The 72089-nt window shown below is 41.5% G+C and overlaps 1 protein-coding gene across 2 annotated transcripts; it reads right to left on the reverse strand.

The window, feature by feature from the left end:
• Nucleotides 1–582: 582 nt before the first annotated feature.
• Nucleotides 583–56081, reverse strand: LOC119857807 (toll interacting protein). Of its 2 annotated transcripts, none has more exons than XM_038407237.2 (6): nucleotides 55762–56081; nucleotides 33227–33376; nucleotides 30569–30751; nucleotides 26391–26543; nucleotides 24549–24639; nucleotides 583–4257 (listed from the first exon to the last, which is right to left on the reverse strand). In XM_038407237.2, exons 1-6 carry the CDS (start codon nucleotides 55792–55794, stop codon nucleotides 4046–4048), a joined length of 822 nt encoding a protein of 273 aa, XP_038263165.1. In that variant the 5' UTR covers nucleotides 55795–56081; the 3' UTR covers nucleotides 583–4045. The 2 variants fall into 2 exon arrangements, with proteins under 2 accessions (XP_038263165.1, XP_043373709.1); XM_043517774.1 differs by lacking the exon at nucleotides 583–4257 and adding an exon at nucleotides 15153–15343 and having other exon boundaries at nucleotides 55762–55976.
• Nucleotides 56082–72089: the final 16008 nt, after the last annotated feature.

Below are 72089 nucleotides of genomic sequence, written 5' to 3' on the forward strand. Positions count from 1 at the left end.
ATAACTATGAAGATAATATTCTTGGAATAGAATAGCATCTAAAATACCGGTAAGAACAAACACACACCATTAGTAGATTTGCATTAATTCTTTTGGCCACAGCATTGCACTGGGAGCTTATGTACAGCTGATTTTCCTCTGACTCCCAAACCTTTTTCAGAGTCATTGCATCCCATGACAGAGTGCTCCCTCCTGTAAGTCTATCCTACGTTCTTCATTTCTAGATGTACACATTTTTGTTTACGAATGGTGCATGCAGCCATCGTAGGACATTTTTAAACACTTACTGTACTAACAGCAGACTGATTGCATCTCTACAAGAATTCAAATGCAATCTACAATCAAGTAACTGTGGTATTAGAAAATGAAGGGACTCATCAAGTGGAAGAGTGATGTGCATAGAAACTGAGCATGGTGCTAAAAGATTTTACAAACATTTGAAGTGAAAAATTTCTCACACCATCCTAGATTTATCTTCATTTTTATTTGGATCGTTGACCCCAGAAATTGAAAGCTGGATTATTTAGTCTCAATGTATATAAGTTAAGAGGTATAGCTTCTCTCAAAGAACTGATTCTTCTGTTTTGGTATACATGATACATTTATTAAATTAGATAGAATGAAAAAAATCAGTGTATTTTACAATAAAAGAAAAAACATGTTGACACTGGGCCTCAATACAGTGAGAAACAATGCCTCCAGAATTATTACAGCAAAAACATCCTCCGTACAGTATTACATGTCAACCAACACAAGCAGTAATATTTGCAAAGGGAAAACATTCGGTACCTTCAACACAAGAATAAGAACAGCGGTTGAAGAGAAAGAAGCAAGGATCTAGCTAGACAAACATATTCCTGTCTTTAGCCAGTGCAGACCCTTGGCAGGATTGAAGCTAGTGTGAACAACACTAACTTTTAGCAGATGCCAGTATTACACAGCTGGCTTTGGTTCCAGGCGGTTGTAAGCTGCTGAGTGTGACAGAAGTACAATCAAGACACATTATTCTATTAAATGAAGCATATAGGTCACATGCTGCAACAGAATGTGTGATGTATTTAATTTAAAACAAATCCCAGCAAGGTATTGCCTTTCAGTTCTGCATTTCTGGACTCTCAACTGCTAGCTTTAACTATTCCTTGCCAGTTCAAAATCCCTCAGACCTGAAACTGACAAAAAACAGCAAAACAATTGTGATGGGATATATATATATGTATATATAGAAAAAAACTGAGTAGGCATATGATTTAGTCTTGTTAATTTTAATAACAAAAAATACAGTAGTGCATCTTGGAGGCTTCTTTTCACATGCATAATGCTTGAGCCTCCATTGAATTAAAATCCCCAGGTCAATATTTCTTAATATGAAAACTGTATATTTTATTCCCATAGAGTCCAACTTATAGGCCATATTGCTTCTAAAAACTACCCACCTTCAATCTATGCAGCTTCTCTCTGCTACACTTCATATAACAAATGCATCTTACAAAAAAGGACTTCCAGTAGGTCTAGAGGTCCCATGGAAAATGTAAGGGTCCCCAGAAATTCAAACACTCACTTCCTCCTCCTAATTATTAAGAGCACTCAGAGCTGTTTGTTCTATGCTTACATTTCAGCCATAATAGAATTAGCAATACAATCTCAGGTGACAGCAAAATTACTTTCCCAGACACAATCAACTATCAATCAAACCATGACCACTTGCTTTAGAAAAATCTGCTAGTGTAGACTCCAAGTAACTATACATAAATCTTTATTATATACATTTTCCCTGAATTGTTCTACCCTAGCAATTCATACCATTTGTACAAGTGTTATAGCAAGGGACTCATCCCTAAATTTTTACCAAGAACTTGAGTGATGATCATCTTTTGCTTTAAAATGTAGGCTGGCAATGCCACAAGAAGTCACTGTGCTATGAAGATAAAAACCAGATGCTCAATCTAGTGTTGAGTTTTGTGATTAACATGTGATGACACAGGCTACGAATAAGAGGAGCAAGGCTAGCTTCCTGACAAAAAACTGTTTCTAGAGACGCAAAAGGTAAAGTTGTAATGGGCTGTGCAGGTAAAATGCAGAGAGAGACTGTAGCCTTGAATTCTTAGGAAAATGTAAAACCAGTGGGAGAATGTGAAGACAACTAAATTTTTACAAGATGTAAGTCTGCCAATTAAGACAATGGGGAATTTTTGACATAACTAACAAGTGAATGTCTGACATCATGAAAAAGGATTTTTGTTCGTTTTTTTTTTTTTTTTAAATCAACCAGTGAAAGAAAACCAGGGCAATTTTGGTACTGTATTTAAAAACTCTCCAACCCCACACAAACAAAGATATTGGGGAAAGCAGTTTATTCATAAATATAGAAGAATCTTGTGCTTAGGGAAGAAGAAAAAAGAGAAGGAGAGAGAATAAAGGCTCTTTCCTTATTCCAAACCTGCTTACTAAAGTTCTCATGAACCACTCGAGATCCTGTATTTCAAGTGTACATTCAAACACGAAGAAAATACAAGCTATGGCTATTGCAGAAAGTATTGTAAAGCAGTTTTAAAACCACCACCAAAAACCAGAACAGTGACATTGCACATTATTGAAAATAAATTTGTGCATACTACTTAAAGTGCATTGTTTTGCAGTTTTAAAAAAAATTAAGAAGCTGCAGAAATTTATCAAAACAGGTATAATCTGTTCCCTCTCCAGAGGCTCTGCAATTCTGTGCTACAATGTTGCATACACATTAACACATGCAATGACTGTATGCACTGTCCTTCCCCTTTATGAGGGTCTGCCAATTTAGGATATGTCAGATTTTCCATTATCTCAAGATAGTTTTGATATTTGTATGCATACAATTCAATTGAATTAATTAAGATCAATGTAACTCAATGAATCATCGAAACAAGTTCTTTAAATACTTTATACCTTCTGAAGATTCTGCAGCTCTTTGCTACTCTGTATTCCGAACTACCAAAACACCTTTCCTCATTAAAAAGTAATTTTTTCTCCATGCAAAAAGACCGTTTTACTGAAAAACAGGAGTGAGTGTAGCATGTTTCTTCTTAAATCATAAATGCGATACTTAAAAAAACCCAAAACCCATGTTTTCTTATGACAAGACAGCTCCTTAAATAATTAAATGCTTATTTTATACATAATTTTCCAGGTATAAAAATCTTTCCTTCTGCATTCATCCTTTGGAATAATCACAGGAATGTAGAAGCAAGAAGAGTGCAAGTAACTGCAGGAACACATTAGGGCCCAATCCTGTCCTCTGATGCAGTGTGTATTGCTGTATCTAGAAAACCATCTCCTGCAGATTTCACTAGTACAGCAACATCACATGGTAGGATTGAGCCCCAAAATGCCAAAGAAAGATATATATATTGCTTTGGTGCCCAATCACGAGGATAGGTGGGTGGGGCTACCTAATTAGAAACACTAAAGGCTACAACAAGAAAGCCAGCTTGTTAGTAGATTTAAAACTATGTTAAGAATAGTTGGACTATTCACAACAATAACTGAACACCACAGGACAAACCAAAGGGCATTGTGTAATCATTTTTTATATCTCTGGCAGAAACAGGTGGCTTACTGAAACAAACATTTTATTAAAAGCAGTATGTAAAGAAAAAAAATCTAACTCCCAGAAAACATAACTCTTCCATCTAACAGACAGAGCAGTAAATCCTGTACTGCATAGTATTGAGAGAGATCATATGAACACGCTCTTGTTTACAGAGAGAGAGAGAGAGAGAAGGAAGAAAAAAGCAGCATACCCACACACACACACCCCCTGAAAGCAATATAGCCACATATGATAAGGCTGGTATTAACAAAAAAGCTTCTGTGGAACATATGTAAAACAAACTGTAAAAGAGAAAGTGAAAAAAATGTGCAAATATCCAAGGAGAAAAAGGGGTACAAGCTCTTTCAGACAGAATGCTCACAGGAATCTGTTAGGAAATTCTTCCTCTACCTAAATTCCTGGCTTGGCAAGTCAAAATAAAGGTGGCATCAAGAACAGAGACAATGCAGGGGTTGGGGTCTATAACTCTTCTGCAATCTGAAGTAACGAGTTGATAGCTGCATCCTTGTTCCCTCTCTGGGCTTCTAGCACTGAACGAATTACTTCCTTGTCCATATTGGGAAACATGTCTTGGATTGATTTCAGATCCTCTTCATTACACACGTGCTGAGGGTTGACTGGAGGTGGTACTGCCACCGGTACCATGCCTGGGTTACAGACTGCAGGCATTCCTGAAAACAAAAACAGAGGAAATTAAAGATTCCTCCTACATGAATAATAAAATGTTTATTCTTGATCAAATGAAATATGCACAAAAGGCCCTTTATACTACATATTTCAGAGAAAATTGTTGACTTTATTTATAGGTGGAAAAACATTGTGATATCTGGGAAGTCATCCGACTGTTGCAAACAAGATTTTTCCTATCATTACATTTTGATACTAGTCACATTGTTACCCTCTGCACAATGTTCCGGAAGTGCTCAGCGAATGCGGCAATGGGCTTGGCACAAAGACCTACTCGCACAAAGACCTAGTCAGACAAACAAGGCAAGCATAGGCAGGCTCTACAGTTTTAGAAGAAGCACTCACGTACTGTGATTTCAGGCTACACAAAAAACGTAATAAAAAAAGACAATGATCGCACTCTTATTAAGTTCTTATAGGTTTATATCATGGTTTGCAGGATCTTTTTGTTGCACATAAAGGCCATAACACTAATGAACCCGATGCAATAAAATTTCATTGTTGAAAACAAAATAAACTAAGGACAAACCCTGATCCTATACCAATAGTCTGATGTCAGAAGTCATGTTTCTTGACCAGAGTAATAAAGAGCTCAGATAAAAGGGGATTTCCATGAGCATGGCCTCCATTACATCAAAAAAGGAATGCATTAAAGTAACTCATTGTTCCCAAGTAGATTGGGAGCAGATATAAGTGAACAAAAAACCCATGAATTTTGAGGTCATGTCTGTTGTCGCATAAATAGTATCCAGTTGTTCAACATGTGACATCAGAGCTATGCTGCATGATGAGAAAGGAATTCTGTTTTTTATTCCTATAGATGGACACTTTCCTTGACCTTACTGTTTCTTCCAGTTTTTTAGGCAGAGGACAGAAACCACTTCAGAGAAATTTTGGAACTTTTGCATTACATTGTTCTCACGGTTCTGTCAAAATCAAGAAAGAAAAATTTACAGTGCAACGTGGAGAGGATTTTTAAAACCAGGGCTTTCTGAAACAAGTTCCTAAAAACCACCATGCACGCGCCATATAAAAAGTATGTTTTTACCATCTGATGACCTTATAAGTAATTCAAATCATGCCTACAGTTCAGAACACAGCTAAAAGAGGTGCAAAGTTACAGTTTATTTTTATTAAGCTCATCTTGGTAGCCAAGAATGGTGCACTAAAGACGTTTGTAAAGAATTTGTAATTATTTCAATTAATTGCATTCTAAATTAGGATATTGTTTTACAAGGCATCATTTGACTTTAAAAAAAAACTTTCTGACTGGGGACTTCTGGATACTACATCTGCTTATGCAGCTTATAAAATAAAGAACCTTTTTGTACCAAATTTTATTTTAAGTTAGAGAAGTTAATTTGTTCTTCTGACCCTATTTATTTTAAACTGGTATTCTATGGATGTGATTTTTATTTAAAATGTCCTTCCATGATCCAAAATGTCAGGTGGTAGCTGTATTTGCAACAGCATTGTAAAATCTAGAGTTTGAGCTGCTGAACAAGATTTTGTTATCAAGAAGAGCCAGCATACAAAAATTTGCAACAATTCATACTACCAGACATGCTAGTGATAGAGCCCTTATAATTTCCATTTAACTGGTGTATCCTCTTCCCTCCATGGGAAGGAATCTTAGTTACTAGGAAGATACAAGTAATGTTAATGGGGGATTCAATCATTGGAAATATTGACAGTTGGATTTGTTATAACCAGGAGAACAGCATGGTGAATTGCATGGTGAATCCAGGCAAGCAAGTTGCAGATCTCTTGAGACATCCAGACAAACTTATGTGCAGTGCTGGGGAGGAGCTGATGGCCATGGTACCTGTGGGTACCAATGACATAAGAAAAGATGAGAGGTCCTGGAGGCCTATTTTAAGCTACTAGGTAAGAGATTAAAGTCCAGGATTTACATCAGAGGTGGGCAAACTCCGACCCGTGGGACTGTCCAGCCCGGCCCTTGAGCTCCCCACTGGGGAGGCAAGCCCCCAGCCCCTCTCCTACTGTACCCCCTTCCCTGCAGCCACACCACCACATGGGCAGCGCTCTGGGCAGTGGGGCTGCGCACTCCTGCAGGGCAGTGTGTCTGGCTCTGGCCGGGCGGCGCGGCTACCAGACATGCTGCTCTGAGCAGCATGGTAAGGGGGCCAGTGGGCAGTCAGGGGACAGGGAGCAGGGGATGGGGGCAGTTAGGGGGTGGGAAGTGGGATGGGTCGGGACCAAGCTCTTTGGGGAGGCACAGCCTTCCCTACCCAGGCAGGGACAGGAAGAACCACAAGGGCTCAATGCATGGATGATGTGATGGTATAGGAAGAAGGGTTTTAGATACATTAGGAACTGGGGAACCTTTGGGGAAAGGAGGAGGAGTCTATACAGGAAGGATAGGTTTGACCTAACCAAAACGGAACTAGACTATTGGCATGTAAAATTAAAGAGGTCATAGGAGTTTTTAAAATTAAGGGCTGAAGGAAAGCTGACAGGTGTGGAGGAGCACACGGTTCAGACAGAGACATCCTACAGGGGAGGATCTATTAATGGGGATTCTCTATAGCCTAGTAAAGAGGGGAAGACAAAGTACGAGTAGGAACTAAAGAGAAACTGTCAAATGAGAAAGTCCCATTCAGTTACATGACATGATGGCAGACAGACAATTAAAAAAAGTGACAAATTTTATAAGTGCTTATACAAAAATGTTAGGAGTCTAAATACTAAAATAGGCGACCTTGAGTGCCTGGTATTAAATAATGATATTGATATAACAGGCATCACAGAAACTTGGTGGAATGACGACAATCAGTGAGACTAACACCAGGACACAAAATATATAGGAATGACAGAACACCTCTTGTTGGCGGGGGAACACCCCTATTTGAGAAAGAAAGCACAGAGAGTCAAATATAGTAAAAATTTTAGATAAATCAATCTTGCTATAAAATCTCTATGGTTAGAAATTCCATGCTTGAATAATAAGAGTATAACAGAAGGTATATACTACTGACCACCTGACCAGGATATTGATGGCGATTGTGAAATGCTCAGGGAGATCAGAGGTACTATAAAAATAAGAAACTCAATAATAATGGGGGATTTCAACTGGGTATAAGTCACCTCAGGATGGGATACGAAAGTAAAGTTTCTAGACACCATTAACGACTGCTTCGTGGAGCAGCTAGACCTGGAACCCACCAGGGGAGAGACAATTCTTGATTTAGTCCAGGATTTAGCACAGAATGCAGTCCAAGAAGTGAATACAGCTGACCTGCTCAGCAACAGCAATCATACTATAATTAAATTTAACATCCTGGTGTGTGTGCATGCGTGTGGGGGGAGAAATGCCACAGAAGCCCATGACAGTAGCATTTAACTTCAGAAAGGGGAACACCACAAAAACGAGGAAGCTAAATGGAAATTAAAAGGAACAGTCACAAGAGTGAAATGCCTTCAAGCTGCACGGAAACTTTTTAAAAACACTAAAATAGAGGCTCAAATTAAAACAAATATGAAGAGAACCAAAAAAAGGCCACCATGGCTAACCAAAGTAAAAGAAGCATTTAGAAACAAAAAGGCATATTTTAAAAATTAGAAGTCAAATCTCACAGAGGAAAATAGAAAGGAACAAACTCTGGCAAATCAAGTATAATTAGACAGGCCAAAAAAGAATTTGAAGAGCAACTAGCAAAAGACAAAAACACAGCAAACACATTTTTAAGTACACCAGAAGTCTGCCAAACAGTTGGTGGGCCCACTGGTCAATCAAGGTGCTACAGGAGCAGTCAAGGAAAACAATGCCATTGCGAAGACACTAAATGAATTATTTGCATCAGTCTTCACTGCATAGGATGAGAGCCCAGGAGATTCCCACATCTGAGCCATTGTTTTTAGTTGACAACTCTGAAGAACTAGCCCAGACTGAGGTGTCAATACAGGAAGTCTTTGAACCAAGTAATAAAACTAACAGTAATAACTAACCAGGAACAGCTGGTATTCACCCAAGAGTTCTGAAAGAATTCAAATACGAAACTGCAGACCTACCAACTTTGGTATGTAAACCTTCAACTTAAATCAGCTTCTGTACCAGATGACTGGATGACAGCTGATGTGACTCCAATTTTATTTATTTATTTATTTATTTATTTTTAAAAGGCTCCAGAAGCAATCCTGGCAGTTACAGGCCAGTAAGCCTAACTTCGGTAGCAGGCATACTGGTTGAAAATATAGCAAAGAAAAGACTTATCAGCTGCATAGATAAACATGATTTGTTGAGGAAGAATCAACACAGCTTTTGTAAAGGGAAATCATGCCTCACCAATTTATTTATTTGTTTGGAGAGGTTCAAACAAGCATGTGGAAAAGTGATGCAGCGGATATAGTGTACTTTTAGAAAGCCTTGACAAGGTCCCTCATCAAAGGCTCTTAAGCAAAGTAAGCTGTCATGGGATAAGAGGAAATGTCCTCATGAATCAGTAACTGGTTAAAAGACAGGAAATAAAGGGTGGGAATAAATGGTCAGTTTTCAGAAGGGAGAGAGGAAAATAATGGTGTATCCCAGAGATCTTTACTAGGACAGTGCTGTACAACATATCCATATACCTTCTGAAAAGAGGGGTGAACAGTGAGATGGCAAAGTTTACAGACGATAAAAAATTACTCAAGATAGTTAAGTTCAAAGCAGTCTGTGAAGAGTTACAAAGGGATCTCACAATACTGGGTGACTGGGCAACAAAATGGCAGATGAAATTCTATGTTGGAAGGCAAGGTGGAAAATATAGTTCTAACTATACATACAAAATGATGGGGTCTAAATTCAACTAAGATAGATTTTGGAGTCATCATGGATACCTCTCTGAAAACATTTGCTCAGTGTGCAATGACAGTCAAAAAAGTTAAAGTCAGGAACCATTAGGAAAGAGAGAGATCAGAGGTGGGCACACTACAGCCCGCAGGCCACATCTGGCCTGTGGGACCCTGCTGCCCGGCCTCTGAGCTCCTGGCCCAGAAGGTTAGCCCTGGGCCCCTCCCCTGCTGTTCCCTCCCCTGCAGCCTCAGCTCACTGCGCCATCAGGGCTGCGAGCTATTGACGGGCAGCGCAGTTGCAGAGCCACGGCCTGACCCAATGCTCTGTGCTGCATGGTGGCGTGGATGGGGCAGGAGTCCCAGGAGGACCATTGGGGGCGAGAAGCAGTGGTGGGTAGGATAGGGAGCAGCGGCCGGAGCATGCCTGGCTGTTTGGGGAGGCAGACTCCCCTAATTGGCCCACTATACAATTTCGGAAACTCGATGCGACTCTCAGGCCAAAAAGTTTGCCCGCCCCGAGGTAGATAATGAAACAGAAAATATCATAATGACACTATATAAATCCATGGTATGCCCACACCATAACTAGTGCATGCAGTTCTGTCACCCTATCTCAAAAGGGACATACAGAAATGGAAAAGGTACAGAGAAGGTCAACAAAAACGATTAAAGGTGTGGAATGGATTCCACATGAGGTGAGATTAAAACAGACTGGGACTATTCATTTTGGTAAAAAGATGACTAAGGGAGGACTATAGATGATAGAGGCCTATAAAATCATGAATGGGGTGGATAAAGTGAATACCACAAGACTAGAATCAAGGGTCACCCAATGAAATTAATAGGCAGCAGGTTTAAACAAACAAAAGGCAATACTTCACATAATGCGCAGTTAATCTGTGGAACTCATTGCCGGGGAATGTTGTGCATGCCAAAACTATAACTGAATTAAAAAAAAAACTAAAAAAGTTACTGAAGGATAGGTCCAACAATGGCATTTGCCAAGATGGCCACGAATGCAGCCACATGCTCTGCGTGTCCCTAAGCCTCAGACTGCCAGATGCTGGGACTGGACGACAGGGGATGACTTGATGACTACCCTGTTCTGTTCATTCCCTCTGAAGCACCTGGCATTGGTCACTGTCAAGAGACAGGATACTGGGCTAGATGGACCATTGGTCTGACTCAATATGGCCTCTCTCATGTTGGGAATGCTGATAAAAGCCAGTAAAAGTTTTCCTTCCTTAAGAATCATCATCTTTGACCTTATTGATGATAAAGACCTGACATTTTACCATTAAGAATTTTGTAACTTCTGAAAGACTAAAATATAATAAAAGCAAGTGAATGAGGGTCTCTTTAGTTGGCACGGGCCTTCAGATATGTAAGAGAACTTACCAAAAATGAACTCCACCAAAAACTTGTCTCTACATCACAATCCTGAAGCAAGCCAGCCATCTGCACAAACTTTTCAGGAACTACATCTTTCAGTTAGCATTTTGCTTCCCACTTCTTCTCTTTCCATAGAAAATTTGTGGACTAAGACTACATTACTCCATGAATATGGCCATACCTGAATAAAATCTAAGTCCTCCTGCTTTCCATAAACAAACCCAAGACATGCAAGAGTTAAACAAGAATCTTATTCAGTTAGTGAACCCACATTTTCCAATGCACCACAAAAAGAGTTCCAATTCCAACCATTCCTCCTTTTTCAGTGATTTTAAGAAGGTGTTTTGCTCCACTGCCTTCCTTTTACAAAGATATACGAAAGCAGTTTAAAACTCATCCATCTTAAGTAATCCATCACAAAGGCCCTTTTTTGGGGAGGAGGGGGGGGGGAAATTCCCCCATCCAGGAATATATGTTTATTACAAAAATTCAAAAAAAAAAACCAGGTGAAAAATTGGTCCAAAAACTTTACTTCACAGTCTTCTGGATAAAAGTCCAGGTTAATACTGGGGGACAGGAAGAAAGGGAAAACAACCAATAGAGATAAACTAAGAGAACTGAAAGTAAAAGCTATTTAATGCTGTGATTTCATGAACTGTATATTAACAGTACATACACATATGCACATGCATCTGTGCATGTGTATCTTCTACTACATTGCCTTCCTATCACAGACAGCCTCACATTTCCATTTAGACTAATTTATTGTTAACAAACAGATCTACGTAATATATTGGAATCTTAACAGAATGTGCATTTTCATGTACTTGAATGGTCCAAAATTTGGAGGAAAAATAAATCAGTAAAATACAAAAATGAAGGGCCTTACCCATCAGGCATCTTCCCCCTCCTAAATAAGCTCGACTGAGAACTGACAAACATCACAAACTAAGTATACGTCTAAAGTCTTCATCAGTGAAGATGGCTTCCATATAGCACAAGATAACATAAATATGGGTAAAGCAATCCAACCAATCAAAATAATTTGGCCTCTGACTATCACTGTCAAAAAAGTAGCTGGGGGTGAAAATGACCTCAAAACCTTAATTTTCAACCACAGGTTGTCTTTTAATAGAACACCAGTTTCTAGACAGCTTGTAAAACTGTTTTCAATGATTCATTAAAAAAAAAAAACTAACACAGATTCAGCATTAGGTGAATAGCACAACCAGTAACCATCTTACTCAAAAAAGAAAAGGCAATATCACACCAGTTAGTTTCTGAAGTGATTCAGAAACAATAGAAACAGATCATCTTATCCATAAATTTAAAGTTGTATGTCTTGTCTTAGTCAAAATCACAAAGGCCAGAGTTTCCTTTCCTACTGTGTCAGAGTACGTTAACTCTTGAATCATATACATTTGCAAAATCACTACTGAATAAGTATTCTCAACTTTATAGAGTTTAATTTATTTTTCTTTCCTAACAATTCTAACACTCCATCTTCTCCCTCATTATTGCACAAACTGCAGACAAGCGGCTTTGAAAATTTTATATCACTTTAAATTCATTTGGTGCACAAAAATAGTCCAAGCACAACTACACTGCGTACCATAAAAATAAACCATGATATTTTAATACCATGATGAAAGTTTACTTTGTCTCATTTACTGTATAGTCTCTATATAGTTTTTCAAAATTTAAAGAATACTGTTTTTAAATAAAAAAACATTTACATGACAATCTTCCTGTTAAAGAATTAAAATTTTAAGATTAAAGAGTTTGTTTTTTTTTTAAACTAAAATCACTTGACACATTAAGTAGCTTCAATTTTATAAAATTAAGACTCAGTAAGATGCCACTTCATTTAACATATACTGTGTAATAGCTCATTTTTCACTGACAAGATAGAAGATAACAGTATTAAACGTTTTCAGAGGAGCTGGAATTGCACACTGCCATTATGCTCTTGCTTCCAGTATTATATAGAAAATATTATACATTAAGAGTGGAGAGTCCGTTTTCTAAAGCATCAGTGTGGCTACAGTGGGAAACATGCTGGCACAGACAATGACATTCCAATAATATAAAAATGAACATGTAAAATAGCAAGTCAGTTGATAGCATATTGTGGTCATTTAAGAACAGCAGTGGAAACAGCAAGGGCAAAATTTTCATCCAGATCGTACACAATGCATTACACAAATATTTTGGTTCTTAGTTTCTAGTTCAGTCAAGTGCCTTATGTTCATTTCTTTTTCTCAAAAGTTTTATCTAACAATGAAATATGACACTCTACATACAATAGTTTCTTGCAAGCTATACCATTTTAATAGTTCTCTGAAAACACCACTGGGGGGAGCTTTTCGATGGCATTCAACTCATTTTTGCTTAATTCATTCATACCTTTGAAAATTTCCCAAAATGTTTGTTTTGTATAAAGAATCACTTGTGTCAGCATTTGTGGTGCTAAAAACTACAGGCCATAATTTTATTTTTAGATCATCACATTCTGTCTCAACAACATACCCAGTTATGGCATTCACTACAAAATGAACTGATATCTATGGAAAACATGAACATTCTCCAATCCCACAATAATTCTGGTGCTCTGGCAAGGCTAACTAAGAACCAAGCCGATCAAGTTGTTTTATATTTTATGTACACCATTTTATCTGGAATTCAGGATGCTAGTAAATGACATTTGACTTAAGAAGAAATCTAGCCCTTCATGAAGACACTGGACTGGACTTTTTATACTAAGTTCAAATTGAGGATGTCACAATATCTATTTGAGAGTTCAAAATTAAGGGTTCGTCAGTGTATATCACTTTGACAAACTATTCAAGAGAAAGGGAGTCATCTGTTAAACCAGTGACTGAGGCCTACAGTCACAAAAATATGTCAGCATCTAAACTCCAGACTTAAACACAGACTGAAGTACCTAGGTGCGGAAGTCCCAGTTTTTGGCTTCAGTGCGATTCACAGAATTCATGCTGAATCCCACAGGTGCCTAAACTCACTCGGCGTCTTAAGTTTTCGCAGTAAAAAGTTCCGTAGATTCTTATGTTTCTGCCTCTGGGCATGCACATGCTGCCTCACTCTAGGGGTCTGGGCACCTATCTCCCACCTAAGCAACAGAATGATTCACAAACCAGGAAAGACAGGTGTTCAACCAGCTAACTTGTGCGCAGGGCCTAGTAAGCATCTCAGAGACAGCCTACTGGATTGGGCACCTCAGGCAAGTTTACACAAAACAGCTGGGGGAGGACCTCCCTCATAACTTGTAACCCAGTGGTTAGGGTTCCACTGTGGATAAATTAGTCACTAGGAGTGGGGATGGGAAGAGGGGAGAAAGAGCACAGGGATGGACACACAACCATAAGAATGATTCTATTGCTTGGTAGTTAAAGGATGCACCCAGGATGTAGTAGATCCAGAATCCAATCCCCTGATCTAACAACTAATTATTCATCCACAGTGGAATTGCTTCAACAGAAGAAACAGAGGGATTCCCATATTACAATATCCCATAGCTCACTGGTTAGAGCACTCACATGAGAGGTGGTAGATCCCTGTTCAAATCAGTTTTCATCAGAGGGGGGTTTCCCCACATCGCAGATGAGTTTCCTGACCACTGGGCTAAAAGTCAAGCTAGAGGTCCTCCTCCACTGGCTACCTTCTTGTAAAAACACCAGAGATGCCTAACTTTAGAGAGTTCACAGCTGAAAATCGCTAGCAGAGATAGGCACCCCCTGCAGTCCAAACTGAGGCATCTATCTCAGTGAGAGGCGAGGGACTTACCACATACCCATCTTATTGGCATCTCCCATTGGCTAGTTTGGATGGTCTCCTGTCTAGCATCCTGGCTTTTGTGAACAGCGGTCTAAGGCGCCTCTCTCCCCACATTCCGAGTATTAAGGAGCCTAAGTGCCTAACTCAGGCTTTGTGAATCAGTGTGTTCCTGTGATTTTCTAGGCTCCCAAAAGTTAGGGTGCTGCACCACTCAGCATCACAATGGTGAAGTACCTTTGTGAATCTAGGCCCAACTATCTTGAGTAGTGCTCACACAGAAATAGGCATCAGATGACTTAGCTAAGACTAATCAAAATGAATATTGCTTCCAAAAGGCATATGGTGGTGAAAAAGTTTACCCATGAGAATGCAAGGTGTAAGGCTTCAGCCTGTTAAGGTAAGAGGGGTGGAGAAGGGAAAGAAAGGATGGGAAGCTTTGTCAATGTGCCACTGGAGAACCTGTTAGTACATGAGCTTCCAAGAATTTTTTGAAGTCTCCTCCACTCCTACAGTTAAAAAAAAAAACAAAAAACCCAAACCCTACAGTGGCAGGGGTTGGGATAGTCCTCTCTCCCACTATAAAAACGTACAAGTGCAAAATTAGTGCTTGTTGACATTAAGAATAGTTGCTACCTGAACTAGGCCACAAGCCTACTTGAACCAGATGCTGTCAAGGACTTTGGAATTAGTTCTACATCTTGCCAGCACAGCTTGCCTTTGTATATTGATGACTTCAGTATACAGGAAAACTTTACTACTTACATGCTGTTTTAGTTTAAAAATCCTAAAACTAATAATTTTTTTTACCTGTAGACGACTATAACTAATCCTATTTCTGAAGTATCTGGAAAGAAAGAAATAAAACATCCAAAGACCATTAGCACCTGCAACAGGGCAAAGATGCCTTTATATCTTAAAACAGATGTATTAAACTTTTGTATTGTGACATCCAAGTGCAATGCTCTGTGGTACAATATGCTGTGTACAAACAAAAAGCAATTTCAATGAGCTCATGCAAAGATTCTTGATACAATATGGTGGGGTGAGATAAGATCTCAGAAGACTTACCCAGAGCAAAGTACTCAAGCCCTGAGGATAGGTGGGAAAGGAATAAGACATGGAAAAGAAACATTAATCTACTTTTTTTTTTTAAACCAGGAAATGAACAGTTTACCCTCCAAGGATGAGAGTCAGGCAAATTCAGATACAAAGCTGTTAGACTATGGATCCCAGCCTTCATATTTCACAGTGTCCCTTAATTAGATGCAACTTGTTACAATAGTCAGATCAGATTTCCTGAAGATATAGTGAGGTGGTTTACAGAAGTGGTGATCAGAAGGAAAGCTTTGTACCTAGACTGCAATTTCCTTGTGGCAGTGAGTTTTTCTCCATGAAAGGCAACATATCCCTATAGCACTTCATACAAATATTTAATACTAATGTGGACTAAGTTAAGAAAGCAAGGTGACTTGTAGATCCAAAGTGGCACACTATTATACTAACCCTCAGCTTTCATACTATAATAGGCTTTACATTTTTTATTCCTATCAGAGAACTTTTCATTAAAAAATTGTCACTGCAATAAGAGTTTACAATTTCAGAAGAACGAGTCTGCATAAATTAAGGTATCGCTTGTTAAGATGCACAAGGTGTAGCCACAATTAGCTAAGATTAGTTTTGCCTCATTGGTAAGATACTCCATGCCCTTGATGGAGCCCTAATGATCCACTTTTATTGTCTTGTAGTTCTGACTTAGGCTATGTCTACACAACACGTCTTTTAGCAACACAGCTGTGCTGCTACAGCCGTGCTGCTAAAAGTGTAGTGCATTGTAGCCACTGTTTGTTGGCAGGAGAGAACTCTCCCGCTGAGAAAAAACTTCCAATCCCAACAAGCAGCGGTAGTTTTGTCAGCAGGAAAGCTCTTCTGCTGACAAAGCTCTGTTCACACCGGTGCTTTTTGTCAGCAAATGGGGGGGGGGGAATATTCTATTCCTCTTTCTGCTCTAGACCAGTATCGCGCATCTCCCCCTTCACAGTGTAAAAATGACCCCTCGTTACTCAACATTTTCTTCCTATGTCTCATCCACTTATTGTAGTGACAAACAAGTTTTTTCCTACTTTTTACTCCAGTGAGTACTACAAAGACTGAGGGAGTGAGAGATTCTATTCTGGCTTGCACATCATGATTAACAGTCCTGCTTGCACTAAGTTCCAAATGCAGAGTCTTTTCCTGATGAATGAACCAGAAAGATCATAGCTTGACTTTCGGATAACAGGTTGAGTATGATTAGAAAAAAAAAATCATAAATTTAAATTGAGCACATTAAAAAAATCTGATTTCCATAAAGAATAGCAGTTTATAGAATAGACATTTCAACCCAATCTGAAGGAAGTATTTATAGCTATATTTCAGTCACAAAAAAGCCTCATCACCAAAACTTTCACTTAGGAATCAGTCTGTAAGATCATTGCTGGAACAGAATGACACCTAGTGGCTATTAACTTAATTCCAGATGTAGTTCACTGGGAGAAATTAAGGGTATGTCTACACTGCAATTAAAAACCTGTGGCTTGCCCAGCTGATTCAGGCTCACAGGGTTCAAGCTGCAGGGCAGTTTAATCGCAGTGCAAGCTGGAGCCAAGGCTCTAAGACCCTGAAAGGTGGGAGAAGCCCAGAGCTCAGGCTGCAGCCCAAGATCCCTACACCACAATTAAACAGCCCCTTAGCCCAAGTCAGTTGGCACGGGCCAAGCACAGGTGTCTAACTGCAGTGTAGACAAACACTTCATAAACCCTATTGTGTAAGGTTCTCTTTATGATTCCCATTAAGGGGAACAGGACTAGCATGGCTAAATGCCTTGTGGCCTTTTGAAAATCTGGGGTAAAAGGATGCGGGGTAGACGGTATGGAAACAAACAAAAGGTATTTTCCATACTAACTATGGCTCTGAGATGACTGATGGCATGGATTGCAGGCAAGGGACCTTCTTGAGAAGAAGTGCCAAATGGGGCATCCTACCTATGTCCTTCCAATCTCACTCAAGTAAACAGAGGATGTTACCCCAACTGATATTTAGTTCCTTCCACTAACAATACATTGTCAGACTCGACAACCTTGAGTGAGATAACAGTAACTAACTGTACCTTCTTCAAAACACATTCTGCATGGACTCCCCAGTACAGGCAATTGACAAGAAGTCCCCATACATAAAGGGGGTGGATCTGGAAGGTCTTATCTGACCAACGATTGCAAGGCTGTTTGCCTCAGTATCTAATCTACAGGCCAAATTATTAGTGTTATTTCAAATGAAAATACGGATGGACCATCAGGTAGTGTCTTTGCATCTCTTAACAATGGAGACTTTTTGAGGCATGCATTTGAGGCCTGGTAAAATGTACCTTAATATGTCATGAAGTAGTAGAGAGATTCTGATCTGCTTGGAAATTTTTACTGTTTCCTAGCATGTGAAGATAATGCTACAAATATGACAGCCATCTAGGTGTTTTACAAAATGGTTTAGCCCTGCTCAGGCAGTAACTTAAAACCTTACTAACAATGTAGCCTAGCTTTCCCTGCTGATAAGCTGCCTATATGGAAATCACAGGTCACCTTCAGCAAGAATCTGAAATGCAGATATACCTTTATCTTATCATTCTGGAACACTATATACAACGGCTGAGCCATTAATACATGGCTCTCAGTCTTCAAGCCAACAAGATCATGATCAGAAATGCAGACTTCAAAGACAGGTAGTCCAGGAAACATTTGAGCTGCTAAAATTGTGTTAGTAGGCACCACACAAGTCCCAGAATGGGGATAACTCCTGAATAGGCAACACAATGTCATAATTATGTTCAGTTCATGTAGGATTAGAGAATACAGTGGAATCTTGCACCAGTGAAATTGTAAGCCAGGTGCACTCTGACCAAACTGAGGGAGAGATTTGATTGCTTGGTGTAAAACAAGTAGTTCACAATAAAAGAAGAATAGAATAATAATGAAGTTCACATCCTTTAATCTTGCCCAGATAGAGAACCAGGTCCATGTCACAGAATATGAATTTTTGGGTGGAATATTTCCTCCTTTCAAGTAGAATTTTCTGGTCTTTTCAAATTCAAATCTAAACTGTTCAATTAGCCAACCACTAGGCAAAGAGCTCAAATCAGGATGTTAAATCTTCTGGGTCAGGATATTTGACAAACTGAGCAGAGAAAAAAAGATTGGAAGTTCTAGCAGGCCAGAGTACAAAACCCGATGAATCCAAAATGCAGTTCTACAGCTCCACGGGTGATGTTCCCATCATCTCTAACATGCTGTGGTATTAGAGAAATACCTGGCTCCAGTTAATGAAGACCTCCTGTGGGGATATTTTAAAAACAATATTGTCTATCCCTAGGAGATTCAGAACTATGTGACTGCTGTAATGGACACACCAATCCAAAAATCATAGACTTCTACCATAAGTATGGATGATGATGATATGGTAAAATTATGCATAATTTACAGCAGTGTTAATGGTAAAAAACAGAATTTCATGATATGGTCATGGTGACCTTGTGGACTGTGCTGCCATGCATTAACAGTTCATTAGTTCACTTTGAGCTAGTCCTGTTTGAAACAGGACTAGGTCAAAGCAAACTAACAAACAGTTAATGCATAGCAGCTGATCAAAGTGAACTAAAACTGTTGATGTGCAGCAGCAAGGTCCATATAAGTTGCAAAATTTACAGATTCTGTGACAATGTCGACCACTGTGACAGTCATATCCTTAAGCAATAAGCAGGCTCCGCCCTTGTAGTTATACATGGTAATCTCTCTTAAAATCTGGAAAAAACACCCTTCAGTAAACGTGAAATGGAACTGAACACTATAAACCAGTTATTTCATGCAAGGCCTCCTGGTCTGAGGTAATGTCATTCTAGCAACTCTTTCCTTGTTACTACACTGCAGATGAAACTGAACTTACAAACATCATCACTCAGAAGGAAGATGGTAATGGTCAATAAGGGTATGCTGCTTCACCCCTTGAGTTGTCCAAAAAGCTGAGGGATTCCAAAGTGTAGCCATCAGTAGGTTTACAGTATCATCTAGAGTTGAGACAAGTAGATAGCACTAGAGGGGAAGGGACTCCAGGAGGAGCTTTAATTGTATTCTGGAGAACAGAAATTGATCTCTGGAGCCCCTGGGCCACAGAACTCTCTTCTCCAGCGTGTGGTACAGCTGACCCATGAAAATGAGCTATAGGTGGTTTCCTACTTGGACCTCTGCAAATAGAGAATAAAGTCAGAAGAAAGAGCAACGCAGAGAGCTGGCAGTGAAGGAACTCTACCCATTGTCAGGAAGAGGAGCAGGTGGCGTTAGACAGTCAGCACTATGAACTAACTCTCCAGTGTCCAGCCATTCCACAGGAAGTTCCAGAAGCTGGCACCTGGATGACAGCTCCTCCACATAACCAGTACTAGAGGACAAAGCTCACACACCACCTCAGTGAGGATCCTATGCAGGCAATGCTTGAAGTTTTCTTTTGTGGATCATTCTTCTGTTTATGTCCATCTCCGCTGCTTGCTTTTAGGGATTTTAAAAAAAAACTAAATTTCCGATTATGAACTGGCCAGAGCCATTATCACTATCATTTCCACAGAAAATCCTCTGCTTAGAATGGATTTCCCAGGAATTGCTTTAAACACTCAAATATCCTAAAGATAACTGAATAGGCTTGTTTACTGTCACTTTAAAAACAAAGTGACCAACTGGAATATCGATTACTCTTTACATTCAGGTTTCAGAGTAGCAGCCGTGTTAGTCTATATTCGCAAAAAGAAAAGGAGTACTTGTGGCACCTTAGAGACTAAAATTTATTAGAGCATAAGCTTTCGTGAGCTACAGCTCACTTCATCGGATGCATCCGATGAAGGGAGCTGTAGCTCACGAAAGCTTATGCTCTAATAAATTTGTTAGTCTCTAAGGTGTCACAAGTACTCCTTTTCTCTTTACATTCAGTATCTCTCTGCTACTATTCTGACTCTGAGATTCTGTCCAGGATTCCAGAGATCATCATATGCAAACCTGGAAAGACGCCATGTGCAAACAGTGTAGAATGAGCTGAAAAAAAAAAAAAAGTTGATTTGGAATTCAACCCCCCCAAAAAATCAGAAGCCTTTAATAAAAACTATTAAACTGTCCATAATATTTTCTTCTAAGTCACCTTTGGAGTCCTTAAAAAAAAAAAAAAAAAGGGAAAAATCTCACATTTGTTAAATAACGGAAGCAATTCATGATGGTCTGAAAAAAAGAATTGTTTAAGTAGAGAAACAGGATTTCCTAATACTTTCATTCACAGTAATAACTGAAGCAACAAGTTAACTCTGAAAACAAATGCAGCAGTAATGAGTACAGTACTACATATAAGTATGCCATGGCTGTGGAACAACTGTGCTACTCTACCCATACCAGTACAGGTATGTTACCAGATAAGGACACTTCTGTACTATGCAAATATGAGTTAGGAAATTCGACATTTAATATAGGAAATAAATACTGTCATATGCACTAAATCTCAGATTTCTGCACTTTTCTGCTTACAAGAGGTTTCACCAATAAAAGTTCTTCAAAAGATTTTTTTTTTTAACTATTTTTAAATTGAAGTGGAAAGGGGCAGACAACACTAGGTGTGCACATCAGATTACAGAAGAGCACTAATCGTTCAACTCTGAAGAAAGCCAAGTTTTCATGTGAAAATGAGTCTCAGGTCAGGTCTAGGCTACAGACTTCTGCTGATACAGGTCAGGGACCACATATGTTCACACCCCTGTGCTTTTAATGGTATAACTTGTTTTGTTGGTAGAGGCTAGTTTTACTACACAAGTGCAAAGTACAACTTTGCCACTATAGCTGTATCTGCACCAGTACTTGGCTAGTATAGTATACCAGTATTCAGTGAATAATTTGTGCCAGGGTTGAGCCCCAGCACCTCTGGACTTGGCAGCACATTGCCCTGGCATCTCTGGGCTTGCCACATAAGTTATGAAAGTAAAAAAAATTGCTTGAGCCCTGGCACCTCTTTCATTACAAATTAAGCACTGCCAGAGCACTCTTGGGCCTGGTCTACACTATGGGGGGGGTAGCTCGATCTAAGTTACTCAACTTCAGCTACGTGAATAATGTCGCTGAAGTCGACGTACTGAGATCTACTTATTGCAGTGTCTTCACTGCGGTAGGTCGACTGCTGATGCTCCCCCGTCAACTCCGCCTACGCTTCTTGCTCCGGTGGAGTACCACAGTCGACGGGACAGCCTCGGCAGCTGATTTATCGCGCCTTCACTAGACACGATAAATCGACCCGTTGGATCGATCACTCCGGAGATAAGCGTAGACATGCCCTTAGTATAGGCATGGTCTTTATTACAACATGCAATAGGACTGGGCCAGACAGGCTAGCATTGCAATTTTTTGTAGAGCTGTTTGAGAAATTCTGTACAGACTTCAGTTGTAATCTCCCAGGACACATTCACATCCTCTTGTTTGTGGAGCACTGAAATTCATACTGTATATGAAGTATTTATTACATTAATGATTTTGAAGCTACAAGAAAAATATTAAATTCTAATTGAAAAATGCAAGAACATATGCATTTGGTTTATATCATAATGGAATCACACTTCAGAGTATATGAATTATAGTCAAAACCAGTTAGTTGGCTGGTGAAATGAGGTCTAAAACACAATTAAATGGCATTTCTCTGTAACACAGCAACTTTTGAACACTGCAACTGATAAATTCTAAGATTTCAGAGAATGGTCTCTCAGTGGACAGAACCCCTACTGACTTTGGTGGGGGAAAAAAATCAAAGCTGAAAGGAAGAAGTGGGGCACACATGCAGTTTCAGCATCTGGTTAGCAGTGCCAGCAGCTTCAGCCACTTTCGTTAGTTGTCTACAGAGCTAAGAACCAGTTGCTGGTAGCCATTAAACACATTGCTTCATAACAATACCCTTCCTCCTCCCCATTTTTATTTCCTCATACAGTTTAAAAATGTTGCTGCCCTGAAAGACTTTCAAGATAGAAAGAAAATGAAAGTGGAAAGGAGGAGAAGGTAGTGGTGAACAAAGAGCCCCAGCTTGGGGGAGCCAGAGCCACCAGCATGAGGGAGGGAATTGTATTGCAGGGGGCTCCTGAACAAGGAGGATGTGGAGGAATGCCAGAGTCCCTGTTGGACTCTGCACTATGCACTAGGACTACAGAAGCAACAAAGTGTGTAAAACTCTAGGTACACTCACTGTTTAATGCTTCAATTTTTTGTGTGTGCAGTTATTTCAACGGTCTTGCATACATTATTACTGTGGAGTAAATTTGCTTCCACATGCCAGGTAACCCAGATTCCTGATTGAATTTAAGCTTCATATTAACTCTAATAAAATGAGTTTGGAATCAGATTTGGGTTCAGCCTTTGGTACTGTGATCATGCCCTATCCTGTCACTTATTCACATGGACTTGAATGCATTTATTAAACTTAAACCAAAAAACTCACACTGAATTCAGTCTTTCCCTTCGACATACACATACTGACACTATATTAGAGTAGCTACTGCACCTCAATTCATGTCCATATTATACCAGAATGAAGCTTTTAAACACCATGTCATGTGAGAAATAAAATACCACAAAAAGCCTATTAAATAATATAGTGCTGCTTCTGAAGTTTGAAAGGCAATTTCACAGTCTATAATTGATTTTACTACTTTTTTACAAAAATAAAGGGCCTCTGCTTCTAAGTATAGGCGCTCTCATTGTCCCAGTTGTGTACAATAGTGCAGTGAATTTCAGCAGAGGAAGTCTGCTAAACCCTCTGAAGAAAAAGTTGGTCTTCAGCAACTTATGTATTCTGGGCTGCCATTTTAAATAACTTTCTTCTGCATGCTATTGCAAAGAAGTGCACTCATGGATAGATTCTGTCCCTCTGTGAACACAGAAGACCCTGCCAACAGAGTAGAAGTGGTGCAGTTCTGCTATACAAGAGAGGATTTGGGGAGTCTACAGGAGCCAGGACTCCCTGAGTAACAGATCCCAGATCCATGGAAGCTTCCTGTACACCACTGTGGAGAAGGAAGTTGGGGACCAGTTGATCTGCTGCCATATAGATCCACTGACAAATCCTCTTAGGAACATGAGCACAAACACAAAGGAAACTACTTAAGTCCTGTGGCAAGATTCCCAAGTTGCAGAGCAGCTCTGCTGTGGCCTATGGGGAAGATTCCTCCCCCGCACCACAGTGCCTTGGGAATTCCCATTACACCTTCCTACTTCCCTTGGCCATATTCTAGAATGAGAAATGGGAATTTGGAATAGAGAGCACCCCCCCCTTCCTTAACCTCCAATGCAAGTGATCTCCATGATGCTCCCAATCTCTGGTGGGTTCAGGTAAGGGATCCATTTGGGCTGGTAGTAGCCAGCATACTATCTTAGTATTTCTCTGGCAGCCTCTGAATTTCCACAGAATTTAAACTAATTTAAAAAAAGCGACTAAGCATTATAGATGAAATTGAATTGATGCAAGCACTACCTAAACGAGTATGCACAGACAAATATAGAGCAATGAGAGAGGTGTGAACTTCCCCAATTCATTTCAAAGGCACTAAATCTTAAGCTTTAATGGATGACTTCAACAACAGCATTAACTATGTCACTGCAGGAACATCCTGCTACTCTGGGACTGTGTAGCACACCACCACTTTTTAGACTCTCAGTCCGAATCTTGCCTATGGTACTGACAACCTGTCCAACATATGAAGATGGGAGTTTCCTCTGTGCCAGCCTAAGGCCTTGTCCACACAACAAAGTAGTATTGTTTATACACAATATTCAGACAATTGTATTTCAGTTTAAGTTAAACAGATTTCTAATCTATTTAGAGCTTGTCTATGTATGGAGTTATTCTGGAAGAGCTATTCTGCTTTAAATTCATACTCTTCCTTATTCCGGGATAACTCGTGTAGAGTAGTCTTGGTTTAAACCTAAATAAGCCTTTTGCACTGATTTAACTAACCCAGCTTACAAATCACATCTTTAGTTAACGCAATGTAAATCACGTAGACCAAAAGCTGACTGACTCCCTATTTGGGTTTGGTTGCTCTCTTGCCTTCCCTCTCCCCCTCAACATTACACAGTTGAGAAAGGACCATATAACAGACACTGCCAACCTCCCGGTACACATAACACAAGAGAAATTCAGTAGTTATTCCTTCAGACCTCCAAAATAATTTTCCAAAACCCTTAAGGAAGGATGGAGAACATACCTGCAATAGGTACATATCCAACTCCTTGCTGGTATACTGTGGGCATCAGGACCACTGGCTGCGGCTGCATCATCATGGCAGCTGGTATGGACTTAATACCAAATAGATGACAGGAAAAAAAAATCAGTTAAAAACACAACTAAAGTTGACAATGCATTTGAGCAAAACCTTCAAGTCTTGCTAGTCACTTTACATTGACTAGTACAGCACACAGTTTGTTGGCAATAATACATATTAACATCACTTTTCAGGAAGTCAATGTGAGTACTCAAAATGAATTGCCATTTGAAGGAATGAATCTATAATCCAGGAAGCCATGTCAAACTAAGCTAGCTTTTTGTAACAATTCCCAGAAAAAAAAAATAAGGTATTCATTTGTAAGAAGTAGGAAATAATCTGAATTTCCAAACGTCTATATATCTGTTCATGAATTCTGTTTCATTTCATAAATGGTAAAGTTTTTACAATAGAGTAAATTCTGTATAAAGAGCTTTAATCCATTACTATTAAAAAGGGAAGCACTTTCTCAAAATCAAGTGAGCCGAGCTGGATTAATTTAGATGAGCCAAAGAATGTGAATATTTGGTTTAAAGCAGTCTCAATTTAGACACTCTACAACTTCCATTAATACTAATATTCTCACTAATAAAGATAAAAATCATATTATGCATGTCCACAAGGGGGTGTACTGCATCTTGCATAGTGTTTTAAAGGTTAATGTCGTCCAAGGCTCCTTGAGCTCTCCGATCTTGTTCAGTTATTTTTTCTCTTTTCTAATTGGCAATTTTTGCAAGCAGTGCTTAAATCATTCAATACCTACCTTTAGTGATCTAAACTGTTTGTAAACATGGTGGAATCTGTCATGATCAATAAAAAGAATTTGGATCCCAAGGTTCTGAACAAGTCAAACCCAGGATCAAGTTGGTCCTGAGTTTGCAGAGTGCTTCTTGGTTAAGTTCTACCACCCTTACTCCCCAATTAGTAGTACTTAAGAGTAGTTCCACCACTTTACAAGCAGTAAAGCCCTCCCATCTGAAGAGTGCCTTCTGGACCAAAAGCCATCTAATTTTTCCAACACAAAGATTTCCCAGCATCTTCCCCTCGCAAAAGGTTCTTTTAACCTATTCTTAGCCTTGTACTACTTTTGAAGTTATGAAATTTGAAAGTCTCCAGTTGAGCATTAATCTGATCTGCAACATCTGTCTTTACTCTTGTGCTTGTAATATAAAACCTACAGTCTTCCTTGTGAAAGTAAAAGTTCATTGTGAATTTTGAGCTGTCTATGCCTTCAACCCTAAAGATTAAAACTAGTCATTATAGGAGCACTCAAAACACTTTGATGGTGATCGAAGTGGAGAATGATTAGTTAAGCCTACTCAATCAGGAATACTACAATTCAGCTTACTTAGAAAGCTTGCAAGAGTGAAGGGTTATATTGTTATACAAGCAGCAACAGTTTCACACAGTTGGAAAAACTAAACTTCAGCTGTAGACAAAACAGCATGAGGACTTGTCTTTTTGGAAAATCAGGAAATATGAAGAGCCTCAGAGAATCTGGATACCATTTTTCTTCTTTCAACTCATGGTGTGCCCACCTTTTAGCATAACATGCTATACAGCAAGTGCAACATCCAGCTATCTCACTGAGAAGAATGGTAGTGTTTATTGATAGAACAGTTAAAATATTAACTAATAACTACGTCAATAGTCTTCAACAATATAAAATCAACATGACAAAACATAATAGAACAGCTCAGTAAAACCATGTCAGACTTCTCCTTTGTTCCTATTCCTAAGAAAGCCACCCTCCATATCCTGAGGGCAAAAACGCATCTGGCTTACCGTATACGACATGACCAGGTTAATCATTCCTTCTTTGTCATCACCCTGCCTTCCACTCAGGCTATACCACTCATCCTCCACCTTTCCTTGTTTCAGAGACTCAGGAATAGTAATGTGTGTCCAGGCGATGCGGTCATCCATTGAAAAGGCTCGCTGAAAGGCATTAGAATTAAAATATTTCAATACTGATCAAACTCACAGCCTTCAAAAAAAAATTCCTGAACACGATTTCTGATTAACTTTCTTTGAACTCAAGTCTCAGTGTCACATTTTACCCATTTCAGTTTTAAGCCATCCTTTGCAACACAACTTGGACAGGAGAAATTAAACACTAGGTTGTTCAGCCAATATTCCCTGCCAAGATTTTTCCCTACTGAATATTGTATTCCAGCAAGAATACGGCTAAGTACCTTTTTAAAAAAGAGGGACTATGGCTTTTCAGCGTGGGGAGTTGTGACAGGGCAGCCAGAGAAAGCTTTTTACTTTCATATCCACAGATGGAATGTGCTAAAGAAATACAATATTAGCATCAGTATGGACTGCATTGACAGCAGCTCCAAAGTGATATATATTGTAGGTTCTCAAATGCTGATCGATCTGAATGCCTCTAGTTGAACTATTGCTATTTTGAACTACTAGCCACCCATTTATCCTCACTAAAGGATCCAAACTACATAAAACTGGAAACCAACTTGAGGGGAAAAAATTTTGCACTTTAGACAGCAAAGATAACCTGGCATTTACCAGAGATGTTTTTTACAGTCCAGGATTAAACTAGTTAGTCCCAGCTTAAGGCATTTCCTATTTTTCAAATTGTTTTGTTAATGCACAACACATTGCATTTAGTTTTAGTTACATATTCAAATTGTGGTTACATAAGGCAATAGATTCAGAGATTAATTTAGGACTATTCAGATACAAAGTAAACTGCAGTAGGCACAATACTAATATAGTCATTATAATATAGATCAGAATGTATGACAATATATTTTGGTTTGGTATTTTCCTGAGGAAGTTATACATGTCATGACTCATTTCAGTTTTCAATATTATATAAACAAGAGTCAAAAACATTCCACTATAGAAAACAACAAGGCAGAGTTGTAGGCTTGAAGCATTAAACAATCAGAAGCATGCAGAGTTGCAGACTAGCAGTCCAGGGCCCTTTGGTTTCGCAGCATTTGGCAGCAGCAGACCAACTTTGATGTAATGGATAGACGGACCCTATTCCTCACTTTTGAATGGATGTATCCAGTTTGAAAAGATTTGTTCTATGGTTGCTGAACTTGCAGGACACTGATGCAATTATTTTTCCCAATTTCCAGGTTTAAACTGGGTTTAAGATGGTATTTACCTGCACCATCCTCAATTAATTTTTCTTGGGAAGTTGCCAACTCTGTTGCACAGAAAATTGTTCTCTACAGTTGGAATCCTGAAGTGAAGCCTCCAAATCCACCCCCAGAAAAACCAGCTTTACTTTTGAATGCCTTGACTGTTCACATCAATTTTCTTTGGCGAGAGGACAAAATTAATCTTCCAAACAGGAAGCAGTGAAAGCCCAATTGCTTGACATATTTAACCCAAAACTGGACAAAAGCAATGAAAAACATACTGTAAGGAGCAATCACACAATGGCAGTAAGGTAGACTAGATAAAAATCAGATGTGGAAATACCTGTTTGGTTATGAGTCTCTAAACCAAAATAGACTTACTAAAACCAGCACTAGATACATTTGCTAGAGTAGAATATTTCCTTACCACTTTCTACTGCTGGTAGAGCTGCAGAAAAACTTGTGTGAGGGCAGAAAACATGTAAGTAATACAAAAAGTTAGAGAGCCTACCAACACTGCCTCCTTTTTAAAGAAGCATATGCTTTGATTCACTGGTGATTATCTCTATTCGTTCACCATATATGTATCCACATCTTTTTTACGATTCCTAATACCACAGTATGTGAACACCTATCAAATATCTAAAGATAGAAAATACATATTTTTCATTCCTAGAATGCAAAAGATAAACCTTGATTAGTTTGTAGGGATTCTCTTGTGTGCACATGCATGGGCCTGTGTGGAGAAACTGAGGGTGAACTAGGCAGAAATGAGATGTGTGTAGTTGTTGAATTATTAGTGAGGATGTTGGTCATTTCTCTTGTGGGAGTGAGTTCCACAGGTCCAGCTCCTGTGAAAGTTCTGTCTCCTGCAATCACAAGCTTCCACATATCCACCACAGAGCCATTGTTCCAAAGGAATACATCTCCCATGAAAATTATTTTTTTTTTTATTCAAGAGGCTGTCAGCGCAGACAGTGAAGCACACGTTCAAAGTGAACAATTCTGTTAAGTAGATGGGCTACTGCATTTTTTTGAAACCAGATGAAGCTTTTTAAGGGAATGTGATTTCATTTCTACATCTAACAAATTTCAGTAATCAAGGCAGGAAGTCATGAATGCACAGACCACCACAGTCAGGTCCAAGTCCTATAGGGTCACCAGTTATTTGTCTGTGGTTATCTAGGCATCCAACTTATTCTGAAGGAAAAATGCCCTTGATAGTGGCACATACTACAAAAGTAAGCTAGTTCTCCCACCAGCACCACCTTAGTCTTGTCTGGGTTCCAGATTAAGACACCTGCTTTGTAGGCAGCCAATTTCACTTATGTACTGAGAAATGTACCTATTTACATTTGGTGTAAATGAGAGCTTTCCTAATGATTTCATACAGATGTTGAATAACATGAGGGGAGAGAATTAAACCTTATTGAATTCTGCAGATGGAAAGCCCTGGAGATGATCAAATGCCCACTAATATTCCTCTGGATTCAGTCCAAGGAGGAAGGACCTAAGCCATTTCACTGTGTTTCCGTTTGGCTCTGCAGCTTCTTGAGACCAGGACAGGAGTAATTTGGTCATCAACAATATCAAATGTCAGAGATCCAGTAAGTTGAGTACAGATGTACTTCCTCATCCGTGGGCAGGTGACCATCCACTAGAACAAGAGTTAAGTACCATGTCAAGTCTTGAACCCTAACAGAGGAATCCAGGATACCAACAGAACAGAAGGTTTTGCTTCTCGATAGTTTGCTCAGAAAAGGGAAGACAGTGTGTGAGGTCTCTTGTGTAAAGGAATGATTTCTTCACTGCTGGTCAGATTATTTAGGTAGGATGGCAGATTCCTCTCAAAGGAGACACCGGTGGCATCTATTCATTGAGAACCCTGGTACTCTACCATGATCATTCAGGAGTTTGAGTAGTTTAGGGTTCCAAAGTACACTATCCAGCACTTGATAGCCAGAAGATTGGCCACCTTGACATAAGACAATTATACTGAAAGAAAAACCTTGAAAACTATGAAAACCGCAAAGATGTGATTTTATACCTGTAAGGTACAAGATTCTAACACGTTACCATTATAGATAGCTTTCTAATGCTACTGTCTCTCCCACACAAGCACCAGGAGCAGCATGGAAAGTTTTAGACACCAAGGATAGTAAGTACAAGCAGCAGAGAGGAGCTGGGAGGAAACAATATTCAGTGAGTGAAGTGGGAAGTGGCAGCTGCAGAAAGAACCAGGAGGAAATTATAGCTGCAAGGAGAGAATGTGATGTGAACCTAGGATTCTGGCTCATAATCATGTAAAATGAATTTTAGTCACTAGAACCCCTTAACGGAATAATTTTTTTAATTCAAATTTGTCTACAAAGATTATTTTACATTTAACTAATTTACTGTCACCAAAACTCTTACATTTTGGATTAAAGCTATAATCGGATTTGAAAAGTCTTGCAACATTATCTCCCAAAGAACTGCATGAGCAGCCTATTTTTAGTATAAAGAACAGAATAAAAGAATGCTCCTCACATACTGCACTGTAGATTAGCATTAGAGTATTCAGAAACCGCTTGATTTTAAGGCTAACATAACCTTCTCAGAACCCCTATGTCATCCCTCCAGAACTCCTACAATTATATCAGAATCTCAGCTCTCATTAGAGACAGTACCTCTACCTGTTGTGGTTGAAAAGAAATGTGAAAGTGTGATCCACCCACCAAAAAACAAACAAAAAAACCCCGAAACATTCCAGGTGCTGGTATACATCACTGGGCTACGTCACCTCAGTCCAGCTTTGTAAGGTCCCTCACCAACCTCAAATCAGCAAAGCAAAAATAAAATTCTAACCTCATCAAATATCTCAAGATAGAAAGAGTCCACACCCGGGGGAACAGTGCACTGAATAACTTTGTTCCAGCGTGGGTTTTTGGCTCCATTATGTGCTGTAGGAGTTTCATACACAGCATAGCCAAGCCGTACGCGACAGTATGGATCCATGCGAGTCATACCATAGTTCTTTGCCAGTTTTGCCTGGGAAGAAACCAAAATGGAATAAAGAAGAAAATAAAAAAATTAAGTTTGCCATTTTCTTTATTAATTCTTAAGAGATGAAACTACATTAGTTTAGAAGAAGTCTGTCACAATCAAAAGGAGATACTGACTGGGCCCACCTATGATGTGGGCAGAGGCTCAAATAAAAAAAGCAATCCTCAGGGGTAGAACAAGGCAGAGTTAGGTTAGATATTAGGAAAAACATCTTTCTAGCTCTGGAATAGGCTTTCCAAGGGAGGTTGTGAAATCCCCATCATAAGAGGTTTTTACAGGCTGGACAAACACCAGTCACGGATAGTCTATGTTTACTTGGTCCTGCCTTAGTGTAGTGGGCTGGACTTGAAGTCAAGGTCATTTCCAGCCCTACGTTTCTCTGATGCTATGATTCTAGGATAAGCTATACAACTGCCTAAATAAATGTGGTTAGCAAAAAGCACCAAATTTAGTGTAAAGGCTATATTTGACGACTGTCAATTGCAGTTAACACCTGCAATTGACTGAAAACGAAATTAACACATTGATTTTTTTTTAACATTAATCACATACCTCTGGGTGGGAAGGGAGGTGTGGAGGGGGCCATGGGAGCCCCAGAGCCCTGCATCCCCCAGGGCTGAAGGTATGGGGGAGGTCACAATTTTTTTTATTTTTTGGAGGGGGGTGGGAGAGAGGTTTTTTGTTTGTTTGTTTTAAGTCCCAATAGGATCGCCAGCACAAAGATTGAGAAACACTGCCACAGAGAACAGGGGCCTGGTGAGTTCAGTCCCCCTGCACCAGCCTCTCCTCTCTGGCTGCATGTCCAATCCCCAAGGTAAAATCCACCCTCCTTTGCAAACAAGGGCTCACTCAGCTGAAGGGAGTTATGTAAAAATTATAATTCTACATTTGTAAATTCAACTTTCATGATAAAGAGATTGCACTACAATACTTGTATGAGGTGAACTGAAATACTATTTCTTTTGTTCATTTTTTTACAGTGCAAATATTTGTAATAAATATAAAGTGAGCACTGTACATTTTGTATTCTGTTGTAATTGAAATCAATATATTTGAAAATATAGAAATCAAAAAAATTGTATTCTATTATTGTTTAACAGTGTCATTAAAACTGCGATTAATCATGATTACTTTTTTTAAATCGCTTGACAGCCCTACTATATTTAGTGGCAAACCAACATGTTTTAATGATTACCAACCAATGAGAATCAAGCTCTCTTTAGGAAAATAACTGAAAAATACAAATGAAAACACACAATTAAAGTCAATGATTTAAATGAAGTTTTCCAGTTTACTGATTTAAATCAATCCACCTTAATAACAGCTAAGAGTTTGTGTAACAGTGCCACAAAGAAGTGTTGTAACACTTGTATTTCTTGTAAATTAAATCCCATCCACTCTAAAATAAATTCACCCTGTGCATTGTATTAGAATTGTATTGTGTTTATTTAAGATATAGTCCCCACCCAGGGAATTTAATCTCAAGAAAACCAGCAGCACTCAAACAAAATGGGAGTCCAAAATTCATTTGTGGCTTATAGGCTTTGTTTCTCTGGCCTCTAATAGGTAATTTGGAATTCCCTGCCACCACATAAAAACTGTCATATAGCTCATGTAGTGCCCGAGCCTCATCTACACTAAGGAGTTTTATAACTAGCTGATCAGATGTGAGGCTCCTACATCTTGGTACAGTTGCATATACACTCTGGAAGTTTCAATCTCTAGGAAAGCTTAGAAGGCTAAGATGATGCAGAAGTTATCCAGGGAATGTCCCTGGAGTACTGAAACTTCTCACTTTGAACATTAAAACATTTAAAACAATACAATAAGAAAGGAAGAGGTATTGTACTGATATAGTACTATATTATTTTTTTAATCTGTATCTATATCTATATATAAAAAAATAGAATCAGACACATAGGCCTGGAAGGGATCTCAAGGGGTCATCTACTTCAGCCCCAACTACACTAAGGAAGGACCAATATTATAAGCTGCAGTTGCAGTCATACAGTATCTTATTTTACACCCTCATAACCGATCTTATTCCAGGATGAAAAAAAGCTTCTGCCCAAAAGATGTTACGGAAGCTACTGCTCCTGGTGGTTTAGTAACCCAGTGACAAAGCACATGTCCACTCAATTACTGTACGTGGACAAAATAGTAAATACTGATGAGAAATTTTAAATAGGAAAACTGTAGTACTATGCATTACAGTTAATGCTGGGCAATTAGTATGTAAACGCATTACAGTTAATGCTGTGCAATTAGTATGTAAACACTGCTAGGAACTGTGTGTGCAGGTCCTATTTCATAAGGAGAGACAATACACAGAGCCACTTAGTGGAAACTATGTTATCCAATTAGTGTAGCAACGTCAATTTCAGCACCAGATCTCAGGTGGCCACGGGTAGAAGATATAGCAGATTAACAAATGTATTAGAAGAGAGCTACAAATCATACCTGTACTACAGTGATGCTGAGTCTGCCCACTGTGCCCATCGGTCCTCCATACTGTAACTGTTGAGCTGCCTGTGCATCCAATTGGATCTGCTGCTGCTGCTGTGTTGGGGTGATACGTAGGAAATCCTGAGGAAGCTCACCAATATACACCTGTAGAACAAACAAATCAGATTCTAATTTATAGCTCATTTCCACTAGTAAAAGGTTCTGTAACAAGAAATGGAGGAAGGAAAACTTAAAGAAATGGCCACTAAGTCACTTCAGCATGATTTTATTCTAATTTTGGTAGCATGAACAAAGTGGTAAATTTGCATGAACTATGCTTAGGAGAAACCTATAATGGCATTATGATGCAGGTCTTTGGACATCAGTACTGAGTTATGAAGGGTGCGGATAATATTTTCATTTAAATCACATCACACATTTTAAAAGTTTGCTTTTAAATTACGCCTGAAAGATAGGTACTATGGTAATACAAACAGTATTCCCTAAGAGCCCTAGTCATGGACTAGGACACCATTATACTAGCTGCTGCACAAACTCAGAACAAAAAAAAAAAATTTGCGTCTGCCCCAATAAGCTTACAATCTAAATAAGAGACAAGACAACCAATGGATACAGACAGATGGGGGAACTACAAGGAAAGAAGACAATATTGACCAGCACGATAAGCAGTGGTGACTGAACACCAATCAGCCTACTCATTGCCGAGTTTTTTTTGTAGCCATCTTGGCAAAGGAGATGTTTGAGGTGAGATTTAAAGGTGGATAATGAGATAGTTTTGTGGATATTTAGTTTGTGGATGAGATTACCCAGAGATAAGATGTAGAGGGAGAAGAGAAGGGGACCAAGAACAAAGCCCTGTGGAACCCTCACAGAAAGCTATTGGAAGGGGAGATGAGAATGATCTTTCAAAGGACACACAATGAAGGAGCAATTAGAGGTTGGAGAAGAACCAGGAGATTACAGATTCACAGAAGTCAAAAGGGGACAGGATTTCAAGTAGTCCATGGTCAACAGTGTCAAAGATGAACGACTCATCAAGGAGGATGAGAAATGGAGCTGGTTCTGAGCTTTAGCTAGGACAGTGTCAGAGTCATGCACGGGGAAGAAGTCAGGTTGGAGAGGGGCTAGGATGAAACTGGAAGAGATTAACTCCAAACAGCAATTGTACAATATGTTCATTAACCTTAGAGATGAAAGAGAGAAGGGGCAGTAGTTGAAGGGACAGTAGTTGAAAAGACAAGTGGGGTCATGGATGGATTTTAAGATGAAAGAGACTATAGTATGTTTGTATTGTAAGGGGAAAGAATCAGAGGACAGCAGGAGATTTAGACCAGATCTACAGCACAAACCTATACTGAACATCCCTGAGGGACAGTTATACCGGGCTAACCCATTAAGCATTGGCTTTAATTTTGGGATGGGGGGGAGGGGGGTAGTCTCATTTTTAATCCAGTCCCAGCTCAGAGAAAGTTGTGCCAAAATTATAAACACTCTCAGAATATAAGGATCAAGTTAAACATGTTAACAGACTCTTGACTAAAGTGTTACATTATCCCACTTGTGTCAATTAGCCCACTAAGCAAATGGAGCAACTTAAAAAGTGAATAGAAATGGGTAAAAGAGCCTCTATCAGTCTACAAAGGCAAAAATGTTTGTATATTTATAATATGAATTGTGCACTAAAGACCCTGAATCTATTTTAAAACATTCTATACACATTGCTCCGTTTTCTACAGAGCATTACAGATCCCGACAAAGGTGACACTCAGAAGTAGCCCACAAAAATGAGCAACGTCATCATTCTTGCAAATGCTTATCTACAATGTCTTATTGGAGAAAATTAGAACATCTTTAAGCTACAGTTAGAGAATTACAAGCTTTCTTAAGATATAGCTGCTATACCTCGTAGATACTATGAAAAGTAATTTGGCAAGAGCCGACGCTCCTAAACAAGACTGTCAGGATCTCAGGAACAGTAGGGGCAGCAGGTCAGGATTGAAATGTATTGAAAAAGCAAGGGGTAAGGAAGACTACCTGAACGTCCATCTACATGTTGCCAATTTAAGTTAAGAATTGCAGAATGCAAACGTGGTATTTAAAATCTGCTGTAAAGACATCTCAGTTGCCAGTGTTCATTGATAAAATGTGATCATGGACAGCTTTTGTTTCAATTAATAAACCTAATACAATCAACATTGTTTTTGTTTTGTGCCAGGCCCAAACTCAAAACTAACCGAAAAACTGCCCTGTGTCTTATATTGTAGAAGCTTTGAATATTTAGTTTCTGTGAATTTATTCAGATCTTTTAAGGCCAAAAGTGACAGTTATTTCTTGGCTGAATTAGTCCCAAAATATGCAAAGAATAATGGTGTACTTCAAATACTTGTTTAGTCAGCTTCAATGTAAAAGTAGATAATCCATTTTAAATATTTATATAATTGCTATTTGACCCTTAACACAACAATATGAAAGTTCACATCCTAGTTCCAGAGTCAGTTTTTCTAGTACCAAGAGCCTATATCAAAGTGTAGAATTTGTAAAGCACCATGAATGAAGCCCAGTTTGTCACGAATATTTTTAGCAAAAGTCATAGACAGGTCACCAGCAATAAATAAAAATTTCACAGAAACCCATGACCTGTCCCTGACTTTCATAAAAATATCCTTGACAAAAGGGGTAGGCAGGTTCAGCAACCACTGCTGCTAGGGCTCCCCTGTCCCTCACTGCTGCAGGTGTGGGAGCTACAGGGTACCCTCGCCCTCACTGCGGCGTCTGGGCAGCTCTGAGGGGTCCACCAGCTTCCCAGCCAGCAGGCAGTGGGGAGTCCCCGCAGCTGCCCAGACACAGAATCCTGTGTCCACCAGCCCCCTGCCGTGGTTGGGCAGCTGCAGGGTCCCCCCCATCAGGGTTGGGGCTGGCAGCTGCGGGTACGGGACTGGCTGGGAGCTCTAGCTCTGGGGCAAAAAGTGTCATGGAGGTCAATGGAAGTCACTGGATTCTGTGACTTTCATGACATAATAACCTTAACCATGAACTATAACAGCCCACGTGTGCGTGCATGGGGAAAGGTACTAACCCTTTAAAAACCAGGCTGGAGCCTACCACTGCAGCCTAGGGATAACAGTAACAGGAAGCAGAACAAGGACGAGAAGTAGTGGGTGGCAGTTGCTCCCGAGGTATCTGGATACAAGTCTAACCTGATTCAGAGACTTAGGTGTGGACTGTCAGTATGGGACTATATCTGGGGCCTGAAGCCTTAAGTTACGTAGCATCTGGTTAGTGGTTGTCCGCTTCTCCTTGCCCCTGGGCTGTTCAATTGCAATCTGTTGCTGCTCCACTTAAGGAAGTTATAGGTGGGGCACACCTGTAGTATCACGCCAGGCCAAAAGGGGTTGCTCAGGTCCTGACCATACCTTTAAGTAGCCCTATTATCTTTTTAAAATAAAAAGATTTATATATCATCAGTGATCTCTCTGTGATAGGTTACATCACAGAAACTCCCTTGGGGTTGCCAACTGATGTGCCAAGACTACTTCTGCCCTTGCTTTCCCTGCCCTCCCAGCTTGGGACTTCAGTGCCCTGCCTGGTTTGAGCCAGACCTGCTAGCCTGCTGCAAACCCAGACTCAGGTCTGAACCACGTCCCCTAACAGCTGTAGGTTTAATTGAAAGCAGCTTAAGAAGCATTCCTGTCTTTAACACTCAGATGCTCAACTCCCAATGGCGTCCAAACCCCAAATAAATCCGTTTTACCCTGTATAAAACTTATACAGGGTAAATTCATAAATTGTTCACCCTCTATAACACTTATATAGAGATATGCACAGCTGTTTGCCCCCCATGTATTATTAATTAATCAAGCGTATATATTAAGTAAAAAGTGATTTTATTAAATACCGAAAGTAGGATTTAAGTGATTCCAAGTAGTAACAGACAGAAAAAAGTGAATTACCAACCAAAATAAAATAGAACACGCAAGTCTGTCTAATACAGTAAGAAAACTGAATACAGATAAAAACCTCGCCCTCAGAGGAATTCCAGTAAGCTTCCTTTTACAGACTAGTCTCTTAGTCTGCACCCAGCAATCCCTCACACCATAGTTACTATCCTTTGTTCCAGTTTCTTTCAGGTATCCTTGGGGGGTGGAGAGGCTCTCTCTTGAGCCAGCTGAAGACCAAATGGAGGGGTCTCCCAGGGGTTTAAATAAACTCTCTTGTGGGTGGAGACCCCCTCCTCTCTCCTATGCAAAGTCCAGCTCCAAGATGGAGTTTTGGAGTCCCATGGGCAAGTCACATGTCCATGCATGACTCAGTTTTTACAGGCAGCAGCCATTGTCCACATGCTACTTTGAACGTCCTCATGTGGACTTCTTATGTGGATTGGAGCCTTCCAAGATCCATTGTGCGTTAAGTGCTTCTTGATTGGGCACTTAATTCCCTTCTAAAGAAGCTGACCAAATGCCTTACTAAGGCTATTTAAAACCAAACAAGTATACAGCCAATATTCATAACTTCAAATATAAGAATGACACATGCATACAAATAGGATGAATATATTCAGTAGATCATAACCTTTACATAGATACGTTACATGGCATACGTCATATATACAGTCAAAATTTCCACAAAGCCTTATGGGGTGCACCGTCACACCCTCGATTCGAGGATGATCTCTATGACAGATTTATACATGGGTCCTGAGATGACTCAGGAGTCCAATCCTGGAACCCCATCAGTTTTCTTGAGATACTACAAAGACGCACAGAAAGTCTGTTTCCTCTGACCACCGTGAGAGCTCTGACCATGGTTGAGCTGAGAGTAGGACAACTTGTTTTGGGAGGCAAGAGCCTGGCATCTGCACACAATGTCCAACCCAACAGAGTTGGTGCATGAGAATCATTGTTTCAATGCTGGTGACATTGTTTTCAGGGAGGATGCTGGAATTAGTGCAGCGATCTTCCCACCTGATGCAAAGGATACTCCAGAGGCATCGTGGGTGGTACCTCTCCAGACTCTTGAGGTGCTGTCGATAGGCCACCCAGGTTTCGTATCCATAAAGGAGTGTAGGAAAACAGGGTTCAGAAGAATGTTACATTTTGAGGTATCTGTGCCACGACCATCGTTTTTAAAGATGACTTGCAGAGAAATAACTTCACCACAGCATTTAGTGACCCTGTACAGTCTAAGGAGGCATTTCACTATCAAGTTTGTCAAATGCCACTAAGGGTACATCTAAGCTGCAATCTTCAGCTCAAGTAGGCATACCCACACTAGCCTTAATCTAGCTAGTACACTAAAAACAGCATGGAGACAAAACATTGTGGACTTTTGCATGGGCTGGCAATTGAGTATGCAACCACGTTCCCCAGGCAGGCTTGTGAAACAGATGCTGAAGCTTGTGATGCTTACTGTGTAGAATCATAGAATCATAGAATATCAGGGTTGGAAGGGACCCCAGAAGGTCATCTAGTCCAACCCCCTGCTCAAAGCAGGACCAAGTCCCAGTTAAATCATCCTAGCCAGGGCTTTGTCAAGCCTGACCTTAAAAACCTCTAAGGAAGGAGATTCTACCACCTCCCTAGGTAACGCATTCCAGTGTTTCACCACCCTCTTAGTGAAAAAGTTTTTCCTAATATCCAATCTAAACCTCCCCCATTGCAACTTGAGACCATTACTCCTCGTTCTGTCATCTGCTACCATTGAGAACAGTCTAGAGCCATCCTCTTTGAAACCCCCTTTCAGGTAGTTGAAAGCAGCTATCAAATCCCCCCTCATTCTTCTCTTCTGCAGACTAAACAATCCCAGCTCCCTCAGCCTCTCCTCATAAGTCATGTGCTCTAGACCCCTAATCATTTTTGTTGCCCTTCGCTGTACTCTTTCCAATTTATCCACATCCTTCTTGTAGTGTGGGGCCCAAAACTGGACACAGTACTCCAGATGAGGCCTCACCAGTGTCGAATAGAGGGGAACGATCACGTCCCTCGATCTGCTCGCTATGCCCCTACTTATACATCCCAAAATGCCATTGGCCTTCTTGGCAACAAGGGCACACTGCTGACTCATATCCAGCTTCTCGTCCACTGTCACCCCTAGGTCCTTTTCCGCAGAACTGCTGCCGAGCCATTCGGTCCCTAGTCTGTAGCGGTGCATTGGATTCTTCCATCCTAAGTGCAGGACCCTGCACTTATCCTTATTGAACCTCATAAGATTTCTTTTGGCCCAATCTTCCAATTTGTCTAGGTCCTTCTGTATCCTATCCCTCCCCTCCAGCGTATCTACCACTCCTCCCAGTTTAGTATCATCCGCAAATTTGCTGAGAGTGCAATCCACACCATCCTCCAGATCATTTATGAAGATATTGAACAAAACGGGCCCCAGGACCGACCCCTGGGGCACTCCACTTGACACCGGCTGCCAACTAGACATGGAGCCATTGATCACTACCCGTTGAGCCCGACAATCTAGCCAGCTTTCTACCCACCTTATAGTGCATTCATCCAGCCCATACTTCCTTAACTTGCTGACAAGAATGCTGTGGGAGACCGTGTCAAAAGCTTTGCTAAAGTCAAGAAACAATACATCCACTGCTTTCCCTTCATCCACAGAACCAGTAATCTCATCATAAAAGGCGATTAGATTAGTCAGGCATGACCTTCCCTTGGTGAATCCATGCTGACTGTTCCTGATCACTTTCCTCTCCTCTAAGTGCTTCAGGATTGATTCTTTGAGGACCTGCTCCATGATTTTTCCAGGGACTGAGGTGAGGCTGACCGGCCTGTAGTTCCCAGGATCCTCCTTCTTCCCTTTTTTAAAGATGGGCACTACATTAGCCTTTTTCCAGTCATCCGGGACTTCCCCCGTTCGCCACGAGTTTTCAAAGATAATGGCCAAGGGCTCTGCAATCACAGCCGCCAATTCCCTCAGCACTCTCGGATGCAATTCGTCCGGCCCCATGGACTTGTGCACGTCCAGCTTTTCTAAATAGTCCCTAACCACCTCTATCTCTACAGAGGGCTGGCCATCTCTTCCCCATTTTGTGATGCCCAGCACAGCAGTCTGGGAGCTGACCTTGTTAGTGAAAACAGAGGCAAAAAAAGCATTGAGTACATTAGCTTTTTCCACATCCTCTGTCACTAGCTTGCCTCCCTCATTCAGTAAGGGGCCCACACTTTCCTTGGCTTTCTTCTTGTTGCCAACATACCTGAAGAAACCCTTCTTGTTACTCTTGACATCTCTTGCTAGCTGCAGCTCCAGGTGCGATTTGGCCCTCCTGATATCTTTCCTACATGCCCGAGCAATATTTTTATACTCTTCCCTGGTCATATGTCCAACCTTCCACTTCTTGTAAGCTTCTTTTTTATGTTTAAGATCCGCTAGGATTTCACCATTAAGCCAAGCTGGTCGCCTGCCATATTTACTATTCTTTCGACTCATCGGGATGGTTTGTCCCTGTAACCTCAACAGGGATTCCTTGAAATACAGCCAGCTCTCCTGGACTCCCTTCCCTTTCATGTTAGTCCCCCAGGGGATCCTGGCCATCTGTTCCCTGAGGGAGTCAAAGTCTTCTTTCCTGAAGTCCAGGGTCCGTATCCTGCTGCTTACCTTTCTTCCCTGCGTCAGGATCCTGAACTCAACCAACTCATGGTCATACCTTCATGGTCTCTAAGTGCTTCCTACCTGCTCTGTACCTGGGAGCTATTATTTTGGGCCCTGCAATGGAGGCAATAGTCCAAATGCTTTCCTGAAGAGTGGGCCCCAAGTAAAGGCGACAAACTGTTGTCCCTGGAATTCTTTCCCTCTCCAATGCCAAACAAATATTTTAGCAGGTTGAAAACAAACAAATGCAGTGAAAACCCTCGTAGAAAGGGGTAAAACAGAAAATCTGAAGTTAAAATTGTTCAAAAAGAAAAACACAATCAGCCTAAAAAAAAACAAACAAACACAAGCTAACATCAACTCAACCCTTTTCAGCTGAAAGGTGAGTTGCAACCAAAAAAAACCCCACCCCCACACACAAAAACAACCAACTCATAGCTCAGACAGGATTATTCACCGCCTGGTATTGAGAAGGCTTAATTCAATTCCACTACAAAACAAAATAGCAAATTTACAGTCTCCGAGAAATGTGTTTGTTGGTATGGAATGAAACTTTCCGCACTGTCCAGACCTTCCATTTCTAGCAATCCCCCTTGACAACATGACCAGAAAGGGTTAGGCATCCCACAGGATAAATGGCTCAAATTCAACCCTTCAAGATATTATCATATATATTGGTAGACAACAATGTAATCAAACAGTCCCTGTCTATGGTGTATTCTGTTAATTCAGAGATCAAAAGGACATCTTAACATTTAAATTAACTGTAAACATACGATATCACTATATTCATCTCTTGGAAACCTATAGCAAATTATCTGTGAACGATGGAAAAACAGGCAATTGCCTTATATTAATCTGTACGCATAATCACCAGCGATGCTTAGAAAATGGGCCCACTTCAAGGTCCCCACGAGTGCCTATTGTTCGCCAAAGGATTCTGAGCTGTCAAGGAAGGCCTGAAGTTGTATAAAAAAATGGCTTGGGTCCTGCTCCTGTCATATCAGATCTGCTTGAGGCTTCATGCAGGGAAAGCCTAAACCATAAGGACTGAGATCCCATTCCTGACTGGACCATAAATACCTCTATATAAACACTGGACTGTAACCTATGAATTATTTCTGAAAGAACTCTTTGCATCTACAAAGCTGAATCTGAACCTCAAGAATTGTGCTTGTGTCTGTATGTTATACTGATCTTTTAACCAATTCTCTTTTTAATACGTTTTAGTTTAGTTAACAAGAATTGGCTGCAAGCGTGTATTTGGGCAAGATATGGAATATTCATTAACGTGTCCAATCCTTTGGGATTGGTAGAACATTTTTTATGATGAATAAGATTTTCATTAATCCTCCTATTTTATTTAGGTGTCTAGGTGGAGGCCTGAGGCTGGGTTACTTTAAGGGAACTGTGTTGGCGGCTTCTGGGTAACCAGTAAGGTATTACAAGAAGCTCTTTTGTGCTGAGTTGGTAAATCTTAGTATTGGAATATCCACCAGTTTTGGGGATTGTCTGCCCCATTCTTTAAAGTTCACCCTAATTGAGTAACCTCAGTTGGCTTCCCTGGGACACCTGTCACACCCCCACCAGCCGATTTCCTTCTCCTTAAGTATGTTCCACAACCTCCAACAAACTCCAGCTGTACTAGACTTGAAGGGTCCAAGCCCATGTTAAGCTGGGACTAGGATCTGAGCCCTATTGCTTTCCCACGTGCACTCAGGTCCCAGAAGTCCTCCGGATATATCCCAGACTTCCTTACAGCAATTTCCTTAGTCCTCTCTATGCTGACAATTTGTGTTGCAGTCTATTGCACTCTGTTGCTAACGGAAGCCACACCTCTCTTTGCCAAGGGGAGCTGCTCGGATCTCTGTTAATCGTTTCCAAGCACACTATCAAAGAGCCTGCAGGATTTTCAATGGAGACTAATACGATTTTTGCAAAGGAAACTGCTTCCTGATCATAAAAGCAGAACCAAATTTTGGTGCCCAGGCACCCCTGCACAGGCAGTCCCACGGAAAGCAGAGGGGGCCTGGGAGCAAGGGCTGGAGAACGGAGCAGAGCTCCCGGCTCAGTACAACTGCTCCCACACCCTGTAGGGTAGCCACTTGGTCCCTGCTCTGCTCGCTGGTGCCCCTTGCTCTGCCTGGGGCTGCATGCACTGTCAGGACAGTGAGTAGGAGCCAACCCAAATAACTTCCCACAGCTTCCTGCGGCTCCTGCTCCTCCTTGTTTCTGTGCAGAGTTTGCCCAGAACAGGGAGCAAAGCTGACTGGCAGGAGGAAGCTCTGGGCTGCCTCGATGTTGGGGGGGGTCATCCCTCTCCCTGCCACGCTGAGCTGGGAGTTCTGCCACTCGCCTTCCCTGCAGGGCAACCGCTTGGTGCCATTCTGCTCTCTGTTCCTGGGCCCCATCTACCCTCCTTGGGGCTAGGGTTACCACCTTTGAAATGCAAAAAGGCACCCCCCTGCCACAAGAAAAGCCCCCCACAACCTCAAAGCAACTCCACAACCCCCCCCTTCAACAGCACTTATTGTATCTAAAGAGATAACACATATAGATAAGACTGATAACATCCCATTCTCCTCACTCTTGCCTGACTCAAACCCTCTCTCTTACACACGTGCAGTGCACTTGACTGTTGGTGAGCATACAGCTACTGTATTTTCAACAATTTTGATCTGTTATCTCTTAAACTGCAGAAGTTGGAACACTGCAGCATCTTTGGCTGGATACAGAAACTTTTAATAGTGTATCCTGATAATGCAAATCTTTAAACCCACATAAAAAAACCTAGCAGATTAAATTATTTTTCTGGCAACTGGTGAATTCGTACAAAAATACAGGCAGGCCGGACAAATATTAGCCAGGTGGTAACTCTAACTTGAGGCTACATGCACTGTGAGGACAGTGAGTGCGAGTCAGTCCCAAAACTCCCCCCTCCCCCACCTCCTGGGGATTTCCTTATCCCTGCAGCTACTGCACGGGCAGAAAGGATCCCTGGGGGTGCCGGGGGATGCACTTGACTGCTTTGCAGCCAGCAGCAGCCAGATTGGTTCTGGGTGTTTCCTCCGAAACCTACAATTTATGTCATTCTTCAAAACAAAGAAAAAATAAATTAAAAAACAACCAAAACAAAAAATACCTTCATTGATCATTTTAAAAATTTCAAATTGCAAAGTTTAATTTTAATAGTTTGATGGCCCTGGAGACGGACATCCTAATTATCTCCAGAACAGGTGCACATGGTATTTTCCAGCCGATGTGACTCAGCCTTGATATGGAGAACCTATTTCGCAGATTGGATGGCAGTTCGGTATAAAGCCTTCTCAAATTGCAGTCATTCTACTGAAACAGCCACCAAAAGAGCTAATTATGCATCTTATGTACTCCTTATGGGCACCTAAGTTCCATCAATGGCACTGTCAGAGTTAGGAAACAGGGTGGGCAGGAGAGTTTTCCCACAGTGCAACACAGTCACAGGGCTAGAATTTAGACACTGAGGAGTCAGGGGCGCTAGGAACTCTGGGACAGAATTACCTGGACTCAGGTCTCTGCACTGCAGTGTGGATGTCAGAACCCTAGGTTTGAGCATGGGTCAGAAAATCCTTAACCTAGGTTTCAAATGCAATGTAGTGCTCAAGCCCAGGATTCCCAGATGTGGGTCAGCTGACTCGAGTCCCATTAAACCTAGGCTTAAGGTATGTCTACGCAGCAATGCAAGAGGGAATTGAATCCATACCACTCTGCCCTATGTACTCGAGACTCTTCCCTACTATACCACCACTAGTGCCAAATGGCTTGCCAGTCAACTTTCCTGATCAGCAAGCCCTAACAAGGACTCCAACTGGCCTTACTGAAATATATAGTGCTGCCATACTAAAGCTACTAGTACAGAACTAATATGATTACAGTTTCTTTAAAGAAAGATTTGCCTTATCCTATGTCATGTACAAGTCTACTTTTATTGATATTAGTCTGATTTTAGAAAGCAAAACATACACTGCAGTGTAAGTGAGCAATAATCCATATTTACTATTCAGACATGGTAACAAACAAATATTCTTAATGCTCAAATACCAATGTAAAATCTGTTCCCATTACTCACCTCTCAGTCCAGCTTTCAATATAAAACATAAGAACAGCCATACTGGATCAGACCAAAGGTCCATCTAGCCCAGTATCCTGTCTTCCAACAGTGGCCACCAGTGCCCCAGAGGCAATGAACAGAACAGGTAATCATCCCTGTCCAACCTGGCTAATAGCCATTGATGTACCTATCGTCCATGAACTTATCTAGTTCTTTTTTGAATCCTGTTATAGTCTTGGCCTTCACAACATCCTCTGGCAAGGAGTTCCATAGGTTGACTATGCGTTGTGTGAAAAAATACTTTTGTTTGTTTTAAATCTGCTGCCTATTAATTTCATTTGGTGACTCCTAGTTCTTGTGTTATGAACTAGAAGAGACCACCACCTTTGAAAATACCCAGCTGTACAGTCCAAAAAATTTCCCCCATCACTATGCAACAGGGAAAGATGGAATTTATGATAAATCATTAGATCAAGCTAGCTCTTTGGTTTTAAGATGGGGTTAATATAAACAGATTCCATTAAAAAGGAGTCAATGCTACAGGGCATGAACTGAAAATCTTTCATCACAACTCAGATTAGTCTCTATGTAACATGACAGTTGCCCTCAGTGCCAGCTCATCAAGCCAGGTTGTTTTTTTTTTTTTATTTAAGATTTCCTAATAACTAGAACAAGCTGCCAAAGAAACTGAAGACCTATAGCCTTAAAATATTCTGGCTAATGTAGAAAAACTGCACTAAGTGCTGGGTTTCATCTGTTCTCAATTTGCAGTAAGGACTGTTTTAGGACAGATCAGGATCTGGAAATTTTGCCTCTACAGAAAAGTCAGGAGTGTGTGTGTGATTTTCTGTAGCATTTCTATGCTGGCAAAAGCCCTAGTGTAGACTCAGTATAAGAGTGCTTTTGTCAGTATAGCTAGCAAAAAAGGATAAGCTATACCAGCAAAAGCACCTATCTGCTAGTATAAACTGTATCTATATGAGGAGGGTTTTGCTAGAATACTATATTGGACTGATATATGTATACTGGCAAAACATTTAACTATAGAACTAGGCCTCAGTACCTGCTTGCACAGCACTTAGCATAGTAAATTCCCCAATCCTGAGCAATGGCTCTGGGTGCTACAGCGATACACACAATCAATAATGGAGAACAGGTGGTACTGTCGTTTGAAAGGACTAACATTAATTCCTAGACAAAAAACTATATTAAAATAGATTTATAGTTGAGTGTCAATAAAATAATACAGTATAGAAATACTGAAATTATCCCAAGCCAGACATTATAAACCTATGGAACTCAAAGTTCAGATTTTTTTAAGTTTTACCTTAACGTGTTACGGTAGGGAAATGCAGAGTTGGTGCATCAAACATCCTTAAGTGTGCCTTGTAGTAACACCATGCAGTACCATGATTAGGCTTAAGTCATTTTAGTGTTTGAGGTCCCAAATTAGATTAAAAAAATCTTTAGATTTTCTTGCCATCCCTCCCAACAGTGTCACTAAAAGGCACAATTCAGGTTGCTCATGTGCTTTAGAAGAGCAGTGTGGGTAGGCTTGAAAACACTTAGAAATATACTGTATCCTTCTCTTCTCTTCTACCCCATGCAAATCCAGAACCAAGACCAGGCCCTGAAAACAAAGACCTCTGCGGCTGCTGCCCTTCTAGTCTGGACAGAAAAACCCCACTTCCCTCTTGGATCAGCTGTTCCTGCTATATGCTGGGAAGCCCTGGTCAGAAGTGGGCTTCCCCTGTCCCCACTGAGTGGGGAGGCTGGGAGACATGAGGCCTCTCTCCCCACCTCTGGCTCCTGGGACACAAGAGGGGGAAATGTGACAAGTATCCCTGTAAACCCTCACCTGTGAAGTTAGCGAAACAGCAGACCCCATAATAATCTCCATTTTTAAGTCTTACTCCTTCCATTTGTTTAAAAAAAAAAAAGGAAGATGTTTTGATTTCATCTTTTAAACTATACTGTTTAAGAGATGCTGTAACATCCAGCACACTCCATGTTTCACCAGCAAGCTGTTGACTACAAAATCCCCTCTGTTGTCCGCTTGGCACTGACTTGCACATTGTCTGTATCCATCCCAATTTGTTGGGGTTTATACAAAGCTGGTCTTTGAGCGAACAATTTGCAGAGTGCATTTGTTTCCCACAATGAAAATCCACAGTTGGAGTGTTGTCCATGTTGTGCTTTGAAACCAGTTCCCAAATAGAATGCACAATATAGAGTACAAGCCAGAGAACAGTAACAGAAGTTGAGAGGAACTGGAAAAGCTTTCAAACAGTGAACACCTACAGTTTTTGTTTCTAGATTAAAAAATATTGAGCAAAGAAAATTCATATGTACAGAGATTCATTTAAGAAGTAGTACATCTTACCAACTTTAGTTTATTTTTATAAAATTGAGCTGATCGGTAGAGTGAATGCGTGTTTGAAAAATGGTATTAGTAAAGAACAGTCATGAATTTACTTGGATTTTCTTGCACTTCAAAATCTATTTTAATGAATCAACCAAATTCCTGAACATTTACATTCTACTAAACATACTTTCATATTTCAATTGGATAAGATTTTCTTCATTAAGAATATGTAGTAGTGCTGGCTGAAAAATTGATGGCATATTTCCATTTCAGAGCTGGCTAGAGACAAAGAATGGTAGGTGAAGCAACTATTATGTATTGAGAGGTCAATTCTGAAATCTGGATACCTTAAATGTCCATTTGGGTGTCCTTTGAAGTGTCTATGGATTCTCGGAGTAGCCCAAAATCGGGGATTTGGGAACTCAACCTTGAAAACTGGATCTAAAACCTGCAATGTACTTTGGGAGTTTCCTATTTGAGGCCTATGCTACATAAATGAACATTATACCTTTGAAATGTTGTCACAGTTGGAAAACACAGCCTTCTAATTATTCACATAGAACCTTGCCCCCTTGGGGCTCCACATGCCCACTCAAAACTGTGTGCATTCACCAATCTGCTTAGACCCATTTCACCTAATTCAATAAACTGTTTATTCATCATGCAGGAGCCTTCTTTTAAAGAACAGACATTCTAATCATAGTTATTTCAACATTATGGTTGAGATTTAAACACACAGTTTAGAAAAACAAAGATTTACTTCTTAGTAGTTAGAGTTCAGAATATATTGGCCTCTGTAGAGACCCACTAACCTCCCTCTTCTCTTTTTCATCAGTCTTTAAAAATAGATTTCAAAAAGCTTCTGATAAGTGTGATACAGTTAATATACCCCAAAATGATTGTGGTTGCAATCATTAAGGAAAATCAAGTTATTCTGATATCTAAAGTCATAACACAATTCAGTGGCACATTTACACCTACAAGACTAAAGCATTTTAACCACGTCAGGGCAGTGACTTTTGTAACAAGGTCTCAAGACATGATACAGATAGGGCCACAAACTGTTCACTTCAGTATTTTAGTAACAGGAGAAAAACAAAGTTCCAAGGCAAAGAGTGGTGCAGCATGACTAAAATTTCTTAAAGGTGGTGTAGGAAGATAAATGCTTGCCCTGCAGCTTCTCTCAAGATCAGTCTGTTTTGGTTTTGAGTTATTTTTAAGAAAAAGATAGCATACAGGTATTTAACATAAAATAAATATTTGCCAAGCATGGGAAAACCAAGTGTTTCAATGTTCTCCTCTATAAATATTTGTATTCTGTAAAAATCAAATTTCAAAACAGGAAAGGTTCTAACCTACAAGTTCCAAGTACCTGCAGCTACTGGTATTCAGAAGGAACCAGTGTTGTACAGTATTGTTTCAGGGTTACTGAATCAGATCTGAATTCTGTTGTAAGTTGTGCAAGCTTTATACCTTAGTTTCTAAACAGTATAATATATTTTACTTGTTTCTGCTGTAACTACCTAATAAGGATGTTGAAAGTCTTAATTCATGTTTGCAAAGAATTTTGAAATATCAAATGAAAGTCTAGAGAAGTGTCATTATAGTTGTAGCACAACAGACAGCTCTGCTATGGTTAAGGTTGAGGACAGCTAACTGTTTAGAGCTCTTAGAACAGCCGAGCTTTAAAATCTGTACAACTAATCAGACTGACTTGAAATTTGGTGTTCCCAAATTGGAGGATAAATAAAATAGTTGTTTTTAAATGTGTGCGCGCGCGCGCTCAGTTAAAAATAAAACCAGAGCTCAAATCACAGCAAGGTCTAAAATGCTTAAGCATTACTCCTGTGGAGTGCATGGCATCCACCAGCACTTTGGGGGAAAAAAAATCAAGATAAAATGTCACTTCAAAAAGAGTTTGCTGCTCTAGTTAGGCATGCACTAAACAGTTGTAAGGCTCACATGCCTTTTCATGCGACTATTGGACTACATGGAACATATACCACAGAGAAGTTATTTTTAACTTTTAACTATTTCAAACTTTTAAACTTTGAAGGATTTTTAACCTTCAAAGCATCACACCAGTTGAATAGCTCAAGAGATAAGAAATAGTCCTCTGAACCAGACTCACCCTGCCACTGTCAATTGGAATCCCATCTTGGGCAAAATCTGGAAAAAAGGCTGGAAGGCATATTCCTAAAGTCTGTTGAGGAGGGGGGAAGTTATTTTAGAAGATTGGGAGCAAAATACTTGCTAATGTCCAACCTAAACCATTTTCCTAATGTTCAACCTAAACCTCCCTTGCTGCAATTTAAGCCCATTGCTTTTTGTCTTATCCTCAGAGGTTAAGAAATTTTTTTTCTTCCTCCGTCTTGTAACAACTTTTTATGTACTTGAAAACTGTTATATCCCCTCTCAGTCTTCTCTTTTCCAGACTAATCAAACCCAATTTTGTCAGTCTTCCCTCATAGGTCATGTTTTCTAGACCTTTAATCATTTTTGTTGCTCTTCTCTGAACTCTCTCCAATTTGTCCCCATCCTTCCTGAATGGTGGTGACCAGAAATGGACACAATACTCCCGTTGAAGCCTAATCAAAGCACAGTAGAGCAGAAGAATTACTTCTCGTGTCTTGCTTACAACACTCCTGCTAATACATCCCAGAATGAGGTTCCCTTTTTTTTTTTTTGCAACAGTGTTACACTGTTGATTCATATTTAGCTTGTGGTCCACTATGATCCCCTGATCACTTTCTACAGTACTCCTTCCTAGGCAGTCATTTCCCATTTTGTATGACCATTTAGTCCTATCAACAAGTTGGGTTTCTTTTCCCCGTTAAAGAAGCCATTAGAAAATTAAGTGGCCAAAACAAAAATCTTGTTAACATAAAGTTAAAGTTTCTGTGGGTAGGGCCCTACCAAACTCACGGCCATGAAAAACGCATCACGGACCATGAAATCTGATCCCTTGTGTGATTTTACCCTATACTATAAAGCATTCACGAGGGAGACCAGGGTTTCTGAAATTGGGGGTCCTGACCCAAAAGGGAGTTCCAAGGTTATTTTAGGAGAGGCGGGGAGGGGAGGGGGTTGCACGGTATTGCCACCCATACTTCTGCACTGCCTTCAGAGCTGGGCGACCAGAGAATAGCTGCTGTTGGCCAGGTGCGCAGCTCTGAAGGCAGCGCCCTGCCAGCAGCAGCGCCGAAGTAAGCGTGACAATACCATACCATGCCACCCTTACTTCCGCGCTGTCTTCAGAGCTGGGCGGCCAGAGAGTGGCGGCTGCTGACTGAGGGTCCAGCTCTGCAGGCAGCAGCCCTGCCTTCAGAGCTGGGCTCCTGGACAGCAGCCACCACTCTGCAGCTGCCCAGTTATGAAGGCAGTGTTGCTGCCAGCAGCAGCATAGAAGTAAAGGTAACAGTTCCATAAACCCCCTACAATAATCTTGTGATCCATCCCCCCCGCCGCAAACTCCTTTTTGGGTGAGGACTCCTGAAATTTAACAGTGTTGTAACTGTAGATATAAATAGCTGAAATAATGAAATATAGGATTTTAAAAATCCTATGACCATGAAATTGACCAAAATGGACTGTGAATTTGATAGGGCCCTATCTATGGGCCCTTCCAGAGTGTTGTGTTCAGCAAAACTCAAAATATGTATTTCATCTTTTTCTGAAGTTTGAATTTTGCTGACCTCAACTCTCTGAAGGGCACTAGCTGTCACCAGAAAACCTTAATTCTGCATTAACAAAGTAGTTCTTGTTTGATTGGGCTTGCTGTTTTTGGCTATTTAGTTAGTATTATACGACAACTTTTCACACGAAGAAATATCCAGTCTACCTATTGCTGTTCTACATGTAGCCCATGCAAACTAATCATGACCTGAAAGTGCCTTGTATTGTTGGGGAAAAAGGATAAATGTCCTCACAAACCTCAGTTTAATTATTCCTATGAGAAAAAACAGCATGTTGCAGCTCGGGCACCTAGAATTTGCAGCTTTTGCCAACTTTGGGTCAATGGAAAAGGTCAAGCACTCTCAGCACAAATACAAGCTTGGGATGGAGGTGCTTTCAATAAAATATTCTGTAAAGGCACTAGTTAAAACTTACTGCATTTTACTTATGCTGAACAAACCACTTAATTATATGGACCGCTAGATCAGAGACCAACTATATTCCATAAGGCTTGTTTACAGATAAGGAAATGACTGATTTGATCAACTTGATATCTGCAGTCAGGATCTCAATCAAATCAGTCTTTTCAGCTATTTAGAAAAGATGACTGAGTCAGTCAACATCTAGATCAGGGCCATTATATCTATGGCCTTGTCTAGACTGCCACTTTACAGCACTGCAACTTTCTTGCTCGGGGTGGAAAAACACCCAAGCGCTGCAAGTTTCAGCACTGTAAAAGTGGGAGTGTAGACAGTGTACCAGCGCTGGGAGCTACTCACCTCATGGGGGTGGGTTTTTTTTGTTTTACAATGCTGGGAGATCTCTCCCCCAAAGCTGGTGCCATGACTACACAGCCATGTTAAAGCACTGCCGCAACAGTGCTTTAGCATTGCTAGAGAAGACATACCCTATGAAACCAGTCTGGAGAATAACTGCAGCTTTTGGATAAAATAAAGAAACCCACTACTATTCCAGTATCATGAACCATAAAAGATATATGTTTTAGTGGTTTAAGCACTCGACACCACGACATCTGTGTTCTGCTGTTCAGATACAGATGTACTTTGTGACCACGACAAGACATTGAAATTCTGTGCCTCGGTTTCCTCTTGTGGAAAATGTTGATGTATGAATAGGCTTCTAATTCACATTCAGATTTGCTTTAAAAAAGCATGAGCATGTGAAAAATCACCCCGAAGCACAGCAAGTTTGAGCTCTTTAAAGCGCTAGTGTTGACAGACCCTCGGTGTTGCACGCTTCCAGCGCTTGGAGCTACTCCCCTCGTGGAGATGGATTACCAGAAGCGCTGGGAGAGCTCTCTCCCAGCACTCATGTGTGACCACACTCGCACTTCAAAGCGCTGCTGTGGCAGAACTTTGAAGTTTCTAGTGTAGATGGAGCCTCAGTGCCCCTGTGTGTATGGAGGAGAGGTTGGGGGAAGTGGGGGGGGAGAGGGGAATTGCTTATCCTAGGAATTTAAGTACTGATTGCATTGACAAGTTTTGAATTCTTCTTCATCAGCACACACACACACACACACACACACACACACACACACACACATCAATAAACCTTCTTCCTTTCCTCCAAAGTTTTTTTCACTTAACAGACAATGCTTCTGGATGCAACAGAAATCCTTTGAGTGAATCAGGGTAGCTTTCTGAAAGCATTTTTCTTCAGTAAATGAGCACTCAGTAGCATTATCTACATCACTTTGCACATTTTCTGTGACAACAGTGTACCACAGAAACCACCACCATATCACAACTGTGACTCAAAGGCATGTAACATTTACAGTTTCAACCATATTTTTATGAAAAAACATTAAGCGCATTGAGGGATTGTAAGCTTCCACTCATTTCTAGCTAGAAATTTTGAGATCTGAATTTACTGCAGAACTCAAAGCTTGATCCTTGACCAAGCAGCAGCAGGATATCTAAATGACATTTGCCATCCCTGTACACTGGCATTTCAGGTCCAAGTACATCTCTCTGCAATATAGTTAAATTAGGGATTCCTCATACATTCTAGTAAGAGAATGAAAAGAGGATGGCAAGTCAAATGTTAATTAATATCCAGAAAGAGCAGCACCTCTTTAGCAAGAGAGATCTGAATGATAAAATAGCTGGAAGATATTGTATCTCATCATCAAGTTGTTTGCCAATTTACTCAAAATTGACTGCAAAAAGGAACAATTTAAGAAATTATGAACTTCATATTTTCATCTCACAGATTTAGCTTGAACAGAATTTTTTAGTAGCATCTTTCACATCAACCACACGTGTGAAAGATACAAGATACTGATCATACAATAGCTACAAAAAAAAATACAGTTGCCATTAAAAATCAGCCATAGTTCACATATTAGAATTTATGTTGTAGTGAAAGAAAGAATATTGGTCAAGATACCAGGGTATGAAAAGAGCCAGGAATATTCCACCTGAACATTTGCCACTGATCGTCAGAAGGAACTTCAGTTTTTAATCATCCAATAAACTAAATGACAGGGATTGTAACTTAATATGTACAAATGAGAGCTACAAATTGGGAAGCATGGACATAAAAGACTGGTGTCAGCAGGCAGTATATTCAATTCTATTATATGCTGCCAGGCATCCACACTTGAGAACCTTGGAACTCTTCCTGCTTGGGTAAACTAATACCACCACAAAGGTCACATTCTCCACAGCATAGGGGTGGATGGAACCTAATGTTCAGTGCTTTAGCATCCTTTAGTGGTTACTTACTTGCAGTACAGTTTTGGAAGAAGCTGTTTGCCCTCCAAGCTACAGGGAGAGAAATAAAGAAATTGCATCTTTTGCTGTGGAAAGAGGATCAAAAAAGGGGAATTATGTATTCCAGTGACAGGGCAACCTTAGGAATCAACAGAGCCCATTTAATTATACATTGCAAGTCATTTCTCTGAAGGATGAGGATTACATTACAGGGCTAAACCCAGAATGTTAAAACTGGGGAGGAAGGCATGAGCTCTTACCAGGGGTTCCCACACTTACAAATAAAAAGTGATAGTTAAATAAAGTTTTATGCAAGTCAGGCAAAAATCACAACACTGTGTTAAAGATATATACTGAAGAGCCTAAATCAATACAAAGTACTGAATTACAGATACTATGCTGATGATGTCCCAGTAAGTTTTCTCCTTAAAATCATCTGAAATCCGGCAGACAAGTGCTACGTTATACATTTAGCACATTAATATAAACATTAAATATCAAGAACATAGGTAGATATGAAGTAACTTCTAGACTAACAAATGAACACCAGATATCAGCAAATAGCGAACACTGACTAAACATGTTTTATATTTCAGCCAGTTAATAACCAAAGATTAATATTTTCTATTAAGATCAAACAAGCTTTGTACAAAATATTGAGCAGTTGTTTTTGGCATCACATCTATAACAAAATCTCTCTTCTAAAGAACTGTTACATGCTGTCATTTACTATTTTGGAAGTGACATTGCAATTTCATCTCTTTGCACACCAACAACTTTAAAAGATCATTCCATTTAAAAATCACTTGTTGATGCCACCAAGTGACAGCAGAAAGCTTATTGTATCTATCTCCTGCCCCAAAAAACCCAGCCTATAAGAGCTGCAGAGAAAAGACATTCAAAATATCAAATTGAGATACTTGTAACTAGTAAGAGAAAATCTGTAACCTAAGGAGATACAATTGAATTTCATCATAAGGGGTAGTGCGTAGGTCTCTAACCAAAAGAATCAGGGTTAAAAAAAAACCTCCACGTAAAGATTTTAGTTCTCACCAACAAAATAGAATTACGAAAACTGACTATATAAAGAAGAGTGGCCACTCAGAAAGAGCTAATAGAAATGGGATGATTCAAGAAAGAGCTAGGGAGATGCCCAAAGGATATCACTGTCATCAGACGAGAAAGGCAGCTATAGCTCTTTAAGTACAGCAATTTAATGGAATGACTCAGTCTTCTTGTCTCTCAGCACCTCTTACACAGATTCATTGTACTGGTTGGTCTCTGTATATTTCGGCGAAGTAATTTTGAATCCTCAATTAAAAATAAAATTTCAAAAATGAGTCTTCTCCATGCTAGCTTGTGCTCCCACTGGACACAAAGTGCAGGAAGGGGGTACAGAATTAAGGCATGCGTTACACCAGACGCAGTCACAGAGCATCGAGCAGCAGTGAGGCGAGCCCCCTGGCAGCAGTCGACAGTGGCCCATTTCAACGTGTCACCTGTGCACACACCTAGGAGGTGGCTGTTTCAAATCAAATCCAGTACGACCCTTATGCGCTGCCGTAAACTGGCCCATCACCACACAACTTTTGGTTGAAGTTTCACCTACCCCCCCCCTCGCCTCCCCACACGTCCTGCCGGTGTCACCCCTAAACAGCAGAGACAGACAGCTGCCCCCTAAGGTCTCACTTCCCAGCAGCAGCAGGTTTCTCAGTTCGGGAGGAGAGCAGGGCAGACGCCGTGCACCGCTCTGCGCTCCCTCTGCCCCCCCCCCCCGGGTCATGTTTTCGCCCCCTCTGCACAATGGGCTAAACTAGGGGAAGAGGCAGAGTCCCCCATCCCTGGTGTGCCACGTGGGGAGCGGACGATGGGCACAGAGTACCTAAAAGCCCTTCTCAAGGTGGGAAGAAGGGGCAGGCTGCCCCCCCACCATGGGTGATGGCAATGGGGAGTCACAGAGGGCCCTCCCCCACCCGTGGCCCCGGACGCTAGGGAATGAATGGCGGGGAGCTCACGTCCATGGCGAGTGGGGGAGAAGACCGTGGGGGGGGGGAGACACCCTGCGGTTGCTCACCGGGCCCCGCTGGGTGCTGACGGTGGTCGCCATGGGGGGGGGGCCCGCCTCTTTCCGCCCGACCAGGCCGCCGCTAACCGACCCTCTCAACCCAAGGCTCCGGCGTCAGCTGAGCACAAGCCGAGCCCCGCCCCGCTGACCCGGCACTGCGCATGCGTGGCACAACGGATTTCCCGCTCCAAACCCCGCCCTCTTCGGCCGCTTCCAAAAGCGAACCGCTATGCAAATAACACGCATGCGCCCTCCGGCGGTTCGTCACTGACCCCACCACCTATGGTCTCCAGCCTCGCGCATGCGGCAAGAGAGTACGCGCCTTCATTTCCCCTACAGGGTAAGACGCATGCGCACCTCGGCTCGCTATTTTCCCCCACTTGAGAAGGGTTGCGGGAGAGAGGCAGCCGCGCGGGTAGCGCATGCGCATATGATATGGCTGGGACCAATGAGTGCGTGTGAAACGTCTCTCAAACGGCTATAGTGCGCCTGTGCAATGGGATGGGCCCTCCCTCCCCCGCCCTTTGCAGGTGAGGGGCGCAGAGCCCGCCGGCACAGAGGAGGCGCGGCTCCAGCAGGAGGCGCTGTGCATGAGCGCTGCGCCGAGGGGAAGGTGCCTGGGCCGGGCTTGTGGCAGGGGGCGGGGCTGCGGGGACTCGGCCCCTGTTGTCAATGCCGCCGTTGTGTGGCTACACGTGGCGACCGTTTAACTTTTTCTGGCAAGCTGGGGACTACTCATAGTCCTAATGAGGGAATGAAATATGGGCGTGGCTGGGTGTCCTGGGCCGTAGGCGCGTGCGCGCTGAGGCAGGCCCCGCGTGTGTAGGGTGGGGAACGTTTGTGCGCATGGCGTCCTCTCTGCAGGTTGCACAGGGCCTCTTGCTGGAGGACGCCTGGCCTGTCTTGCTTTTGACTGAATTATTAAAACAGCCGAAGATAACCGCTGACGATTTGAGGACATGGTTTAAAGCAAACGAGCACGTGTTTTCTTACAGAGGCAGACTGCTTCCCACCACAACACAATCCTTTTTTATCCCTGGGGAATTTTCCACTTTTATGTGTAATAGATTGAGCCTGAACTCATGGGGTGTTAAATGCAAGGACTATTGAGCATGAAATGTTTTGTTGTCCGCGGTCTAATGAAGCAAAAAGAAAAGGAGGACTTGTGGCACCTTAGAGACTAACAAATTTATTAGAGCATAAGCTTTCGTGAGCTACAGCTCACTTCATCATGCTGTAGCTCACGAAAGCTTATGCTCTAATAAATTTGTTAGTCTCTAAGGTGCCACAAGTACTCCTTTTCTTTTTGCGAATACAGACTAACACGGCTGCTACTCTGAAACCTGTGTCTAGTGAAGGTTGCATTTCTTTGCCGAGTACCTTATTGTGCCGAGTCTGAATTGTACTCGGTTACATTCTGTGGGTTTTCGCCTTGTGAGAAGGTGCTCGTTTGCTGTTCTACATCTTAAACAGGACAAGAAACTGAAAATAGAAAAAAGAATTCTGTACAATTGAAATTCCTTTAGTCAGATACTGATGTGCAAGAAGTAACCAGTAATACAATTGTAGTAGTATTATTTGACTTTTTTTGGAATTTTTTTCAACTTAAGATATGACTATATTACGTTTTTTTCTTAAAAATTAAAATGGGGCAAATGTCCAGGCCAAACAAAAAAACAGGGACATACTTTTGAAATTTTTTTCTCACAGTGTTATAAAATAAATTCATCCTACACACTTGCAAAAACAGGATTTTTAATTATGTAATATTTTTCCATAACCTATTATTTTGGAGCATGTCATGTGGAAAGACTTGAATTAAAAAGCCCTCCCCACGTGGAAAAATATATTCTCATCACACATCTGTTGTTAACCACTTACTATATTTCATATTCATGTTCTTTAAAAATCACATGAAACCCATCAGTACTTTAATTCAACCCCAACCATTTGGAAAATATGTGTTCAGAGAGCTGTAATGATTCTAGAACCCATAATATTCTTGTCTATAGAGCAAGCTTTGAACAAAACATGGCATCTTTGGACATGGCAACCACCATGGATCCATTGGCGACCAAAAGAAAACTATCACCCAGTTTTCCACACATTGATAATATAGAATGTCTGGAGCTTAGCAATTTTTTGTGCCACCTAGAAACTTTTCAAGGTCCATCTGGCAATTTTCACTGATTGGCATTTGGCAACACTTTCCAGGCAGGGACCTCGCTGCCCCACCGTGAGACACCCATATGTCAACACATTGCACCAAAAAGATCCCAGTACCAAAACAGCCAGTGTCCTCACACACATCAAAACAACCTCCATGCTGAGCGAACCTGTACCCTTCAGCAAAACGGCCTCTGTGCAGGTGTGTTATTGCACGAAGACTCTACCATCCCCCACCAAAAGGTCGTTGACCCCCTGCCAGAATGCCACTGTGCTGAGGTACCATTGCAATGAAAGCCTTCCTCCATCCCAAGACAGCCCTACCCAGAGACATCAGTGTCCTGAAATGCCCCGTATTGAGATTCCATCCTCCCATGCCAAAATGGCCATTGCCTTGCCCCAAGGTACCACCACACTGCACAGAGACACTCCCATGCCTTGCTAAGACACCACTGGCTGCCTCACACTGAGACAGCCTCACCTGGCACAATCCCGCAGTCTGTGTGCGATGCCTCTGTTCCAGATCACCTCTGATGTGCCATGCAGTGTAGCAAAATGTCCATTATGCTACACAGGGACACCCACTGCATGCCAAGACACCACTGCCCAACCCTGAAATCCCTTTGTCACTTATTGAAACACCACTGTTCCACCCCAAGATGCCTCAATTTCAGACAGCTCCACCCTGCTGCAAGACAGCCCTTTCCAAAGAGCCCCAACATAGAGAGACACCAGTGAGCCACTATAAGACACTACTTTTTAAGAAGTGCCTGCCCTGCACTGAAACACCATCATCCTAATCCAAGGTAGCATTGGGCCAGAACACTGCTGCAGTACATCATGATGACATGGTGCTTGAACTCACGGGATATGACATGGCAATGTGTGGGTAAAACATTACAACAATCACCTTGCACTGAAATAGCATTGTGAGGAGCTGATGACATGGCACCCAAACATCATCACTGTCACTTTGCACTAAAACATCACAACAATTTGACAGTGAAACATTACCATCACAGTTTGCCAAAATGCCATTATGAAGTGGCATGTCAATGTAGCAGCTAAACACAATTGCCTCAGACCAAAATATAATTGTGAGGTAGTGGAACAATGTGGCAGTGGAGTGTCACTATGACCTCGCACAGAAAAATCATCGTGATGCAGTGCAAAAATATAGTACATCACCATCACATTGTGCAGAAACAGCATGATACAACATTACCCTGGGGGGAAGGATCGCCATTACCGTTCTCTTCTGCCAAAAACTCACTGTGATGCAGTGCTACGAAATGGAGGTGAAACATAGTCATTGCATTATGTTGAACCCCTATCACGACATAGCACGGTGAAATGAGGGTAAAATGTCTCCATTGCCTTGTTTGGAAACATCATCATAATACGGTGTAATGATGGGATAATGAAACATCAGCCTCACATTACACTGAAACACAAATATGATGCGGTGCAGCAGCATGGCACTGAAACATTGCACAGAAATATCATCGTTACACAGCATGACAATGTGAAGACTGGCCACATTACCATCATCTTGCACCAAATGATCATGGCGATGCACCACTGTGACAAGGCAATGAAACATCTCTATTACACTGCACTGAAACAGCCTTGGGAGGCCACAGCACAGCAGTGGGATGAGGAAACATCACCATCACTTTGTGCTGAAACGTTGTGATGCATCACAGCAACAGGGCATTAAGATGTCTCCAGCACATTATAATGTGGCACAATATCATGGCAGCTAAACACTGCACTGAAACAGAATTGTAATGCAGCAAGAACATGTAGTGGAGAACATCCACACTGTGACCTTGTGCTGAAATATCACCACTGTGTTGAATACAGCAACCCGATACAATGTGCTGACATAGCAGTGGAACAGCCCTATCATATGGCAACAAAACGTCACCATAGTGCTACACAGAAATATGGCAGGGAAACATCACCTCCCAAGTTATGCTGTAAGCATTTCCACAGATTTCCTTTCCCCAAGATAATATCCTTTTTGAGGGTGTCCTGGGGCAGCAACCAGTGGAGGAAGTTCTGTCATCATGGCCTAACTGAAACCGTGCTGGCAGAGGAGTGGATCAGAGCAACAGGGGTTCATGAGGTAGTGTGGAGGCACACGACCACCTGACAGACACCACCAGTGTGCAGATCTCAAGGGGCCACAGATTCCAGAGTCCAAACTCCCTGCCCATTCAGCCAATTTCCACACACTCAATCATAGAACCATCAGTTGGAAACTCTGCATGGGGAAGCTGACAGAATATTCCTCCCTGATATTCTGCAGGGGACTCTTGGTCAGGAAACCACCTGTGCCCTCATCCCACTGTATGGTAGCTAGCCCAGTTTAGTGATTTTTTGAATGTTCAGTGTTTGACCTCTTCCGACCTATTATGCAATTCCAGTCTTTTCAGAAGAACAAAGGCAGCTTCAGTATTCATTTGAGTGCTGTTCAGAGAGAGAAAATCTGATCATTTCAAAGCCTATTTAAATAACATAGCTGTTTCCTGCTGTTAGGATCTGCTGCATGAATTTAGTCATTAATTAAAATTCTAGTAAAGATTCCAACAGCTGGAAATAGAACAGTGTAATTAAAAGCATTCCAAATATATAACAGATTTTTTTCTAGCACAATCATAGCACTTGTATCGAGGAAGAGAGGCCTCAACTTCTTGCTCTTGTCTTACTAGCTCAGAAAATGGGCATGATGGGACATAACTGAAATGCGGGTGTGGGGTGTTGGGGAAGATAATACAGTTGACACCAGATGCAAGCCAAGTAGCTATCTGATGACAGAGGCTGATAGGCTCTCTGGTATATTTACAAATTGTTCCTCTGCTAGAACTAGAATTCATTTCAGGCTATAGGATCATAAATGAAGCAAAGCAGTCCTTTCCCTATGACTGAACCATAAAAAGAGAGCATCTATCATCAACAAACAATAGCACTGAGCATTCACATGGATTAAAAATAAAAGGCTTTGTCTATCTTCCTGCCTTTACAAGGGAGAATGAGCTAGAAAAAGTATGATTTAGATTTAAACAAAGGTGGCCAAATTCACTCCAATGCAATTCATCTGATTTTCACCAAAGATGAATTTGGCCCAGGAACACTATCCAGCCAAGAGACAGTTTCTTGGATCTGGTCTTTGTGTGCCATGGTGCGACTTCCGTTGGGTCTGTACAAAGGTAGTTTTGCTATCCCCTGAACCTGTGATCAGTAGCACTGAGCCACTCCCCTGGCATTGTGCCAGTTTCCCAAATCCCAGAGGGCTGATCTTGGAGCCAGGAATTGTTAGGGTATAAACACATAAAGCAACACCGTCTTGCCTCTGGCTACATCCCCTGTGTAGAAGGGCTGTGAGAGGGGCCACCCGTGAACTCTGCAAGATCGGGGGTCTCCTCCAATGGCCAGTTCAGCAAAGTAAGTTTATGATTGTTTTGCACCAGCAAAGGAACACAAAATAGCGGGTTTGAAGATCTGACCCAAAGTAGACTCCCTGGCTATTGGTGTTGGCAAGCTCCCGCTAATCATTAGCCGTCCCCCTGATAGGCCTGATTCTCCAGTGCCTTGCCTCTTGTGTAGGCCTTTGCAGAGGTATAAAGCACTAGGGTAAGGGGCAAGGCAATAGAGAATGGGGCTCAGTGATTCTAATGGTAGTTAAGAGCCTTTAGCATCAGGCCTGGAGGGAAGATTTACTTCTAAAGAAAAATCAACACAAAGTTTTTGTGTTGATTTAACGCTATGAGTTTATAAATGGTGCTTATACCAATACTGCTTTAGAGAAATAATTTATACTGATATGAACATCCTATACTGGTATAACTGTGTCCACACTATAGTTGTTTTAACTATAGAAGTTTCTAAACCAATATAGTTAAATCAGTACAAAAACTGTGTGTAGAGCTGCCCCAAGAGAAGGAAAATCAACTTATCCTGACATAGATATATCATGTTGAGGGGGTTGGTGGGTGAAGGGGAATTAAAAGACCATATAACTATTCACATTTCTGTACCATGCAAGCAAGGGACATATTAATTCATTGTAAGCACTGCTGGCTTAACTACCTTATCCTCTGAGACATCAGGATATTGTAATTAAAGAGACATGGGTTTATCACAGGAATCTCAAATAGATTAGATTTGAGACTGTTATTGGCCTCTACAAAATTTGTCCAAACAGAAAAAAAGAAAACAAAAAAAACCCAACAGTGACATTATTAATTTAGTTTCCTGTGATTTGCCGGTCCCTTATATGTATAGATTTGCAATACAAAGGTTAACATTGTAGCTTTCTGGGTTTCCTATCATAATTTTCCATTGCAGTCAAATTTCCTCTTTTGCTGGGCAGAAAATTTCCTTTTTATTCAGAGGCAATAAACTTTCTCCACCCAAATTCTATTCATTTTAATTTTTTATCATTTTAAGTGTGCTGCAAAATGCTTTAAAATAAATAAAATGCTACCCAAATCTACGCATATATATTATCTGATGAATCCCTGAAACCACTGTGAAAAATCTCAGATTTGCCATCTTGTGAGCATCCCAGAGAACTGCAAGTAGCCTTCAGTTAGGAGAGACAGGTGTTACTGTTTCCCCAGGTGGAGTATCACTACAACCATGAAGCACAGGTGCAAAAATATTATGCGAGACATCTGATGAATGCATTGTGAATGTGGTAATTAAAGTAGGAATGGAAGCCAAGGGAAAGGTGAGAGAACAAAAGTCATAAAACCTTGTTACTGGCAACATATGGGCATAATTAAATAAAGGTTGAAAAGTAATTAAAGAAGCTAAAATGACAATAAATTAAATTTATTTTGTAATAATAGTTTAAATGCTAAATTTCCCCCATCTCACTTTCATTCTAACTCCCATTTTCTTCCCCTCTGTCCTTTATCTCCTCCCTCCTGTGATCTCTCCCTTTGTCTTCTTCCTCATCATCTGATCCTCATTTTCTCTCTTTGTCCTCTAGCTAGTCTCTTGTGTGCTCCTTTATCTTCCTTGTCTCTTTCTTCTTCTTCTTTCCCTTCTCTCCCCCATTTTCTTTTCTGCTTCGACTTTGTGTGATCCCTCTCATCTTTTCCTTTGGCTCCATTATTATTATTAATTATATTAGAATGTCCAAAAGTGTGTAGGGTCTTTCACAGAAGACATACAAAGAAACGGCCCCTGGCCCAAAGAGCTTATTATAGTCTAAAAATCACAGACATGTCCACTCACAAGTCATGGAGTAAGGAAAGCAAGGGTCACAATGGTTACTCAGCTTACGCATATACACACCTTGGTCCTTGACTTGTTTGATATTCATGTACATAAAGGGCTTGAAAAATATCCCCAATACCCAGTAGTGAAGAGACTAAGCCTGCTAGTTAGACTGTATGTTTTTGGGGGTAGGGACCATCTTTCTCTCATCCAGTGCCTATTAAAATGGGGTCCTGGCCCATGTCCAGGGCCCCTAATATTACTTTTACTTTTTATTTTGTTTTAAATATCTTTCCCATGCCAAAGTTGGTGCATCAGGCAGAAACCAGTCTTTTCCATTCTTCTTTATCGTTTTTGCCAGAATGGTGGCCTGGTTTTCTTTCTATGATCAGGCTGGTGTTTTTATGAAGCTAAGTGGTTAGCCTTGCACTCAATCCTTCCCACTTTATCCAGGCTTGGGTGGGGCAGTTACATCAAGGTGCAGCAGTGGGCATCACTGCAATATAAATAGACTTGGCAGAATTCGATATGTTTTATAATTGTCACAGATAATATCAGTGTTTATTTTTAAGTATTTTTTAGATTTTTATCCGTTAAATTTTCACAGTTGTGGGAAATTATTGTCGGGTAGACAACTTAATGGCAGTACACATTAAAATACAAAAAGTTAAAATTTATAAAATGTTAAAATACAAATTATCAACGTTACATGTCAAAATATACAAAGTAAATATCCCCAGATCAACAAATCAAACCTGGTTTTATTGTTCATTCGTTAGCCCATTTGTAACGAGCACTGTAACAAGAACTCTTATAAGTTCTCAAGCAATATTTTTCTTATTTTATCTATCTGTAAATATCTATTATTATTGATGGAAATATTTTTCATTGGGCTGTGCATGTACAGTGAACTCAACATTTACTTATAAAAATCTAATACCTCCAAGCCTAAATATAAATAATAATCAAGGTAAAAAATACATCTACCACCTCTAAGGCCACACCTTCTTCAAATTGCACATCCCATGCAATTTATATTTATTTTTTTGGCTCTACACTTTGTACTGTGTTTTTGGCAGATCCTCAGCGCCCCTGCTCCACCTCTTTTGGTTCAGAGCAGCAAAGGTGCTCTGATACCATGGTGATCAGTATGGCATAAAAACCTGAACAGAATAGAAAGCTGTAGGAAACCTGGTAGATCCAGCTACCTGGAGATTCCACTGCAAAAGGAAATGCTCATGTGGCATACAGTCAGAGTATGTACCTTAATTCTCCCCCCACCTACTTGAAGCACTTGGCTTGGGGAGTGTGTTGATTTCCTCTCTGATTGCAGTACATCAAGCTCACATGATGTGGAGATGCCAACACATATAGCACTGCTCTCCGTTGTAGAATTCTTATATCAGAATTCCTGCCTATTCAACCTTGTCCCGCACACAAGAATGAAGCAGAGAGACCAAAGGAAGGGGATTGGGCAGTGCTACTTGAAGGGAGGCAAGATGGTAGGCTCTTTGGGGCAGGCACCACACGTTTTTACAGCACCTAGCACAATGGGGTCCTAGTCCATGACTGAGGCTCTTTGGTGCTATTGCAATATAATTATAAATAATAATAATGATGATGATAACTGTATATAAACACCTTTGCTCCAGTGCCCTTTAATAAAGTCAGGCCCCGTGTCTTTAAATCTGCTGCAAACAATTTGTTAACTAATACTCTGTACACGACAATTTCACAAGTGGAATGCAGGTTGGAGTCTGGTACCATCTCTTCCACCACTAATGAGTTCCAGTCAGGTACTTGGGAGTCACTGTGGTTCATGCACCCTCTTAAACCCAGTGCTGTACCAGGGGGTTAGAAAAGAAAATGAAGGCATAAGACTTCTACCCGCCGATAGTGAGGGCAAGAGTGAAGGCAGTGGCTTCAGCAGATGTTCTGAGCATGCTCAGTCCATGTGAGCATGCTCAGTATAAGCCCAGCAGCAAATCTGAGGGGCCTGTGACCCAGCATACCCCCCCATGCATTGCCTCTGCATATGACTGCCCTTTTACAGCCCCTCTGAGTTGGCCTAGGGCTGCAGTACAAAGGCAGAACAATGAAGCCTGGTTGTGCTGTTTAGTTCACAAAGGCAGCTCATGTAGGCAATGCAGAGATAGAATGATAAATCCACAGCAGACCAGCAGAACAAGCCTCAGGCTGAGCTTCGAATCATTAACACAATACAAGGAAAGTTACAGGACAAGCTCACAACCTTATTTACATCACTATGTGCTCAGCTCTCAGGCTTGTCCTGCCCCCTCCTCCATTGGGCTTTGATTGCAGCACAACTAGTATAATTCTGAGGCACAGGAAGGAGGAGCACTATTTGTTCAGGCCCCAACTCCATAGGGGTTTCTTACATGGCCCCACGTTGCTGACTTTGGGGTCATGGAAGGGGTGGGCTGCAGAGAAGTAGGAGTGGTGGATCTGCTGCGCTGTGGATCCAACCCACTCCACAAGTGGAAATGGAGGAGAAGCAGAGGAATACTACAGCTCAAGGTTGCAGTAGTGTCTGTGGAGCCATACTTCAACAAACCTGGCTTTTCAGGAGTAGGATTTATCCCTATGTGAATGATGGAGATACTACCCAATAAATAACAGGAAAGTGCACACCTCCCACTCCTGGTACTGGCTCAAGCCTGGTGATGCACAACAGCAATGAAATAACAACATGAAAAGCCCAGACTGGATGCAGGCTGCCCTTAATGAACAATAATTTCCACTTCAGTGGCATGCAAGGATCTCAAAGTACACTGCAAAAATTCATTAAGCCTTGCAACTTGGTTGGGATGCAAAGGAACCACTTTATCACTTTTACCACTTTTAAGATTCTACTCGATAAGTTTATGGAGGAGATGGTATGATGGGATAATGGGATTTTGGTAAGTAATTGATCTTTAAATATTCAGGGTAAATAGGACTAATCCCCTGAGATGGGATATTAGATGGATGGGATCTGAGTTACCCAGGAAAGAATTTTCTGTAGTATCTGGCTGGTGAATCTTGCCCATATGCTCAGGGTTTAGCTGATTGCCATATTTGGGGTCGGAAAGGAATTTTCCTCCAGGGCAGATTGGAGAGGCCCTGGAGGTTTTTCGCCTTCCTCTGTAGCATGGGGCACGGGTCACTTGAGGGAGGCTTCTCTGCTCCTTGAAGTTTTTAAACCATGATTTAAGGACTTCAATAGCTCAGACATAGGTGAGGTTTTTTGTAGGAGTGGGTGGGTGAGATTCTTTGGCCTGCGCTATGTAGGAGGTCGGACTAGATGATCAGAATGGTCCCTTCTGACCTTAGTATCTATGAATCTGTGAATCCACCACTGAATGGAGATATCTCTGGAATGAAACATGGTAGGTGTTTATTTGTGCACAGCAATGCTACACAGCACTTTATATCAGGATAAACACGCAACAGAAACTGCAGGGGAATAAAGGTAGATACCTGAGATAGAATATGACCAAAACATCAGAATTAACATCCCTCCTCTTACAAAAAGCACTGTTGGTTCTTTGAAAACACAAGTTCAAAAAAATTCAAAAAAGAACTAGATAAATTCATGGAGGATAGGTCCATCAATGGCTATTAGCCAGGATGGGCAGGGATGGTGTCCCTAGCCTCTGTTTGCCAGAAGCTGAGAATGAGTGACAGGGAGTCGATTACTTGATGATTATCTGTTCATTCCCTCTGGGGCACTTGGCAATGGCCACTGTTGGAAGACAGGATACTGGGCTAGATGGGCCTTCGGTCCGACCAAATATGGCTGCTCTTATGTTCTTAAGTCTTCTGGACTGCATTTTTATATCTCATTTAAAAGACAGCACCTCTAACAGCATGACACCTAGCCCCATGTTAGCTAATTTGTTCAGTGCTGATTCAGCAAGTAAAATTCAACCCTAGTCTGAATTTGGCCTGAAAGGAAAAGTGAAACTTACTGAACTACCAGCCTAAACAGGTGTTCCTTGGAAGTCTAACATCCAGGCACTGATCTAACTCAGCTTGTAAAATGTGATGTGCCATGATGACAGTGAATCACACTGGCTGAATGTCTGTGATCATGTCTCCCTATAGTGATACTCTCCAAAGAGGACAAGCCTGCCACTATTCACACTTAATGAAGCCACTCCTGCAGCTCAAATGGCTTGTGCTTTTTTTGAAGCTGAAGGTCCTTGGTTCTATCTCCAATGGGTAATGCATAGCAACTATATATCTGTGGCCATTACTTTTTACAAGCTCAAGGTCATATGGTTTTGTTGCATACCACTGCTTTGCAATGGGAAAGAAGGAATGAAAAATGGCTGCATAAACACCTGCTATATTGCACAGAGCTTTCGCTGGATACAGCTCTGTAAGATGAGAAATAATTAAATATAAACTAATGCTAAAAATCAGTGCTGCCTCCCTCACACAACTATCTCAGTCATAGTGTCATAAAACAGAGATGTTAAACAGCAGGAGCAACCCACCACATAATTTCATATCGCAAAGCCATAGTTATTGACTGAACTAGATTAGTATTGGCAAAATTGTTCTTCTAGCAATTGCTGGAGATTCTAGCAGCAAAGCCAAGAGCACTGCCGAGCAGTTAATAAGTGGCTGTTCTTTGGTCATGCTGAACTCAGAATAGCTTTCCAAAGGGGGGAAAGCAAATTCTATTGGCTTCCACACCTGGGTGAGCAATTTACAAGGGTCAAAACTGAAAGTTACAGCTGAATCATTATTTACTTTACGGCTACATCTTCATCACACAGTCCACCCCAAAATGAGAGTTATTTCATTTTGAATCTGGCTCACACCAGGCTTCCTGTAGGCTCTTTAGAAACAATTTCAAATGGCAGTTTTTTCAAACCAAACAGATTAGTGGCACAGTGTGTAATCATGGGGAAGGGATCTTTTCCCCTACTCCCCCCCCCCCCTTTGTCTTTCCTGGGTTTTTGGTTTGCTTGTTGTTTTAACATGCTAAATAAATGGGATCCGTCGGAGGATTAAATTTGGCACTGTTGGAAGTATATGCCAATCTCCAAGCTTGGCTAGAGCCCAATGCAGCAAAAGCAATGGCTCCCATTGTTTGGAAAGCAAAGCAAAGAAGGCGGAGGCAGGCAAGGCACAATGGGATGTCAGGAAAATTCAAGCATTGGAACAATTTTCTGTTTCCTTTTTAAGATGTTGCCTGGGCAGCCTGGTGAATGAAACTGTGAATTTCTGGTAGAAGCTGGCCCAAGCTGCTAAAGTTCGATCTGGATCTTGAATTTGAACGCTGCCAGGGTTGCAGCGTATTTGGATTCAGGGATCTGATTCAGTTTGTTATAGAAACAGGGTCAGCATAGATATTATGATGGTAGGTGCCTTAGAAAAAAACAGATTATGTTCCTCTGGATAAATTCTGATCTAGATCTGTTTAAGTGTATTGTGAGCTAGGATTTTGGTTTTCCCTATTATAGAGATGGGGCCAGTTGTGAAGTTCTGATCCAGATCTGTTAGGATCCAGGTCCCTCCCATCCCCCAAGTTCAGGGATGTCTGGCATTGGCTCCATCTCTAGTTTTGGTATTTGATAGCTGCATCCAGAGCACCATCACTGAAATCATTACAAGGGTCTCAAGTCAGTGGTTATTGGAAAGCAGTTTTCACTACAATAAAAATAACAGAATTTTCTGCAGGGCTTGGCTCAGTGGTACTCTGGCATCACTGCACAAGGCTTCCACCTCAGGAGACAGAAACTCAAAACTATCCGGGTTCACAAGTGTTTGGTACTACCCAAATAATCAATTCACATGCATGGTAATTTGCAAACATTTGAGACCATACTGATTCTCTCCTGGCTTGCATTGTGTAGTCACTTACAGATGTATAAAGTGGGTCTCAAAGTCTTCTTAATCAGAACTGGAAGCCCAGAACCCAAGGTGTGGCCAAGTTGGACTGTAGGCCTTTGCACCATCCCATCCTAGGGGTGCCTGTTTGCTGGTCCAATCCCTGCAATCTCCTACACAGTAAAGTATAAACAGCCCATTCGGCTTGGGAGAGAATAAGGCCAAGAATAGCAGGATCACTGCAGGAGAAGACTGAATGCATTGGGAGATCTGTGTCAAGACACACAATCCCTGCCCATATTATGGGCCTGAGCCAGAGCCCATTAGAGTCAATGGGAGTGTTTCCATTAATTTCTACTGACTATGGATCTGACCTTAAGTCTAACAGTACCAAATGTTTCTGTCTCTCTCATCATATTCCCCTGCTTCTACTGTCCCCCTGATGAAAAGTTAAGTAATAAGAATACACAATATTGCTAAATTAATGGCAGCATGCCTTGTACTGAGCTTGGGTGAGGACTAGGGTCATGATTCACCATTGTCTTACTGTGACATGTCAATGGTCTAAAACTGGGTAACTCAATGGTAAATCAGACTCTTGGTGGTTATTTTAGTCTTGGTGGTTGCAGCTCCTCTCACCCTGGGTTGAGTTAAATAGTCTTGGCAATAGAGTGAAGCACATCTGAAGCATCTGCATAGTAATCTGACAGGAAGGTATAATAGAAGGCTTTAACAATTCCATTCAAACTGTTATAATGTATTTGTGTGATATATGAGCTCTTGAACCCCAACCTGGGAGCACCCAGACAGCCACTGCATCCTGGCCTCCACCCAGTATCTGCTGAAACCTGGTGGGCTGAGAAGCTAGCAGGACAACAGCCCCAGCCAAGGCACCACCTAAAGGAGCCTTGATTGGAGGATTTCCCAGCTCCACCGACTGGTCAAACCATGCTATTGAAGCCAGAAGGAGGCACAGTAAGTTGTGTGAGGGACAAGGTGATTTCCTGTTGTGGCTGCGTTGGACCCTGCTTGTGCCTGCTTCTTACGCGCAACCCTGTTCCTTATTCCTGCTCTGTTCCAGTCTCCCTCCACCCAGCCTTTGCTTCTGTTCCAACTGTGCTCCTGCTCATGTGCCTCTCTTCCTGTTCCATCCTGGCTCTGAGCATGACTCTGGTTTGACCCTTGGTCTGGCATTTGATATTGGACCATGGTTCTGACCCTCAGCTTCGATTCTTGACTCTGGCTTGATCCCTGGCTCTGATAGTTGTCAGTTGACTCTGGTGCTGACACTTGACTTTGTTCCCCCATGTTGTGGGGCGGTGCCCCACCCCCATGCCAATTTGGGCTACAACAGGCCAGAGCGCCTGTGCAAGGCAAGCCAATCAGGGAGGGCCTGTTAGAGAGCCAATCAGGGCTAGGCTAGGCCCTATATAAAGGCTGCCCAGGAAGGGAGCAGGCAGTCTCTCTCAGGTTTTCAGAGGGTGAAGGTCTGTTTCCTGTGTGAGGAGACCAGGACCGTGAAGGTGTGGGGAGCAGAAGGGAACTCCTGTCTGGTACCTGCTGGTCTGTGGGCCCTGAGAAAAAGGGCCTAACCTGTGCAAAGGGGCTGAAGGGGAAATGGCCCAGGGAGAGAGATGGATAAAGGGAGAGAAGGAGGGTGGGCAGGCAGGAAGGCTGCTACCAAAGGGTCCCTGGGTTGGGACCCAGAGTAGAGGGTGGGCCTGTGTCCCCCCACTGGCATTTCCACCTGGCCATTAGGAGTGGCCATCATGGACTGCAGACACCTGCCAAAAGGGGTTAGACTTTGGGCTGTGGTTGGCCATTATGGCTGGGGTGAAGAGAAGGACTGCTGATAACACCAAACCCCTGGAAGTAGGTGAGACTGGAGCAGTGGGCACTGCTGGACGGCAATGTCCTGAAGAGGATGCTGCAAGCTGGGAGCAATGTGGGTTGAGATGCCAATCTAGGGAGAGAGATGGATGGGAGACCACCAGCAGAGGGTGTGCTGCATGAACTGAGCTAATTCCCAGAGTGAACAGCAGGAGGCACTGTGGTGGTGAGTCCCAACCCTGTCACACCCCACCTGGAGCCTGATCTGCCCATTAGAACTGATTCCAGCTCTGACTACTAGGCCAGAATTTTTACGTCCTGGTCCATAATAATTTTAGCCTTAATTATGGAAGAGGTTTAGAATTGTGTAAGCATTAGGAGCTTTATGGTTGGCTGATATCATGCCCATTTCTTGAACACCCAGTAATTGCAAAGGTGACAATATAATTAGACACATCTGCTAATTGTTTCCCTTTTAGGGTTCACTTAGCAGCTAAGAGACAAAAGGTGTAAAACTTGTCACCTTCTATTTTTACACACACAAAACTTCAGATGTTCCATGCAAGTGTAGCAACTGCCATCTTGGTTATGATTAAGGATTGAATAAACCACTTTCAAAGCTAAAAGTGTGCACTTCTTACAGATTTAGCTAAAAGACTAATGCCTGTATTTGGACGCTATTACAAACACATATCCTTTGTGGATCGGACACATAACACCAGTGAATTTTGGGATCCCATCGACTATACCAAGCACAGAGCTGTTTTACCTTGCTTTACCATGGATTTTCTGAGAGAAAGTTTACACCAGGATCTCAAACTCAATTTACCTTAGGGCCAGTGCCAATCCTCAAATCCTCCCAATGGGCCAATAATGTCACTCAGAACCTGCCCCACAAAACTCTGTCTCCATCTGCCTAAGGCTCTGGGAGGGAGTTTGGGGGGAGCAGGAGGTCTGCGGTAGGAGATTGGGGGTACAGGCTCTGGGAGGGAGTTTGGGTGCTGGGTGCAGGCTCTGGGCTGGGACAGGAGTTGGGGGTGCAGGAAGAGGGGGTGGGGTTGGAGGCTTTAGGAGGGGAGAGGAGTGCAGGCTCTGGGAGGGAATTTGGGGGTGGGAAGGTGTATGTGGGGTGGGGGTGCAAGCTAGGAGGGGGTTGTGGGGTGTGGCGCCCACCTGGGTCTCCAAGGTGGGGCAGACTGTGGGGCCTCTGCACTCTGCTGCCCCAGGCACTGCCCCTGCAGCTTCCCATTGGCCACAGGGTCGCT

Source organism: Dermochelys coriacea, chromosome 6 (genome assembly GCF_009764565.3).
Source record: "Dermochelys coriacea isolate rDerCor1 chromosome 6, rDerCor1.pri.v4, whole genome shotgun sequence".
In the NCBI taxonomy this organism is placed as follows: Eukaryota; Metazoa; Chordata; order Testudines; family Dermochelyidae; genus Dermochelys; species Dermochelys coriacea.

Excerpts from the sequence above, each read along its gene's own strand:
- LOC119857807 (XM_038407237.2), bottom strand. The coding sequence starts at position 55,794 with ATGGCGACCACCGTCAGCACCCAGCGGGGCCCG. Across the intron at positions 26,544-30,568 it reads ATCTTGAGATATTTGATGAG|CGAGCCTTTTCAATGGATGA; the intron begins GTTAGAATTTTA and ends AATGCCTTTCAG. Across the intron at positions 24,640-26,390 it reads ACCTGGTCATGTCGTATACG|TCCATACCAGCTGCCATGAT; the intron begins GTAAGCCAGATG and ends TTTGGTATTAAG.